The sequence below is a fragment of the Pipistrellus hanaki genome (genome assembly GCF_964339955.1).
Source record: "Pipistrellus hanaki genome assembly, chromosome: 8".
NCBI classification, from domain to species: domain Eukaryota; kingdom Metazoa; phylum Chordata; class Mammalia; order Chiroptera; family Vespertilionidae; genus Pipistrellus; species Pipistrellus hanaki.
In genome coordinates this window covers 87140774-87212862 of record NC_140510.1, presented here as the reverse complement: position 1 = coordinate 87212862, position 72089 = coordinate 87140774, and positions in this window count along the sequence as shown.

The window sequence follows — 72089 nt, the reverse complement described above, 5'->3', positions numbered from 1 at the left end:
TGGCTCCACTGTGGGCCAGGTCTCGGGTGCTGGAGGAAAGCCTGTGCTGGCAGCCAGGGGAATGAAGGCCTCCTTCATGCAATAGGCCTCTAGTAATAAATAATGATTCAATTGCCACTGCTGTTTGAGCGCCCACTGCGGGCAAAACACTGATGGCAGAGATGCCCTGAACCCAGAATGAGGTTCTGACTTCAGTGTTGGCAGCTCTATCCCCACCGCTTCATGCTGGGCACAGAAATGAGAGAAGTCACACTGCTCTCCCCGACTCTGCCCTTCATGCTGCCACAAGGAGGGAAGTCGGCTCTCCTGGGTCATGCACAGGGCAGGCACCGGGCTCTGACTCCATTGGACTCTCCTTTTTGCAGCTCCTTCCAGCTGGACCCTCTCCCTGCATAGCCACGCTACTCTGGGACATTGTCTCTGCCCTCTGTTCCTGGTGAAAAAACTCCTCCTAGCTTTCTCATGGCGTTTATTTTCCACATGCATGATAGTTCTCTCGGGCCATGGTCTATCTTCTCCATTTGGTTGAAAGTTTTTGTGAAAACACAGACCGTGGATTAAGTAATCTTGTGTGTTTTCCATATTAGCTTGGAAATTAGTTACAGTCTCCCAGAAAATGTCTGTTAAATAACACATCCCCTGTTAGCAAACAGGAGAGTGACTAGCAAATGCTTAAAGAATTCCTTCCTGTTTATAAGGACAACTTTTGGCCTTGAACGCCTCTTTAGCTTATGTCCTTCCATGGCCTGAACGCTTCCATATCTTTAAAAAATAATAGTAAAGGCGTTTGTAAGTGAAACTATCAAGACTGGTTCAAAGGGGTAGAAGGAAAGATGCAAACACAAGGGGAAAGGAAAGCCTCACAGGGACCTTGAGGACCTTGCAGACCTGTGGGCAGAGCAGGGTGAGCCCCCCTTTGCCTCCTGGAACTTCCTGTCTTGAAATGGTAACAAGGATGGTGTTAGAGCCCAGGATACATTCAAGGCATTTGTTTAGTATTTTGAGCAGCTGTGTTTATTTATCATTGCTCTTACTCAGATGGTCCTTTAGGTCAGAAAAATACAATTTTTATTCACAATTAGAGTTGTCACTAGTAGACAGGTAAATCAGTTGAACCAATTTTGTCTGTGTTTTAGAGCTTAGTTTTGAACTCGGAGAGGTTACGCACTATGGGGAAGAAGAGAATGACATTACCTCAGTTCTAAGCTAGTTATGGCCTTCCCCTGGTAATTAACTTCAGGTTTTGTTTCATCATAGGTAAAATGAGTCCCTCTCTTGGGATGTTGTGTGGTTTAAATATGGAAGTATACGTAAAGTAGATAGTGCTTAGTATTACTGTTATTTCTATACTCCTCAATTCAGTGAAAGGGTACAGCTATCAATAATGGCATTTATTGGGTTGAGGAAATACTCTCTATTATAATTTATTATGGAACTTTATTCTTTTTCACCCACAGGACTTAGGGAAAAGAAGCCCCCTAAGAACTAACCTCAGAGCATGCTGTTATTATACTTAAGAAATGTAGCCTGTCTGCAAACCCACTGCCCACTGGGCAGATTCACCGGGTTCTGGGGTGGGCTTCAGCTGCTCTTGGCACCGCTGTTGGCACTCTGGAGCTCTGGGTGAGCCTGATGTTCACAGAGCTGAGAGGTGAGAGGTCCAGGGACCAACGGCATCAGCGCCACCTGAGACCTCTTAGTGTCAACGTGAGAAACGTTCAAACCTGCAAGAGCTTTTGTGAGTTTATTCGAGCCAAACTGTAGACAATTGCCGGGAGTCAGGATCTCAGCGGGTTGAGAAAATGCTCTGGAGGATGGCAGCTTTACACCTTGTTTTATGTGTCACAATCAAAAGAGGAGACAGAAGTGGGTTACATGAAGTCCATTGGTGATCGATTAGGGACGGGAGGGGGCCTCTGGGATTGGACAAAAAGTAAAATGATGGACACACATTCTTTTACTGAGGTGGGTGCAGGGTAATTAACCGTCAACAATTAACTCAGTGACAATGAGGGGATTTGCGCTCCTCTCAGAGCTCAGAGCAATGCCTGTGCTTTGAGGTCTGGAAAAAGGGAAATTACTTTGCCCTTCCAGTGATAAGTTGTTGTAGATGCAAAAAGACAATAGACAGGCTGCTGGAAAACAAATCAGTTTCCCTAAAAAAGAGATGTTGACAGGAAGCCAGGAAGGCTGGTCAACAACCTTAATTGCTTTAACCTTTAGTTGAGACATTGTTAGCTGAAGCAGCCTCCACCTTGTTTGTCCCTTGTAAGTTTCTGTTATTTCCTGCCTAAGGGCTACCTGTAAATTTCTGTTTATGTTGCCTAAGATGTGTTCCCCAAAGCCTCAATAAACGGGATGGCAGGGCCAGAGCAGGAGTAGTTCTTACACTAGAGTTGGACTGCCGCCTGGCCCCCCCATACCGCCAAGTTGAATTTCTTCAAGTCTCAAGTCTCTTCATTTGTGTGCGGCCCTTCTCCAGGACCGAACCCTGAATTGGAACTCTTTCCACGCGGGTCGTGAGAGGGATTCTTATAACAGGCTTAGTTAGGATGAAGAATGACCTTTGTCAGGGCAGATGCCAGCTTAGGATGTGACTACCTGCCATAAACTGCTTTTAGTTACAAAAGTTTTAATTTCTGATCATCCTTTTGGTTACTTTAGGTCTGAGTTTGCAAGGCCTCCATGCTGAGCTTGTTGGGTGAGCACGTGGCCCTTTTGTCCACCTGCAGGATTTTGCCTTCCATCTCAGCACCACATGTGCAGTTTACCACTGTTCCCATTTGCATGTTAACACGTTGGAAGCACCGAGGACAGCACTGAGGCTATGGTGGTGTGTGCATTGGATCTGCAGGGCTTGTGAAGGCACAGGTCCCTGGTCCTGACCCCTGGGTTTCGGATTCAGTTGGAGGAAGCTGGGAAACCTGCTTTTCCATGGAGTTCCCAGGTGCTGCTCCTGCTGCAGGCAGGTGGGCCACCTCTGCAAATGGTGCTGTGGCCTCAGGTGCTCCTGTCCTGTAAGGAGAGGGAGGAGCCCCTGAAAGCCGGAGTAGCTGCTGCCTCCGGTGGTGCTGGTGCCGCTGGGCGCTGTGAGGAGCCGCTCTCCACTGTCAGGGGATGCGGGAGTGGAGTGGAAGGAAGGTGTGAGCTTCCTGCTGGACACTCGAAGGCGACCAGGCCTCTCTTCACCTGACAAGGTAGGAAAGCCCGATGGGACAACATGGTCCTCTCCGCCCACCTGGTCTCCCAGGCTGGGCTCTCCGGGAGAGGCAGGCCCATCCCTGCACCCTCCTGTGGGGTGGCACTGAGAGGGGAAGAGCCGGACCGTGCTGGGGACAGTGCTGGCGGGGGCGGGGGGGGGGAGGGGAGAGCAGCGGAAGGCATGTGCTCAGGAGCCACACGTGTTTCCCAAGGGCCCCAGCCTCCTCCTGCATGGCCTTTCCTTCGCTGAAAACCGTGGTAGGGAAAGTGGAGCCACTTGTTCCTGAGCCTGAGGCTCGGTGCGCCCACAGCTCTGGCCTGGGAGTGAGGGGGGACCTGGGTTCTGTGTGGGAGGAGCGGCGAGGCGGCCCGGCTCCCATGGTGAGTGTGTTGGACACGGTGGACAGGAACAGCAGACTGTGCTGGTCTAACGGCTGCCGAACATCAGGGCGTCTTCTCCCAGCTTCCTCCCTCCCCGCACCCCATCGCGGCTCCTTAGGCTTAGCATCTACACCCAGGAGCTGTGTGCAGGCGGGGGGAGCTGGCTCCGCAAGCTGAGAGGTGATGAAATTGCCATCTAGAAATCGCCAAACACTGACTGTCAGAGGCATTTGACAGGTTTTCTGAAATGCCCTAAAGACATCCACTGTGTGCTTTGTTCTTTCTTTCCCATGAGCCTTAGATCTCACTGGCTCCAACGAACGTATCTGATGCACATTTCTCTAAAAACTGTAAAGTGCTCTCTGATGTTCAATTTGAGACTCAAGTGCTAACACCGGTTTTTCTCTCCTATGAACTCACCTGCTTTCCCTCACAATTTTGTTTGCGGGTTTTAACTACACAAGTGTGGTTAAAGCAGACAGAACTAAATGGTTAGCTGTGGCACAGAGAACACAGTAAGAGGTTAGCCAAGAAGGGGGCCGCACATTAAGGCTAATGAATAAGAAACGGCAAATGGAGAAACTTGGTGAGGCAAGGAGGAGAGTTAAAAAACGGGGACAATGGAGAGGAGAAGGAGCTAAAGGGAACTAGGGGTAAGGGGTGTGTGTGACTATGTCCCAGCTGGGCTGTGAGCAACAGTAAGGGAAGTCAGAGCTAGAGAAGGGAGGGTGGGAGGGATGGAAAAGGCAGGCGTGTGCCGAGATGTGCACGTGAGCTCCATAGCAGAAGTGGGCCATGTCTCACTGTAACAGGTTACTCTCCAGACAAGAATAAAAAAAAAACATTAGTTCTTGTGATAAAATAGGTAGACATACATGTCCTTACAGTGTGGTGAAAAGTTGGAAGCTGGGGTGGTAAGCATAATTATGTCTTTAAATATTTTAAGAGCTGTGAGAGGAAGAAAAGCTGGATTTATTCCTTTTGACACTAGAGCCACAAGGATTATGGGTAAATTCCTGCAGAATAGGCAACTCCTAAGGCACTAAACGCAGGTCTTTCCGGCAGGCTCCCAGGCACATTCCTTCCTGTCTGGCCATCTGGATCACATTACTGTGCTTTATTGGAAGATCATGGACTGGGAAATGGCAGTGAGTGGTGTTGGGAACATTGGACAAGGACCGGACTCTTGTTGCAGCCACACAAGGAGGCGAGGCAGCAGCAGGGACTCCATTGTGTGTGTGTTGGGGGGAGGGCTACTCTGAGCAGCTTGTTGCTGCCTCTCGGTTTGCTGAGGGGTCTCCTGGGGGCAGTGCCACTGAGAACAGTCACATGTGAAGCCAGTTCTCAGTGATTGGGGCAGAGCAGCATGTGGTCTAATGAGTCCCTCCTGGTCAGCCCCTGGGATGTGGGGGAGGTATGGGACCAGGGAGTCCGCTACCTTGGAGGTGTAGGCCTGTGGCTGTGTGAACTGTGACAGCCTCAGGTCACCAGACAGCTGGCCTCCCAAGTCCCCTTCAGTGTACGTGAACCTGACCAGCTTCATGCACTCACGCACACGCACACAGCCATACATATGCTGAGGGTGTACCTCTATGAGGAGGAAACCCTGTGTATAGATACATTGCCCTTTAACTACTTACTTATGCCTCTGTTCCCTCACTTTGCAGCCCCTTTCCTGGGCCACAGACCTTCCTTCCAATGTCTCCCTCAGTGCAGACTCTGCAGGAGATATTCCTGATGAGCTCCTCCTGACCTTCTGCCTTTTCCTGGCACCTGTTCACGTTCACTGTGTAGTATTCCTCTGCTTGTGCATCTGTGTTGTGGCTTCTTGCTGTGTGCCTCCTAAGGCCTTGTTGTCTTAATCTGATTTACCCACGTCTAAGTGAAGACTTTCTTTCAGTTCTCTGTCCTGGCGTCAGCATGGCTGGGTCATGTCTGTTTCTTCCTTAAACGTTGACTCCTTTGGGTTACGCTGTATTTGTTACCAAAGCTACTGCCACCTCCATGGAGAGTGTGACTCCAGCTGGTAGATCCCATCTGACATGTGGAAAGGAGTCCTGGGATGACAGACGTTTGCAGGAAGGAGTCCTGTGGATTTCAAGCCAAGACCCTTGTCTTCCCTGCCAGGAGCTGAGGTGCTCCTTCGTGTCAGTCAGCAGCGAGCTGACCAGGGGGGCGCCACCCAGGGGGCTTTGCTGACCAGGTTCAGTGCAGGCTCATTGCTGGCATTTAACTTTGCAGGTTGAGACTGTCCTGTAGCAAGTGCTGTATGATGAAGGAGCAGATGGATTCCACCAATGCAGACTGAAATTAAACAGAAAGGAATATGACACGGTTATTTAAAAATGCTTAATTTCACACAACTCAGCAGATCAAAGTAATTACAGAGCAATGAAGAGCGATGAAGCCCAGGTGGGCCCAAGGAGGAGATAAGACTAGACATTTAGAACAACCACTGTTCCTCCTACAGACATTTCCTGGTTTGTTTTCTATTGTCTGCTTTGTATTTTGTTTATTAAACTGGCTGGGTTGCTAACAAGACCATGCTAACAGAATGTGGAAGCAATTTATTCAGGAGGACATATTTCCTTACATGAGGAAAACATCCATTTAAAGAACAATGTTGCTGGAAAAATCTAAAATTTTATACTTCTATAAATGTGTCAGTTTTCTTTATAGCATATTAAAAGTGGAATTTTATTCAATTGATACTTACTTATAAATGTATTCTTTAATAATTTAGCTTGCCCTTCTTTAGAATGCACACTGTAAGAATAGGAAGCGAGGGGAAAAATTGGTGGTTAAGAAATTGCGCTGCCAGCTCTGAGTAGAACTTTTTTTTTTCTCGATGTAAAAATTGCTTCAAGTTCTTCACAGTTACGAGTGATTCCATGTGGAAGCAGGGTCACACCACGAATATCACTTTTCATGTATGCACTGCGGGTTTAGGGAACTGTGGGGATGTTTTTTCTTTATGAAGAGTTAATAATGTACAGAAAAAAAAACTGTTTTTAGAGAAAACTATAGAATTTTTCAATTCTCTACTTTTAGAGACTAAAACTATTTAATAAGTACAATAAATAACTATTTCAATTTTACACAATGGCTATTAATGAAGAAACGTGAAGTGGGAGGGAGAAAGGAAATAAGTACTTGGTGGCGAGAGCTGGAAAACAACCGAAATACCCACCAAGACAGACAAATGGACAGAGAAACGGGCACAAATGCAGAAACACTGGGGCTGCACTGGATCTTCAGGGAATGCTTTACATTATCTTAATTATTTTAAAATGGATTTTTGGAATCTTTTTTTATGGTTCTACATTAGAATATCTAGATTTCAAATTAATGATGAAAAAGTATCTTCCAGGTTTTCTATACTACCTTTGGAGAGTAGAGTTTTTGAAAGAATAATTTAAAGAGACTATTACTTTAATTACTTCTTTACTGAATCATCCATCTTTGTAGGGAGTCTAACACTTTTTGGTTTTGGTCGGGGGAGTGTGTGGAGAGCAGGACATTGGTACTGACATGACCACTAGGTCCACGTTACGATCAGAGGACACAAGCAGAGGTCAGGGCTGGTCCACTGGGGGATGAGCCACGGGTCTCGCCTCACCTTCCAGTTCTGAGCTGAGAACAAGCTTCAGGGGAAGGTGGGCGTGTGATTTCTGTCTCACCAGGAGGACGGTGAGGTGGGGGAGGCTCATACTAACTCAGAGAGGTGCCTTCCAGGGCCTTCGGAGGGAGAGCTGTCAGGTCACTCTTACCCCGTCTCCCCACTGTCCCTCGGGTACAGGTGCAAACCTTGGGCTGGAGCTGGTGCACTTCACTTTTGCTCCCTGGAAATAAAAGGGCATAATTTTTAAAACATGAAAAGTTATTCTATATGAACCCTAATTTTAAGCCCTTTCATCTCTCTCACCAAATACTGGCTTTTCTAATCAAAATACTGTAAAGGAAGGGAAAATGATTAGAGAACTGTGAGTGTGAGTTTTGTAGCACTGACTCACCTGAGGAGCCCGCGGCATCTCTGGGCAGAGAGTGTCAGAGCTGAGGTGAATTTCCCAGCTCCCAGGGGTCTGCGGACTGTTTGATGGTGAGGGTGGCCTCCCCTAATAGTGGGGTAATGGCTGGGAACCCTTTTAGCTTTCTGAATGAGAGCATTAGTCTGCTCTGTTATTAAAGACGCCTTCACCTATCAAAATCCTGATATAAATGTAATCTGTAAGCCATATTTCAAACTTCCTCAAAATGCATTCTTTAGTTAATATTAGAACAAATGATTCCCTGGCATCATTCCAAGTATGCACTTTTTAGTAATATCGGTTAGCCACCACGTGGCCCTCTCTCTGTGTGCATATACTCGAATGGAAATCAGGGGACAATCCCCCTTGAGTGGCCAGAGAGGTTCTGACTGACTGAGGTTCTGAGGCACTGCCCATGAGTCTAGCTCCCATGTCCCATTTTTGCGTAGAATGAATTTTTTCTCACCTAGTAGTTATCCAAGTTGTGATTTTGTTCCCTTATAATCATTTGCAGTTGTGTTTGAAATAAGCTATAATGCAATTTTCTCAATGTAATATGAGCTATTTTTAGCAGTGCAAAAGCTCTGATTGCAATATTTTCATTTTATGTTAGTAGAATATGGGCGTCTATGATTAATCATATTCACAGATTACCACAGTGCATACAAATGTGTCACATTATCTTTAACTAAATGAATGTCAATATGTTCCCAGGTAACAGAAGTAATTACATGTTGATAACAGTCATTATAGCAAGTCATGGTCTGAGAAGAAAATGCACTTGTATTTTTTTAAAAATATATTTTATTGATTTTTTTACAGAGAGGAAGAGAGAGGGATAGAGAGTTAGAAACATCGATGAGAGAGAATCATCGATCAGCTGCCTCTTGCACACCCCTACTGGGGATGTGCCCGCAACCAAGGTACATGTCCTTGACTGGAATCGAAGCTGGGACCTTTCAGTCCGCAGACCGATGCTCTATCCACTGAGCCAAACCGGTTTTGGCTGTTTTTTGTTGTTTTTTTTTTAATAAGGTGCGATATGCTTATCTAAGTTGAGATGCTAGTTTTTTGTTTCATATTCAGACTACCATCTCACTCTCATATCACCAGCAGGCCCTACACATAGTGAAATGCAAAGCACAACATGAACGTAACAAGATTTGTGTCCTTTGAAACTGGAATGATGGACACTATGAGCACCCACTAAGAAGAAGCTGCACGTCGGAGGCAGACTTAGTTCTTGCCTCTCCTCTCCAGCTAAAGCAGATAATGGGAGTGACCATTACTCTGCATTTTTTAGCAAAATATTTCCAGAGTTTGTAAGGAGGCTTATTGTGCAAACCAGTCTGGAAATGCCCAGTCAAAATGCTGTTCCTTTTCTAAATATAATAAAATGTTGTGGAATTGATGGGAGGGGAATGGGGAGAAGCAGATACTCATTTTCTGTGATCTAAGTTTTCATCAGATGGATGGGTTGTCATTTGGAACACTGCCCTGTCACATGCCCCCAGTGGATGCCATTCAAACTATTCCTGTATGATTAATATGCCATCAGCTGGTGCTATGCACACTGTGTGGCATCCACGGTGGTCACAGGCATCATCATAATATCTCAGCAACATTTTCAAGGATGAGCAAGGGATGAGTAGGTACTCTTTGAGATGACTTAGAAAGTGTCCCAGCACTCATTGTTTAGAGAATGAGTGAGCACGTTTTTTCTTTATCACAATCTTTTCAAGCTTAAGTATCTCCTTCCCAGGAGCTCTGACCTATTTATCTCAAAATCCCATTTGTGAATTGCATGGTTCCATGTCACAGTGGCAATACAACAGAGCAGCAGAAGTAGAAAACATGGTAAAAATGTCGGGTCATTTTTAATATAATTTTTAAAGTGCACAATTCTCTTTTACCCTAAATACCTACATCTTTGTTGTACAAAAAGTCTTTGGTATTAGGATTCTCACTCTCAATTAATTCAATAACATTTGTATTAAGCTTATTGCTTTTCATTTTTTTCCCCATAGAATCTTTCATCTCAACTGTACAGAAATTCATAGCTTGAACAAAGGCATACAATTAGTGAACATAACAGATAGTCTTTGCATAGAGGAGATTAACACATTAAACATTTAGTTCTGGATAGAAAAGATCAAAACCAAAGGAACCTCTTAAACATTGGAAAATTAGTTCTGAACTTGTACAGAAATATAATTGCAGAATAAATGTAGAGATAGTCTGACTCAAATGTTACAATGCACATATTTCTTATAGTGATAGTTAAATGATTCTCTTTAGAAAATAAAATGAATATGAATACAAAATAAGGATTAATAGATGCCAATATTCATTAGTGACACTCAGTACTAAATGACAGTAAGTTTATATTATCGTTTAATGTGGAGGAAGTCATTTGGCATTTCTGATGGTTAAACAGGGTATAATTTTTTATTACAATCGTTGAAAATAAGGAAAGGAAAGGAGAAAAAAAACCTGGAATGTACATATGGAATAGGAAACTGGGAAGGAAACTGAAGATCTTAGAGACACAGGTGGTGATCTGATTTCTTCCCATTGAAGGTTGTGACTTTGGAAATTAAAGAAGGAACTGGAAGGGAACAGCTGACTCCATGGATGGTGTCAATGGACAGACTTTAGTTTTCTGGGTGACGGTGCGTGATGCTAGGCTAATGCTCTGGCAAAGGAGGAGACATCTAAGGACGAGTGGGAAGAACATTGTTGGCAGGAGATCTGCTGACCGGGACAGGAAGCCATTGATATATGAGGGGGTGGGGGAAGAAAGAGGAGCGAACAAGCTGTTAAATTACACCCCACGGAGGAAAACACGCTGACTTAGGAAGAGTAAAAATAGTGGAGAGATGATTAGTAAACGAAGAGGATCACAGGGAGGAAGATCAAGTAGAGATATTTATGGCTTTTATGCATATCCATATTCAAGCAGTATGGGTAATGGAAACACTTTAAAGAAAAAAGTCATATAGGAAGGTTTTCCTTATTTATTGATGGGATGAAAGTGTTGGCTGTGGAAAGCTCTTTGACCCTAAATCGTAGGTAGTTAGCCCTTATAGCAAAGAGAGTTGGCAACATGGAGGAACATGAGGTAGGGCCTAAAGTGGATTTTCTGGTGAGAGACATTGAGGAAGGACCAAACACTGATGCTCTATCACACAATTAAAGGACTAGAGGGAGAGAAAAATAGCACTTTTTAAAGGAATACATTTTGGTTTCTTTCTCCCTGTTTTCTTCCACTTAACACTGTGTCATATCAACACTGAACCACCCAGGGCTATAGAACACAGTTTAGATCGGAGGTGGCGAGGATGTCCAGGTCTCGTGGTGAAACGTGTGTCACAGAGGAAGGGGTGAGGATGGCTGGCCCACGATTGTGACCACTGAGAATGTGGAGGAAATGGGCAGACTTGGAAGCAGGCAGCGACTAATACTTCAGCTTCATGTGTCTCTTGATGTCTCTATGGCCTTGATATTTATGCCAAAACCTAGCATGAAAAATTCTGTTCTTAATCTAATTTCTTTCCTTCTCAATTAGCCAAAAAATTAGTCTGGTCTCCTCCTACAGTCAGATCACATTAATGACTTAAAAAAAAAAATGCTTACCCAACGATATGTTTCCATTGCTTTTAGTGAGCATGAAAGGGAGGGGGAGATAAACATTGATGTGAGAGTCACATAAATCTGTTGCCTTCTGAACCTGGGACCCTTCAGGGCTGCTCTCTTGAGCCAAACCAGCTTCCCTTCCCTCAGTGGGGCTGGTTTGCAGAGGATGGGAATGAGCCCTTGCTGTGCTGTCAGTAAACAGAGGAGCACACACTCCCCTCATTTGCTTCCTCCTCTGGATGTTCTGTTGCTGAGTCACACCCTTTGCTTGTTGGTGCCTGTTTCTGTGTTTGCTCACCTCCAAGGCCTCATGGCTCCAGCTCGGATACTCAGCACCTCTCCAGGCACCCTGCCTGCCAGCTTCCTCTCCCCGAGTTCTCACTGCTCAGAAGCACACAGGGCAGGTGAAGCGGACTCCCTGCCCTTCTCTGGGGCTGGAGGCACATGGCCATTAGGACACTCACTTCTGACCTCAGTGTGATTCCTTCTGTTCCTCTTCACCCATCGCTGTGGGCTGGTGACGGGTGGCTTCGCTGTGCAGAGGCATCCTCACTGAAGATTCATTTGAGTTGACTTTTGTATAAGGTGTGAGCTTTAGGTCAGGTGTATTATCTTAACCTGTGGCCAACCAACTAGCTCCTGCACATTGTTGAAAAGGCTGCCCTTCTCCTGAGTTACTGGGGCACGATTGTCAAAATCAGTGAACTCTGTTTGTGTGGGTGTTTCTGGGACCTGTGTTCTGTTTCATTGATCTGGGTGTCCATTCCTCAGCTAATAGCACGCGTCATGATTCCTGTAATCATATAATACTTTGAATACAAAATGATTCTTCCCATTTTGTTCTTTTTTCAAAATTCTATTAGCTAGTATAAGTCCTGTGCCTTTCTATGTAAATTTTAGAGCAGGATTTACTATGTTTATAAAAACGATGCTGGGCAGTAGTTTAACTTTTAAAAAGTAATTTGCTATTGTTATATTGATTTAATTATACCACTGCATAAGGCAATACATATTTCAATATTACAAGCCAATAAAGAAGTATTTTAGTGTAAGTTAAAATACATACACAAGAAAAAAATAATGGCCGAAACCGGTTTGGCTCAGTGGATAGAGCGTCAGCCTGCGGACTGAAAGGTCCCAGGTTTGATTTCAGTCAAGGCACATCCCCAGTAGGGGGTGTGTAAGAGGCAGCTGATCGATGATTCTCTCTCATCGATGTTTCTAACTCTCTATCCCTTTCTCTTCCTCTCTGTAAAAAAAATATATAATAATAATAATAATAATAATAATAATGGGAGTAAAGCCTTGTGTTGAGATTGCACTGCAAACATCAAGACAGAGCCATGAACTTTAAATATATGGCTCAGTCCACTGAAATGCTTAGAAGCAGTTTCACCCAGTAAGAACAGTCACCCAGGGAACACAGTGCCTCTAATACTTTTCCCTCGAGGACTGGTGGAACTGAGATGTGGGCCAAGGAGAGTACAAGGTGGTATCGGAACATCTAATTATGCCAGACGTCAAGGAGGCTTCAAGATGAATGGAGCCGTGTCAAAGGACACGAGAGCCAGATCCAAGAAGCTTTCAGGGATCAAGATTGTGACAAAATACATCAGCAAGAATAATTATTTTAACTGTTGGAATTGCACGATTCTGCAAAAATCACTGAGAATAAATGAAGAGAGGGAGGGTCTAGGGAGAGAAACAACTCCACATTCATCACCATTTAAGCTGCTCTTAAAGCAACTTTTCACTTTAAAAAATGGAAATAAAAAGAAATCTAAGTTAATTTTTTTTAAAAAGGAAATAAAATGAAATGATCTTAGTGTAGTTTTCCTTTGTTGTGGTATGTGAATTTCAGGTTTAACAAATAGCCTCTCTCTACTTTAAAAAGTGATTATTTTGTAATCTTAGAATTATTGATTCAGTCAAGGCTTAGTAATGATGTTAAAAGCATTAGTTCAGTGGCTGGTGGGAAAATGAACATTAGTATGTAGCCTGTGGCTGCAGATAAGGCCTCCCTCACCCCCAACATGTCCCTGACACAATCCCAGGAGCCAGTGAATAGCAATAGGAACTTTGCAGATGTGATTAAGTTAAGAGAACTTAGAAAAACAGGTGGATCTAAGTCAGAATAAGAGATGTGACCATAGAAGCAATGGTCAGCATGATGCAGGTGCCTGAGCCAAGGAAGACAGATGACTTTAGAAGGTGAACAGGCATGGGTGGGTGGGAAGAGATCAACCAAAGAACTTGTGTGCACGTATGCATAACCCATAGACACAGACAATAGGATGGTGGGCCTGGGGGCGGGGCCAGCTAGAAGGGGTAAATGGGGAAGAAGAGGGACATATGCAATACTTTCAATGACAAAGATTAAAGAACAACAATGGGCAGAACAGAAAAACAATGGATTCTCTCCTGGAGACTTAGCTCTCCGGACGCTGTGGACATCTGACCCCAGAACTATCAGATAATAAACTTGGGTTTGTCACAGCAGCAATATACACTAAGGTTACACCAGGCAGCTTTGTTTCTGCAGCCAGACAATGGGGGGACATTGGTTCAGTGGTCTGTCTAATTGTCACTTGAAATTGACCAAGTAGTTAGACTTACTGACTGTGAGGCCAATGGGAAGTGCAGGGGCCAGAGAACTAGGTTAGACAACAGGGACTCGTCCAGGAAGTGAAAGACAATCGCTGCAAGTGGGAAGTAAGCAAAGGACAGACTTGCCATCAACTACATCTGGGAAGATGGAGGACAGAGACTATTAGAAGAGCAGCTGGGAGATTTGGGGCCGTGTTAAGTTTGGGATCCTGTTAGACATCCAGGTGGGCATACCCACATAGTTGGACATGTGACTGTGGTATTCAGAGACTAGGTCCAGGGTGTGTGTGTGTGTGTGTGTGTGTGTGTGTGTGTGTGTTCATTCTAGGAGTCATCAGGGTATCTATCCATAGTTAAAGCCATGAGAAGAGATCAAGAAGAGTGGAGCCCTGGCCAGTTTGGCTCAGTGGATGGATCATTGGCCTGAGGACTGAGGGATCTCAGGTTCAATTCTGGTCAAGGGCATGTGCCTTGGTTGTGGACATGTCACCAGTGGGGGATGTGCGGGAGGCAGTTGATCAATATTTCTCTCTCATTTATGTTTCTGGCTCTCTGTTCCTCTCCCTTCCTCTCTGTAAAAAATCAATAAAAATATTTGTTTGGGGGGAAAAGAAGAGTGGAAATTAATAAGAGAAAATGTCTAAGGGCAGAATGCAGTCACCTTCCAACATTAGCAGATCCTGAAATGAGAAGAATCAGAAAAGGGATGAGGATTTGCCAGCCATGTAGGAGGACATATGGGAGCTTGTGATGATCAGGAAACCACATGTAGCAAGTGTCAACTGGGAAGAAAGTGATCAGTGGTGTCAAATTCTTATCAAAATGGTCTATCAACATGTGTTTTTGCAACATATTTTTCGGTCAACTTTGTGATGTTCATGCAGAGTGATAAGTTAACCCTGTTTTATTTTTAGTGTTTTAAAATCTATAATGTGGGTATCCCTAAACCTCTTAATTTTTTATTTTGGTCAACTAATTACTATTTTAAAAGTGCTCTATCAACATTCATGTGACATGTCTCATTTTGTGCATGTATGAAAGTTTTTCTAGAGGGTACACTTAGGAGTGAAACTGGGGGTTTCTAGGTTATAGCTATTCTAATCTAACCATGTGTTACCAATTACTTTTCAAAGTGATAATATAAATTTACATTATCACAAGCAGTATATGAGAATTTCTATCCTTCATTGCATAATTGTGATTTTAAAATTTTTGTCAAATTAATAGATAAATGGAATTCTGTGGTTTTAATTTGAATTTTCTTTATTACTAGAGAGACTTAATATTTTTTTAATAATTTGAATTATTTCTTCTATGCTATGCTCTACTAGTATATTTTGGTCACATTTTTAGTTGGTGTATTATCTTTTAAAATTTGATTTTTAGGAGGTATTTATGAACTCTAGATATTGATCCCTTGTTCAATACGTGCTACGTGCGTCAAAAATATCTCCTCCTTAGAGTCTAGGTCATAGCTACTCTTTTCACTTTTATAGGGTCATATTATGAATAGAAAATTTAAGTTTTCAGGTAATTGGAATACTCAAAATTTTCTGTCTCAGTTTTAGCATTTGTGAAATATAACTAACAGTGTCTACTTCACATTGTGACATTTCAATGAAATAATACATGCAAAGCAGCATGTCATTGCTAACTGTTTGGATCATGGGATAAACTCAGTGACTATTTGCTTTTATTATTACTGTATCCTTCACTATGAAAAGAGTTTTGGATGAAATATTTTTTGTCAGACAGGAAAATGAAACAACTATGGTGATTTAAAATTCGAACTCTGTCATACTAATGTATCAATCTCCAGAGCTCTGTAAGCCAATTTCTGGACTCTCAATTCTGCCCCAATACCCTCTGGTTTAATTAATAACTTAATATAACAAACAAGAAGTCTTGACAGTTAGTGGAAGTCTTCTCACTTTAATCACCCCCCTCCCCAGCATTGTCTGGATGATTTGTTTGTTTTCTTTGCAATATAAATTTTAAAATAAAAATGTTCCCTTTTATGAGAAGAAAACCAACACCCTGAATATTAAATGGTTTATGTGCCAATGATGGAAACTCATTCAGTTTGATAAGCAAATAAATCAGTACCTACTACTATAATTTTGGGTGCAGATTAGGCCAAAATAATAGACAGTAAGGAAGATACAGCCAGAGAAAACCAGTTACCATCATGCAAACAGTCCACATATAAACATAAACCTTAAAAAAAAGAATGTAGTAGTCACACTATTCAAAAGATCTTGAAAAACTAACATATGACTTTTATGTTAGACAAGTGACTTACAAATTTAGACAAAGTGGTTTTCATCTTATGTCCATAATTACTAAACCATTAAAATTATATGATAAAATGTTACTTTACTACAACATAATCAATTTAATTTTAGGTATTAACAATACCTCTTGTGTGACCCCAAAATTAAAAACACAAAATAAAGGCTCAATACTGAATTTTGACAAATCCTTCAGACACTGAGCAAATTATAATTCACTCTCTTCATGCATATTATTTAGAGGGTTAGAACATCAAATACAATTAATATGAAAGATTGCACCCTGTCAGCTAAGGCTGATCATTTTTTTTGCTTAATTTGTTTTTTATGACACTTAATGAAGAATATTAAATATATTAAAAAGCTTTCCAAAATTTTCTAACCAATGTTGTTGAAGACAAGCTGATTTTAAAATGGAAACCAACTCACAATTTCTTGTTTAGCATTTATATTTCTGTAATAATCTTTATTTTAAGTGTAAACTCAACATTGGGCTTCACTTTTTATCAACTTATTAAGTACAACTTATACATAATGAAGCACATACATTTATTTTATAGTTGAAATTCGTTATATGAATTTTGACTCATGTAGACTCCCATGTCACCACGACCACAACCAAGACATTCCATGTTTCCAGCACGTCTGAAAGATGTTCTCCTTTACAATCTCTTATTCCCTCATCGTACCCACGTGTGAGGGGTGGGGCTGTTGCACATAGAAGCTCTGCTTATTCAAGAGGAAACGAGGCCCTAGCTGGTGTGCTCAGTGGGTAGTGTCAGCCTGTGGACCAAAGGGTACCGGGTTCGATTTTAATCAGGGTACATGCCCAGGTGCTGGCTTGATCTCCAGTAGAGGGTGTACAGGAGACAGCCAATCAATGATTCTCTCTCACCATTGATATTTCTATCTCTCTCTCCCTTCTTCTCTGAAATAATATATTTTTTTCCATAGAAAAAATTAGTACATTGAAAACTTTAGACATTTACTTGATCCTCTACCTATCCTGTAGTTATATATCAGTAAAGGATCTATTAATGCTGTACTCTGATATGCTGTATTGTTGGCTCTCTGTATGTCAAAATACAATATCTTTAAATTTTACTTTATCTAAAGTCAATAGCCATTCACCCTATACACTATAATACTTACTGTCCATTTTACTAATAGTGTTTGTTCAGCCCAGAACCACCTCCAGGAACATCTGGGAGTGTTTGGAGACAGGGAGCACCTGGCACAGATGCCTCTAATGTGTGTGTGCGATACAGAGTCTGGAGCATCCACGTGAGGTCTGGGTGCCTGAGAGACAGGGAGCACCTGCTGCCTCGGGAAGTCGCTCACCATTGGGCAGCGTCCGGCGATAACCTTTCCCCCGCTCCCCCCAATGGCAGAAGGACTGCGGTGTTTCACTGAGCACTGAGTCCACGGCTCATTCTCCTTATTTCCCTGAACTCCTGGTGTGAGGAACTGAGAACAGTGAATGTTCAATACACGAGCATGGAATGCTCTGATTGTGTGGAAAGCAAATGAATGATGGTATTAGACAAATGGGGTGCACTTTTTCTAGCCACATTTTAAGTCAATTGTGTTATACATACACAATTTAGGCTTTGACATAAAATAATTACAGGATCAGCCTGATTCTAGCATTGACCCATTTGCTTTTCCACTCACCTCATGTACTTTGATGGATGCTTCTACCCTAGAGTAGTCCCTACACCTGATATGAATAAATACTTATTTATTAAATAAATATATGAATGAGATTAAGATGACATTTGTAAAAACCAGGGTACTGCTATTGATGTAACCTGTGTCAAAGATAAATAAAGTTCCATTTGAATTTTCAGTTTATAAACTATTAGAAGCACTTCAATAATAATCACTTGAAAAGGGAGATGATAGAAACATCTCTTTTGCAGACAGTGAATGTTATCCTGAGCCTTTGATAGCACGTGAGTTACTGGAATTAAAGGCAAGACAATTTCTTTTTAAAGTGAGCACGTTTTAACTGCAATGATTTCTAACACAACTATAAGTTAAATTTATAAAGTGTCATTTCCTACACCAACTAAATTTGATCATTGTTTTCAATTCTGTAAAACATTTCACAAAATGTGATGTGTGTACCCATATTAAAATGCAACTTCATTTTAATGGCAAAACCAGCTTGTGTAGTAAGTCTGATAGGAAGTGTCAGAGAACACTCATTACCATGAAGGGTGGCGAGCAACAGGAGGGCACACAGCTGTTCTAACACAGCACACAGAAGGCTCCGGGTAATCTTGTTTGATACATCTGCCTTCTTGATTAGGTGGTGAAAGTCTTTTTTATTTTATTTCTTTAGCTTCTTTGTGTGCTTATTTCCAGTTAGTGGAATGGGAAGAACTGTAATTCTGAGCCTGAATGACCTGTCTGTAGACCCCAGTCATGTGCTGGGCTCATTCCTTCAGTTAGGACACATCAATGATGAGAGAGGATCACTGAGCCTCTGCCTATTGCACCCCACCCCCAACCCCCACAATGGTGAGGGTTCCCGAAACCTGGGCAAGTGCCCTGACCAGGAATCAAACTGTGACCTCCTGGTTCATAGGTCAGTGCTCCACCCCTGAGTCACAAGGGCCATGAAGGAGGCTCTAACTTCTGTTGCCGTCCCTTCTAAGATAGGGGACTTCTGATATTCCCATCATAGAATAAAATTAGTTTCCTTTAAACAAATTTGGTCTATGAAGATTGGATAATGTTGAGGTGCTAATTTTCTAAAATGTTACTTTTATTTCCAGAAAGTTGTCCTAGTTCTTTTGTTCAAAAGCATCACGCCCGAGGCAACACTAAGTCTTAGTTCCACCCCAGAGAAGCATTGTTCAGCCTTGGCTACTCATTAGGGTCACCTGGAGAGCTTTTTAAAGAAGAGAAATGTTTGAGCCACAGAACAGACTAATTAAACTGCCATCCCACAGGGTGGGACCATGCCTGGGCACTTCCTATAAACTCCCTCAAGCGATTACTAAACGAGGCCACGCATGGGCACCCGTGCCCTAGAGCCTGTATCTGTTAAAAGTCAGGTTCACTCGTCCATGTCTTAATTCCAAATCTATGGTTGCCCCCAAAGGTCATATTCCTGAGTTTTCTCTCTTTCTTTTAAAAATATTTTTTCCTGATTTCAAAGAGACAACAATGGAGAAAAGTACAAGGAAGAAAATAGAGGCACTCCTGATCTTATTGCTTAGAGATAGAGGATCAGTGGGACCATTGTTACAATTTTAAGTTTAAAACAGCATTTTTCATGTAAGCAAAATTACACTGTTATGAGAACAGTCTCTATTCAATGCTGTTTTATGGTTAAATTGAGCTGGAACAGATATCAAGAAATGACCTGGTTTAAAATTCCGTTTTGTTTTGTTTTCTTTAGAATATATTTTATTGATTTCAGAGAAGAAGGAAGAGAGAGATGGAAACATTAATGATGAAAGAGGCCCCACATGGGGATCGAGCCCACAACTGAGGCATGTGCTGTGACTGAGAGTCAGACTATGACCTCCTGGTTCATAGGTCGACATTCATCCACTGAGCCACACCCGGCTGGGCTAAAATTGTTTTTATTAAAATAAGATTTTTAAAAAATCCGGAATGTGTAACTGTGGTAACAGACAGGTGCAATAACTCTCCAGCACAGGTAAGGATTCCGTATCTGCTGCTTCTCCAGGGCCAGGGGCTGTGAATTACTATGAAGTTGGCTGTCGTAGGCAATTATAATACCTTGGATTCTTGCTACCTTATTGCTGATACTAATATCATGAACTTAACATGTGCATAAAATTCTGTCTCTTTCTCTAACCACCGACTTGGGAGAACTAGTATAGTTACTTGTATACTTGGGATCTGGCAAATGACAGATTTCCCCAATCCCAAACCCTAATTCTAACTAGTGGCTGTGGGTCAGCCATCCTAGGAATATCAAAGGAAAGGAGCTTCTAGCCTGTTCGAAAACCCACTGTGTAGTTCATGAAAATGGGTTGTTGTATTAAGGGATGCCTTGCAATGAATGACACAAAGAACTTCAGGCATTCATCCATCTCCATCTGAATTGTAACTGAGTAATAAGGACACGTTCTTTCCCTATAAAAATAAATGATTCTCTACTTTCTATGGTTGAAATTTTATGGCTTTAAAGTTGAATTTTAAGTAAGACCTGCTCCCAATGTTACAGTGACCCTAAATAACATTTAAGCCTAAATTTTGAGTAAATTATTTCCAAAGTGGTTGAAAAGTTAATGAGATAATAATCACCCAAGAGAGAACAGCATGTAGCAGCAGCATAACCAGCAGCAGTCTGGTGGCTTTATATTATCTCTTATTCCAAGTCTCACATGCACTTAATTGACTTAAAATATTTGGTTCAAGTGGACTCAAGGTCAGTAAACAGGCCTATAATGTGGATAGAATGGAATTATATCTGGATTGTTTAAGGCACAAACATATGGACATAGTTGAAGTAATGAGAGTAAAAATGCTAATTCCTTATCTAACACATTAGTTCAGTTACCCCAATAGAATTTCAGGAAACCTGGACAGTTTATTCTGCCAAGTTAATAGCAGTTATTGAAAAGCCTTAGTGTTGATAGAAGTTTTATTAACACATATATGATTATCCCCTTCAAAAATTCTGGGGAGATTATTTAGACTTTTTCATAATTGTTTGCTGATAAAAAGTGATACAATTTATAATGGAAAATACAGAATTAAAAAAAACAAAAGCATGAGTTACCACCATAGCAAAGCAATGGTCATTAACACTTTAGATTTTTAGTATCCTCTCCCCCCAAATTTTCTTAAAATAAAATGGTTTTCATGTTGAATTTACGCTTTTTGTAATTTGCTCTTCTGATGTTCTGTGTTAAAGTGTCCATATCATTATATTTTCCACTGGCCTCATGAGACCGCCCCCTGATATATTAGCCTTTCTCTGCATATGAAAGCATACACAAAAACATTTATACTAATGGTTATAGCAACTCTATTTGTAATAGCTCCAAACTACAAACATGTAAAAAAAAGCCAAAAACTGAAAATATGTACAATTAAAGTATATCCATTATATTCAATAATGTTGTTTAAAAATGTCCATGGTTTTTTAAAAAATTATTTTAAACACTGGGAAAGGTTTGTACACTGGGTTCTCAAGTAAGAACTTTTTAGGGATTTAGGTCTGAGTTCCCAATATCAAGTTCTAGTTTTCTTACTGTGCTTATGTGCTATGTGCCATGGAAACTTATGTTGAGCATTTTTTTTCCATACAGAGAGATCATGTTTAATTAATTATTTGAAGGATGTAGTGTTTATATTTTTAGAAACTGTTCAAATCAGCATGTACTGCAAATTCTTTTTATTATTAATTAGTTCTTTGTAAGAATATATTCCATATAAGAACTAATTGAGTAGAAAAGGAGAAATTAAGAAGAAAATAAATTCCAAATTTAGTTTATGCTGACATTTACTCATTTTTATTCCAAATGGTCTGTGGTTCTCTTAAACATATTACTTTTATTTTCTCTAATAATTTACTCTCAATACTCACCAAACAATTTAAAAGCACACAGATATTCATATTCATATTCCACTTGCAGCTTATAAACTCAGTAAAACATTTTAATCTATAAGATGATATATAAAGGTCATGAGGAATATGGGAGTATACTGAGAAAAAGATTCTAAGTGTGGATTCAGTCACCTGCCTCCTGATGTCTAAACAAATGTTGGCCCTATAGCACAGGCGATCCATACAGCTTCCTGAGTCCTCAGGAGATATTTTAGTTCATTACACTGCGTGTCTATTCCAGAGTAAGCATTAGACTATACTACTGTTATAATATCTAACATTTTCCCTGCAAATTATTTTACCCTACTATCCACATTTGATCTTCACAGCTTAAGCTGTTTCAACAATTCATCACAGTCTTCATTTAGGGATGATTTTCCTCTTAAAGTTACTTATATACTCATTTGGAGTTCTTTATTAATAAATTTATTTACCTCATTTTTAATTATCTTTGCATGTCAATGAATATTTAGTTACCATCCTATAAGGTTTCACTAAAATAGCATTTGATTTTAAAAAACTTTTGTAAATGACTTATTCAAATGAACATTGTCCTTTAAAAGTAATAACAAACTGTGTTCATTCCAATGTTGCTGCCATTATTCTGAATATTTTCAAACTTCTAAAAGTTTCTGCAAAGACAATGGTTCATTAAAAAATAACTTCTCATTAATAATTAATCTAGATTTTCTGATGTTTTAAGTTAATGAAATAAAAAAACAATTGGGAGTAATCTAATCTAGATAATTCTGAAATAAGAAAATATTTTATTTTATACACGGTCTTACAAGAATATATTCTGTTGTACAAAAAAATACATTGCTTCCTTAGGTGAGTTTTTGAAGAAAATACTATTTTCAGATAAGTTCTGGAATATTAGTTTTAAAAGTGCATTATATAGCCATTAAGTCAAATGAAACAATTCAAGAGGCCAAGGAATCTCAAAAGGTCATGCATTTGTCCAAAACTTGTCTGAGGAATTTGGAGTTTTTAAAATAAATGTTCTCTAGTCAGTGCCTATAAGATTTAAATCTATTTATAAATATATTACAAAGAGATTTATTACAAAATAAATTACAAAGTATACATACAGCACATACACATATGGAAATGTCACACTGCAGCTGAAGTATACTGTCTAGTTAGCCCTGTGAGGGCTGCATTTATACAAACATGTACAGACATTTCTTACTGTCATTGCTCCCTAAACAATATGCCTAACAACTATTTATATAACATGTATAATGTGTTAATGTATTATAAATACTCGAGAGATAATTTAAAATAGATGGGAGCTGTAAGTTATGTGCAAATACACCACCATTTTACTTTTATTATTTTTTCCAAAATGTATTTTTATTGACTTCAGAGGAAGGGAAAGGGAGAGAGAAATAAAAACATCAATGATGAGAGAGAAACATGGATCGGCTGCCTCCTGCATGCCCCTCACTGGGGATCAAGCCCCAAACGTAGGCATGTGCCCTAATCGGGAATCAAACACTCAACCAGTGAACCACACCAGCTGGGCACAACACCATTTTACAGGAGAAACTTGATCATCCACAGATTTTGGTATTCTTTTTTTTTATTTTTTATTTTTTATTTTTTATTTTTTTTTAATTTTATTTATTTATTTTTTAATATATTTTATTGATTTTTTTTGCCCCCCTCCCTCCCTCCCACACATCCCCTCCCTTCCCAGAGTTTTGTGTCCATTGGTTGTACTTATATGCATGTATAAAAGTCCTTCGGTTGATCTATTATCTCCCCCAGATCTTCCTCCCCTCCCTGCTGTAATTTGACAGTCTACTTGTTGATATACTGTCTCTATATCTATCTTTTGGTTCATCAGTTTATAATGCTCTTTATTATCCACAAATGAGTGAGGTCATGTGGTGTTTCTTTTTCATTGATTGGCTTATTTCACTCAGCATGATGTTCTCCAATTCCATCCAGGTTGCTGCAAATGATGAGAATTCCTTCTTTTTTATGGCAGCATAGTATTCCATTGTGTAGATGTACCATAGTTTTTGGATCCAATCATCTGCTGACGGACACTTAGGCTGTTTCCAAATTCTGGCTATTGTAGATTGTGCTGCTATAAACATAGGGGTGCATATATCCTTTCTGATTGGTGTTTCTAGTTTCTTGGGATATATTCCTAGAAGTGGGATTACTGGGTCAAATGGGAGTTCCATTTTCAGTTTTTTGAGGAAACTCCACACTGTTCTCCACAGTGGTTGCACCAGTCTGCATTCCCACCAGCAGTGCACGAGGGTTCCTTTTTCTCCGCAACCTCGCCAACACTTGTCGTTTGTTGATTTGTTGATGTTGGCCATTCTGACAGGTGTGAGATGGTACTGCATTGTTGTTTTGATTTGTATCTCTCGGACAATTAGTGACTTTGAGCATGTTTTCATGTGCCTTTTGGCCTTCCTTCTGTCTTCTTTTGAAAATGTTCTATTTAGGTCCATTGCCCATTTTTTAATTGGATTATTTATCTTCCTTTTATTTAGTTGTATAAGCTGTTTGTAGATGTTGGAGATTAAACCTTTATCAGTGGTATCATTTGCAAATATGTTCTCCCACACTGTGGGCTTTCTTGTTGTTTTGTTGATGGTTTCTTTTGCTGTAAAAAAGCTTTTTATTTTGATGTAGTCCCATTTGTTTATTTTCTCTTTAGCTTCCATTGCCCTAGGGGCAGTATCAGTGAAGAAGTTCTTTTGGCATACGTCTGAGATTTTGCTGCCTGTGGATGCTTCTAGTATTTTTATGGTTTCCCGTCTGATGTTTAAGTCCTGTATCCATTTTGAGTTTATTTTTGTGAATGGTGTAAGTTGGTGATCTAGTTTCATTCTTTTGCATGCGTCTGTCCAATTTTCCCAACACCATTTATTGAAGAAACTGTCTTGACTCCATTGAATATTCATGCCTCCTTTGTCAAATATTAATTGAGCATAGTGATTTGGGTTGATATCTGGGTTCTCGATTCGATTCCATTGATCTATATGTCTGTTCTTGTGCCAGTACCAGGCTGTTTTGAGAACAGTGGCTTTGTAATAAGATTTTGGTATTCTTGTGGATCCTGAAACCAACCCCCCAGCTACTGAGGGATGACTGAGGGATGGCTTTGTCTGGACAAAAGGAAAACATGTATCTTTATTTTTTTCTCAAATTTTTTTTGTCTAAATCATATTTTATGTAAATGTTGTTAAAGTTAGAGAGATTTAGAATTGAAAACCTGATTTTATTATCTACGAACTATGAGACCTTGACCACATTATCTTAACTGTGAATCTTGGATTGCCTTTGTATATTGGAAATATTTTTCTTGTTTGATGATTGGTTAAGAGAATGGGTGTGCATTCCTACCAAAGTGCTGACTAGATGGAGACATCCATAACCTTTCTTATCTGTCCCATTGTGGCTTCTCTGTCACCCATACTCATGAATCCTTCCATTTAGTGGAAGTAGATCAACTTTCCAAAACATTCCGGCCTTACTTTGGATAGTTATTTGATTTGTGAATTTTTTTATCTGCTGAAATGTTACTAGGCATATACTTGTCTTTGATGCAAAGTTGTATAAAGAGAAAGAACAATCCAAATGGTTGTATTTTGTAAAAAGGCTTATGAATATTTTTTAGGGGGAAAAAGAAGTGTAATGGAAGAAAGTTTTCTGAAAGAGAATAATCTAAAGGTGATTATAGTTTTATTAGAAGATCAAAAGTTAGTATTAATATTTTCTTGTAATAAAGTCACTTAAAAAAAGTTATAGTCTGACATTTAATTTCTACTACATAATGTGGCAGTTTAATTGGTCCTTTGAGACCTTTTATGAAACATACAACACATATAATGCATGTTGGCATTAAATTAATTCTGACACCAAAATCCACTTTGCATTGTTAATATAGCATCCACTAGGAACTGCCCCCGACCTGCAAAGCCAGGGGTATGGAATTAGGTGAAGAGTAGTACTGACTGCTGCTGTGTAGACAGGGACTGTATGTTAACAAACATGCTTTTCCCCTAGTGACTACTTACTTGTCCTAGCCTCCAATCCACTTTGAGTCCTTAGCTAAGAAATAAGCCCTTCTATATCTACTTATCAGTTAAAGCCACTAATATTGGTAGCACAAGGAATCACTTTTCCAGAGAGAAATGTAGGAAAGTAAATGTCTTAGCACTTGGCAATGGGTTTGAGATGTTTTTGTGCTTTTAGAATACACACACTTTTTTTATTTATGGGGAAAAATGAGTTATTTATGAGAACTTGAAGAGGTAAACTTTTACTGTTCTTTAAAAAAAAACTTTTTGTTCACACAGTAGACGGGAAATATAATTTTTGTAGTTAGAATTAGCTTTCTGTATTAGCCAATTTGATAGGACAGTGACTTTGAAAAATCTAGTTATTGTCGGGGGATAAATCCATGGGTCTGTGCATGTCTTGCTAACAGACCATCATTTCAGCACTGTCTGTGGAGTGAAGAGGCAGATGTGTCTCACACTGGAGAAGAGGGTTTATTTACACACAGGTGGGGATTGTCCAGCCCACTGGCCATAGAAGTCCCAAGAAACCATTTGGTCTGGCCCTGCCAAGGCATTAGGGCTGAGTTCATTATTTTTTACTAAACATAGCAGGCTCAAGTTTAAGTTGATAATTTTGTATGGCCCATGGATGACATTACAAATACCCACATGGCCTTGGTATAGGAAAGGTTCCCAGCCCTGAAGCCTGGAAAGGAGAGATACTCTCCTTCCAGAGCACAGGCCAGCTGTACTGGACAGATCAGTAGCAGCAGGAAATGCTGACTCCTGGAGCAAAGGAGCAGGCATGCCGACTGCCCTCATAAAATGTTCAGACCTGCCCTCCTGTGATGCAGCCCACAGTGGGCAGCTGTCACCGGGATCTTGCTGTTTCCCCCCGAGGGAACTGTGACTCAGAGATGTGGTGCAGGAACGTGTTGGTTCTCTGGCTGCTGCTGCTGCTGCTGTGAGTTTTAATGAGTCCTTTCCTTGGACCCAGGAATTTCACCTTGTCCTCTAGCATCCGTGACACTATGGCGGGCAAACATGGTAGACCTGAAGTAAGGCGGTCTCAGACCCCTGACCGTTTAGTGAGAGAACCAGAGGCAGATGGAGCCATGGCTTTCTGGAAGAGAAGCCTAGAGGACAATCAGTGAGACGATGAAATCCACAGGCATCAGTGGTGAGCACCATGAGCAACGTAAATCAGCTAGGAAGTAGATGACCACTGGTTTATTGTCTGATGATAAGGGAGTATTGAGGATGTGCTTATGGGCCAAATGTCTTAAATACGCCTATCAAATGATGGTGATGCTGTGTTTCATCCTTATAGCATATTAGGATGCATAAAACTTGCACCAAATCTACCTCTTTTCTAACCAAATTATGATCATAAACTGGCAGAGTTAGATTGGCCCTGTGGCAAACCAGCAACTATACTGGGACCCTTCTCATGTGAACACACCTTGCAGTTGACTCTTTAAAAGAAAATAGAGTTGAGGCATTAGCAACCTCAATCACTGAAGACCAATTCCCTTGGCTTGTTACACCTTTTTATGTCTAGTATTACCTCTGGAGCTGCTGAGGCTTTACGGTACTCTTTTGTTCAAATGGGGATAATCGGTATTAAGAATCCATTAGCTATTTGCCTTTTCCACAGACCACATAGGGCTGGAATACAGAGAATTAGTTTGTATACACTCCTATTTTTAATAAGTCACTGAATAAAGTTGTAATATTTCTCACTAGGTATTTATATTGCTTCATATTAACAAAATGTGTGGGCTCAGGCAATTCCGAAGGCTCCCATTTAGCATGGCCAATTAATGCTGGTTTAAGGGCATTTTTATGCATATTTTATTTAAAATATCAGGTAGGGGAAGCGTTCCCCAATCAGTCATAATACCATTTTAATAGTACATTAGGTATTGGAAATGCAATTACTGCACATAACATTTATTCAACTCTCCAAACACTTGCAAATTTTTACTTCAACCTCAACCACAGAAACATCCTTTATGCTCCCAATATATGCTGCTCGTTTAAGAGGTACTCCTCCTGTTGCTATTGCTCCAGTGGGAAGACTTCCTTGTCAATCTGGAGGCCAGCTTTTGCTCCCTCCATTGTGCCCACCAGTGTTTAGATTGGTCCTGTGTGGACAGAAGTCCCAGCGTGTTTCATACAACAGGTATAGAAATGTGCATCTACACTGAGTGTGAAAGAGGGAGATCTGTGTCCACTATGGGCAGAAACCAGGCAAATGTTAGAAATTCAGCTAGGTATCACCGTAGGCTATGGCATGCAATGCTTGTTAGTGAGTGTATGCAACAGCTGGCTGTCTAGGGGTCAACTCCTCCTCTGTCCATGCCACTCTGAGATCTATTCAGAATTGCAATAAAAGCTCTGAGTTCTATTGTTTTGCAGTGGGTACTAGCTGCTATACAGAAACTTTGGTAATCTTGGAGAGATCTCTCTGAAAAAGAGACACTCCCATGGGAAGTAATAGATGAGTAATTGGCTAATATTTAGGTGCTTAATTCTTGGGCTGGATTTAATATAAAGGTGGACAACTGGGGGAAAAAACTTACACAAAGAATCATAGACAAATGTTAAAAGTTGGCGCCACTAACCTAGAAAACTTCCCTAGCCATTTTGTCCTTGTGGATGAATGGTCTGCGTGCACAGAGAAGGAAAGGGGAAATTGTAGCTCTTGGCAGAGGACACGCATGGATCTTGTGGAATTGGAAGGATAACTGATTTGTTATTTAAGGGCATCTTGCAGCGGGCATTCCCACAATGGGAGTAATCCAATTAGAACGGGTGGTAGAAAATTTCCCCTGGCTTTAGCTATTTAACTGATGGCGCCTTTTGGCCCTGAAGGATGTTCAGGTTGGCTTCGATTCATTGGTCAGAGAGGTTCAGGAGGACAGAATTATTTTAGATGTAGTTCCTTTGGGCCAAGGCAGAATTCACGAAGTCATTAGTACAACCTTCTGAGTCTGGATTTATAACTTAGGTCAAGTGGAAAGGCTAATATGAAAACTTCAGTAGACAGGCACTTGCTTTTTATATTATCACTCCCTGGTTCAGGGAACTTTTCCAGTTGGACTACTGCAGGCCTCACCTGTGTCTTGGGACCTGTTGTCTTAGCTAAATACTGCATGAGGCAAACATAATGAATTTGGTCCCAGCCTGTCAATCAGATTTATCAGAGTGGTGGAAAGAATAGTGCATTTATTGAAAAAATTGACTGGAGGCCATAGCAGTGTAGAAACTTGTGGTGGATATTTTTGGGAGACAATCCTCCATGGATTTCTCACTTCGTGGCACACATCATTTGGAGGATGGTTGTATTGTGACAGACATCCTTGGAAGGTAAGAGGTAGCCTTTTTTTCCTGCTCCTCTGAAACAGAGGGCATGGCTTGGTGGCCTTCCTGAGCCTGTCCAGTATATAAAGATTGTCACCCATCAGAGCAATAGGCAGACATGCTTCTTGTCCATTATCAAAAGATTCAGATGTGCTAAGGTCAGGGTTGCTTCCCAATAATGCAACATATCCGGCTCTTTTGAATTGCCTCATTAAAATTGGTGCAAAGACTGTTTGCTACTGCTATGACTGTGTCTCTGGCCAAGGAGCTATATCCAAATGGCCTTTGGAAGACAAAGTTCCCCACCCCTGTCTTAGATGGACCTTTACCCTGGAACACAAGTTCTGAATGACTAGTACTCAAGTATGAAATGGCTTTGTTAAACCACTGAGTAACTTAGATGCTTATTAGCCAGTTAGAATTATTAAACAAATACAAATGTAATACATATAATTGGTCCACAGTACTTAAATGTTTAGCTTTGAAAATCAAATCAGATATAGCTTTGGGTTTCTATGAGCCAAAGTCAAGTCAAGTTTTTGGAACAACCATTTTTCCTTTCTTAAATCACGTCCGAAACTCAGAAATTGTAGTTCAGAAAAGTAAGGGAGAGGCATATAGTCACTGATCCATTGGGAAGGCTGAAAAGTGCTCCTGGCTCAAGCCCTGCTGCTTGGCTTGTGGGTGGCTACCTCAGTGTAACATGCCTCATGCAGGGTCCTCCCTGCCTCTCCTAAGTATTCCATTCCCAGTATCTGCAGGATTCCGTTTCTCCTGCCCATCCGAGGTTCTGCCCCTCAGGGCCCTACCTATGAGGAATGCAAGTACCTGATACTTACAAAACAATGCCTTCCATTTCTGGAGGATTCAAGTGTATTTCTCAGTTCTAGTCACACACACCTCCCCTTATTTTCTAGGGTCAAGCCCAACAAGCTAATCCTGTTTTAAGCCATATTTTTAAATGTAGATGGGTAAAACAGTGATTTTATTTATTTTTAAATTTAATTATTTTATCTGTAAAGTTGAAAGTATTACAGATGTTATCCTTTGTCCTATTTTCTTAATAATGAATGACCAAGCCCTAATAGGTTTGGCCTGTGGACTCAAGGGTCCCCAGTTCGATTCCGGTCAAGGGAATGTAACTTTGTTGCAGGCACATCCCCAGTAGGGTTTGTGCAGGAGTGGCTGACTGATGTTTCTCTCCATTGATATTTCTAACTCTCTCTCCCTCTCCCTTCCTCTCTGCAAAAAATCAATAAAATATATTTTAAAAAATAATGAATGGCTAATTCACTAAAATGATCATTTAGATATACTGATTCCAAATTATGTTCTTTCTTTGAAAGAAGATGGAAAATATTAACTATTGATTATTAACTTAAATTCTCAGTAAGATCATTGTGCTAGACATAATTTTTAATCACTCTACTATCAAATGTGAATCTATATAGCTTTATTTAATTTAATATCTATACTAATAAAAGGGCAATATGCTAATTAGACCAGACATCTTCTGAACGACCTTCAGACATCCTTTTGGACAAAGCCATGGTGGCAGGGCCAAGGCAGAAGCAGTTAGGGACAATCAGGCCAGCAGGGGAGAACAATTAGGGGGATCAGGTTGGCAGGAGCCAGCAGTCCTGGGTTGCAAGAGGGATGTCCAACTGCCAGTTTAGGATGGGATCAGGCCTAAACCGGCAGTCGGACATCCCCCGAGAGGTCCCAGACTGGAGAGGGTGCAGGTTGGGCTGAGGGACACCCCCCTACCTCACCCCCCTGGGCATAAATTTTGTGCACTGGGCCTCTAGTGTTGAATAAAAGTAAAAAGGAAATCGAGCTAGAGATTATCTAAGAGCCAAGGTATCTAAGAACCTATAAAAATCTGCTATAAAAATAGAGAAAGTAGAATAAAAATCAATAAATTGGTATGTAGCTAACCTAGCAATATTATCTATAATAATAAAAGTGTAATATGCTAATTAGACCAGAAAGCCAAACGACCTTCTGGATGAAGCCAGGGGCTGTGAGGGCCGAGCCCCTTGCATGAATTTTGTGTATTGGGCCTCTAGTTAATGTATAAAGAACAAAGAATTTTATTTATTTATTTATTTATTTTTAAAATATATTTTATTGATTTTGTACAGAGAGGACGGGAGAGAGAGAGAGTTAGAAACATCGATGAGAGAGAGTCATAGATCAGCTGCCTCTTGCACACCCCCTACTGGGGATGTGCCCGCAACCAAGGTACATGCCCTTGACCGGAATCGAACCCGGGACCTTTCAGTCCCCAAGCCGACCCTCTATCAATTGAGCCAAACCGGTTTTGGCAGAACAAAGAATTTTAAATACATAAAAAATAAAAGCATGCTGCAAGATGAAAATATGGTTCAAACATTTTAGTGTTTGTTGTTTTTTGTAGGTTTTCATATCAAGGATAGTATCTTGAAGAATGTATGCCCTGTCTTTGAGAAATCATTTAATCTTTCATTCAAATGGTTACATAGCAATAACCTAAAGCAATGAGCAGATATACAATTAGGTTATTATAATAAATTTTGAATAAATTATAATCACATGACAAACTTGCAGAGAAGGGAGATGGGCAGCCTGTGTTATTATGGCTGAAATTGGAGATTATGGGAGCATAAGCCCTTCAGAAGCTTTGCCGAGATCAGAGTAGCTCCGGACAGGAGGGCTGTGCAGGGGCCAAGGCAAGGCGCCTGGCAGCTGGGTTTCCTGGGGAGGTTGGAATTGGGACAGACACTCTACAACGGTGGTGAAGGCAGTGAAATGCCTTCCAAGTGCCCTCCAAAGATGACGGAAGTCTTCGGTGGTTATCTGGGTGCCTGGTAAAGTACAGTCCGCTAGTCACGGAATTTGTTCTTATCAATATCTAAAGAGACAAAGAGTTTTTGGGAAATTTAGAGAATGCTTATAGTATGTTCGCTAATATTCTACTCATCCAACTTATGTCAGTCACAAGGAGTAAATTCTAGGTCCTTTTTCCAGCTAATTTTAAGACACATACCCAGCAGGGGGGAAATGGGTCTTTGTTTTGCCCTGGATGGTTCTTGTGTTGCAGGGGCTTCCTGAGTGAAGCTGGCATCTCCCAGGGGCATGCAGCATGTGGGAAAGACAGAGGTCATTGCAGAGCTACTGACAGCTCCTTCTTGAATTTATTTCTGCAAATTAAATGTGGGACAGGTATTGCAACTGATGAGCTGTTAATAAAACTTGGTTGCTTTTGCTGCTTTCTTTAATTACAAGCAACCTAGAACTGTCACAGCCAATCAAACAGGTTTTATTTAAATGCCATAAAGAGGTGAAGAAGCGAAAAAAGTGGCCCACACATCTGGGAGGTCAGAGGTCACCTCTAACAGCAGCAACACCAGACTCTCTTTCCAGCCCGCATGCACACAGTGGGTTTCTTTGATAGAACTATGGGATGTATCCTCATTCCTGCCACCTGTAATATATTTGGTATAGAGATTAAAGATAGAGGCAATTATTTTCTATCTGTAATTTGCCTAATTAATTTTTTTTTAAATCATAAGTTTTATACTAGATTTTATTAAATGCTTTCTTTTTTCACTTACTGAGATTATGTCACTTTGTTTTTTCTTATGTTGTTATAGTGAACTACATTGATTTATTTTCAAATATTAGCCAAATTGTATTCCTAGGATAAATGTCACATGTCATGATTTAATATCCTTCCTATCATTGATAGATTGTTTTGTTAATATTTTGTTTAGGATTTTCTCCTATAATATTGTTTTTAGAATTGGGGTTTTTATGTTCTTATTTTTAGCAATGTTGAAACATATTTTAAATATTTATTGGCATATGCATTTTTCTTTGCACACACTTAGTAAGTCACATTCTGAATAAAATATTCATCTTTTACATATTATTTGGATAAAATAAGTTAACTGACAGTATTTCTAGGCACCTTGTGAATGCGATTTCTCCTGGTAACTTAAGAAATTTGCATTTGGGCTTGTAAGTTTCTGTCCTGTGAGCTAATTGAGTTTCTCATATGAGGTAGAGCTTCTTTTCAGACTCAAGGCTACAATGTGATTCCCCAGAAATCCCTGTCCCTGCCAGCAGATCATCAATTTATAAATATATACATTTAATTCTTCATAGTGTTTTTAATTGTACAAATAAACAGAAAACCATGAAATTAAGTTCATGGGCACGATGTATTCACCGAAGATACAGAGATATGAAACAAAGGAGTTTTGCACTGAAAGCTGACCAGTTGCAGAGGGATGTGGCATGGGGCCTTAGGGAGGTAGTTGGGGTGGAAGAAATCGTTTCAGTTCTAAGTGGTGACATGTGCATTTTAAAAAGGTCTCACTGGTGAAATGTGGGGTAGGATTGCAGCGGGGTGAGACTGGAGGCAGGTAGGAGGTCAGAGAATCCTTCAGGGGGAAATGCCGAGACATGGGACTCACGAAGGGCGATGGGAATGGAGACATCCTGGTGGGCAGAGGTGGGACTTGAGTGGTGATGTAGTGGCCAGGAATGGCAGAGGCCATGGAACAGAAGTCAGGGACATGCTTTCAAATTCTTGACATTCACTGTCTCCTAGGATCTGGTCTGAGCAGCATTGCTTTCGTGAAGTGATCCATAAGAATGGGATTTTCTAAAGATAAATTGGGGAAAGCTGCATATTTTACATCTTCCTTTGGAGCTTACAGTAGTCTTGTGGGTTTTGTGTGTCTGTCTGCCTCTAGTCTTCTGTCCCTTCTATTGCAGAAAAGGAGAAGTAAGAAGAGGGACTTGACCACTTAAAACCTCTTCAAGGGAAAGGAGTTTCTGTGCATTGTGCATTAGGCCTGAGCACTTGAGTCTATCTAAGTGACTTCTTCCTTTAAAGATAATAGTTGTCAAAGCAACACCAGGATGTCTCCATTCCCATCGCCCTTCGTGAGTCCCATGTCTCGGCATTTCCCCCTGAAGGATTCTCTGACCTCCTACCTGCCTCCAGTCTCACCCCGCTGCAATCCTGCCCCACATTTCACCAGTGAGACCTTTTTAAAATGCACATGTCACCACTTAGAACTGAAACGATTTCTTCCACCCCAACTACCTCCCTAAGGCCCCATGCCACATCCCTCTTAGAATTTAAGATTTTTTTAAACCTTTAAGTGAAAACAGGTTTTGCTGGGTACCGAAATATATTGGCATGAGCTTATTTCCTGGCCATATGGATTGTAAAATAGGCTGGGTGTTGAACATTAAATGAGATAATTTATGCAAAGTCCAGAGCATCCTGGGCACATAGTGGGCATGCCATAAATAGTAGGGATAGGACATAAATTCAGAATCCATTAACTTAAAAGGATGTTACATATATGAATATAGCTGAAGTTATTCCGGAAGACTGTAAGAGGAAAAAAGAAAGACATGGATGTTAATCTGGGGAAATCTGTCATATTACGACTGGAAGTAAAGGTCTGGTGAGTGAGAGGGAGAGCCCTGGTTAGAGGGTTAGAAGGAGAACAAGAAGAGGACCATAGTCAGGGAAGCCGGAGCTTGGAGAAGGAAGCCTGGTCAGGCCCAGAGCTGCTTGGAACTGTCAAAAGCACGAACATGGATTGCTTTGTCACCAGGAGGGTCATCGGTTAGCTTAGCGAGCCTGGATCCATCTTGCATTAGCCAACTAAGGGGAGGAAAAAATGGAAAATTCAAGTTGAGTTTTCCTGAATTTAATATTTCAGAGAATGTTTGGAATGCTGTTATTTGGAGAGAGGAATACCCATTCACCTCTTAAACTCTCTGCTAAGAGGTAGTAGATCATTGGTGGTAGGAACTTGGCAGCTCGGCTGCCTCAATCAAACTCCAGGAGCCATAACGCTCAGTAGTGGAGGGGTCTCCTTGGTAAGTCATCACAAGCCAAGACACACTCACACACCTGCTGATTGAGCTGCTCAAGGGCAGAAGCACCATCTTATTCATCTCTGTATCCAGGGACGATGGGACCTGTCACTCAGAGGATGCTTAACAAAAAGATTTAAATGTTAAAGTGAGTTGGTTTAGTTTGAAACTAGAACCAGCATTATAATTTCATGACATATTCAAAATAGAATAATATGTCAGATTTAGAAATAGGAGTCCTTCATTTTCAGGAGTAGACAGTAGATGGAAGGTCTTTCTTGACAAAGGTTATTGGCTGTTTTTAGAGTTTTGCTTTGCTTGCTTGGGCTATTCTTTATTATGAACTGTGGCTTTTACTAAATTCTCTGAGTAGAAGCAGAGAAGTGGTTGTGTGAGCGAAAGCATAGAGTCTGTCTGGCAAGGAATGAATTTAATTAAAAAAATGAAACTATGCCTGGTCTAAGTCTACAAGTAAGAGACAAGAGATTGATCAGACTTGAAGGATGAGTTTACCCCATAACATTATGCTTTTGTTAGAAATTGTAATAGAAATGCATATGTCATTACCAAAAAGAGTTTTAATATCTGATTAGTTCATTTATTTTGAAATGAAAATAATTGTTGAATTTATATTCTCACAAGCAGTGTGAGCATTCTCATTGCTATCATCTTCACTAACACTGGTAGTTATTATCAGCTATATATATATTTTTTTTACCTTTAATCATCCTAATAGGGTGTAGTGGCATCATATTGCTGTTTTAATTTCCATTTCCCTAATGACCAGTGATATTAAGCATCTGTTCACATGCTTGTTTGCCATCTGTATATGTTCCTCACTAGAGTCTGTTTAAAGCTGGTGTGCATTATTTTTTAAATGGACAGTTTTAGTTTTGAGAAGCCTTCCTATATTTTTGGTACAAGCTTCCACTAATGGACAATTGAAAAATAATTTTCTTCCAGTCTACTGCTTCTCTTTTCATTGTCTAACTAGCTCTTTGGACGAGCATAAATTTTAATTTTGTTGCAACTGACTTCATCAATTTGGTACTTTATGGGCCATACTTTTAATGACATTTCTCTGTTAAAGGTACATCTTCTGCCTAATCCAGCCATGCCATTTCCAAGTATTAAGATAAAGTGCATGTTCGTTTGAAGACTCATACATGAATATAATGCAACTTTACTTTTGATAACAGAAAACTGTAAATAACCCATTATCCATAACCGGTGAATGGATAAATAATAATAGTATATCCATATACAGGGCGTCCTTGGGTTATGTCAGACTTGATGTATGTCATTTTGTCGTTATGTCACCATCTCCCATTTATTTATATATATATAAAAAAAAGTCCCATCATTTCGACATCTCTACATATGTGCTTTATTTATTTTTTATTATTTATTTACCACAAGTAGAAGTCAGGAATTGTTATCTTTATTTTAATTATTATTATTATTATTATTTTTTACTGTTTCACTTCATTACTGCTGTGTGTGTGTGTTCCATGTGAGTGATGTAGATGTTCATGTGGGTGGGTTCGACTTATGGTAAAAATTGCATTATGTTGCCGTAGGAATGGATCTCTAATGTAACCTGAGGACCTACTGTAATTGAATACTATTTAGTAATAAAAAAAAATTACTATTGATAGATGCTACAATATGTGTGTATCTTAAAATAATGCTGAATGAAAGAAGCCAGACCCCCCCAATCTCCCTAAAAGTGTACGTACTGTGTTTCCATTTATGTAAAATTTCAGAAGATTCCTGCTAATCTATAATGGAAGAAGATATTTTTTCCTCCAGGGACTAAGGGGTGGGTGGGGAGGGGCATGAGCGGCTTTAGAGGGTGATGGACAAGCTCATTATTTTGATTATGGTGAGAGCTTTATAAATTATGCACTTTAAATATGTGCATTTTATCGATGTCAACATCTATCTTACCAGAACTGTAGATAAAATGGCTTGAAAAAATTCTAGTGTTTGCTCATTATCCCTTAGGACCATCTAGGGCAGTGGGCAGCAAACTCATTAGTCAACAGAGCCAAATATCAACAGTACAACGATTGACATTTCTTTTGAGAACCAGATTTTTTAAACTTATTCTAATGCCACTTCTTCAAAATAGACTTGCCCAGTCCGTGGTATTTTGTGGAAGAGCCATACCCAAGGGGCCAAAGAGCCGCATGTGGCTGGAGAGCTGCAGTTTGCCAACCATGGATCTAGGGGAATATAGCACTTTTCTAGCCATTCACTGGGAACTCTTCACATTCATTGGAGTGGCACATGAATCAGCGATAATAAAGAGATGGAGAATAACCATGTGGGAACACCCTATGTCTATGTGCCTCCTGATGAATAAGCTGAGAGAAAGCACAGCAAACTAGAGGGTGAAGAATGGTGCATTGTAACTTGCTACTTAAAATAAGAATAAAAACATTCCATGGTTAATCAAAGAGCTAGTAGATTTGAATGCTTTATAACTACTTTTTTTTATGAAGTAGAGATTAGAACACAAGTACGGATAATTAGGAAAATGCAGGAGAAAATAGCTATTTATGATAATATCTAACTCTTTTATGAAGAGTTCACTTAGCACCAGCTTAACCAAGGAGGTCAGAGGCAGGTGGCATGAATGAGAAATGGGTCATTTACTGTACAAAGTGCCTGTGATATACAGAGACAGATTAACGATGACAACGGCAATGTCACTGGTGATAAAGCAAAAGCTATTGCACTTCCTGTATGTTTATCTTTTCAAGTTCTTCCTAATGACCTTCTCCAGAGTAATTTATAGGGTTTTGTATTTAAAATATTTTTTTCTGGTATTATATGCCAGGGACCTCACATTGCAGTGAAGATGATAATTATAATTACCAAGTAATTGTTGAAAATATGAAAGAACATAGAGAGAAGACAATATAAATGCAATGATTTTTTAGTATTTAAATGATTTCTGAAATGTTTTTAAAGGTTTATTTAGTACACTTACAGTTAATTAATTGTACTCATGAAATAATTTACTTTGAGTGTTGATTTAGCCATCTCAGTACTGTAGAAATATTATGAATTACCAATAGGTTTCCTAAATTCTACTGTGCCGATTTTCCATAAATTAGAGTATTATTAACTAAATATAAATTGAAAATGTAAAAGTAGTTATAAAAAATGAAATATTAAATCTAATGCTAAATTACAGTGGGTTATTAAAATAACATTTGTCCTATTATAAAAGTAATATATGATCAATTTAGAGAAATTGAAAAAATACAAAAACACAAAGATAAAAAAAAATCTTAACTGCAATTCCACCATTTAAAGATAGGCACTGTTAACACTTTAATGTATTGCCATCTAACCTTTTCCTTACTCATGGTGTGTAACAATATGAATATACTAGAGGCCCAATGCACAAAATCCATGCAAGGCACTTAGTCCCCACCATGGCGGCTGCCTCTGCCTCGGCCCCACTGGTGCAGCTCCGTCTGGAAGGTCATCTGGAAGGACATCGGGAAGGATGTCTGGTCTAATCAGCATATTATGCTTTTATTATTATAGCTAAGTTATAAGCATGTGTTTGGTTTTATTCTATGTATATATTGTAGTACATTATTCTCTTCATTATTATCATACCCAGTAACCCACTTGGAAATATAAATAGCTATATTTTCCTTATAAAACAATTATGTTCATATGTCAAAGCCTCAATCTATACATCAAAGCTAATATGCAAAGTGTCCCCTTGGGAGTTCAACTGGGAGACTGGGAGTTCAACTGCTTGCTATGACATGCACTGACCACCAGGGGCTGCATGGAACAAAGTAAGGCCTACTGGCAGCCCTGGGGAAGGAAGGCCTCAGCCTGCGGCAGCCAGAAAGCCCAGATCAGCCTTCATGCATGAAATTCATGCACAGGGGCCTCTAGTATAGTCACATTTACTCTTAGGAATTTATTTACCTGAAATAACTAATGGTGCTCACAAGTATTTATATATGAATTGTTTATCATAGCAGTATATGAAAACAAATAAATGAAACCAAAATAAAATAATCTATAATTTAAAAGCCTAAGTGAATGTTATGACCTATAGACTCAATAGCCGGTTGACCAGTCACTATGACACGCTCTGAGCACCAGGAGGTAGATGCTCATTGCCTGGTGATCAGTCTGCTCCCACAGCCAACCTCCCAAATCCAGCTAACCTCCTGTGTTTCCTTACCCTGGTGGGCTGGCTCTGATCGGCCCTGATTAGGACTGGGCAAGATGGCCCTGGTCAGCCCCGATCACTAGCCAGGCTGAGGTGAACGAATTCATGCACCAGCCTCTAGTAATAATATAATCAATTGTTTATTTATCCAAGGGACTACTGTTCAGTTGTGGAAAATTATTTTTAAAAATAGTTACTATTCTGAAGAAATACTAGCATTATCAGATTAAAATTATTAATATAAATATACATTTTACATGTAATGAAAGAAATTAAATATTTGCTCAATACAATCTATGCAGACATGTATGTGCATCTGCATAATCTTGGTCTGGCTCTCAAAGGAGCATTGCGCACTGTGGGCCGGATTAGTGGTGCGTGGTTTCCGAACAGTGAGAAGCAGCTCCGCCACCTCCAGGACCTTATAAGAGACAGAGTTCTTGTTGCCCAACCTTTATTGTTTTTTGTACCTTTCAAATTTTCTACATGTAACTATTCACAAGCAAAAAGTAAATATTATAAAACCTTATAACGCAAGCATTTCCTTGTTTTATCAGAATCATTAAAAGCATAACTTTTAAGGTTGTCATATATCCCATTGTATTGCTGTATTGTTTATTTTATAAATTCTCTAGTATTCTCATTTAAAGGATTTATTTTGTTGTTGCTGTATTTTAAATGATGCTACCAAGACCATGCATGTTGATAAAAACATTGCCTTGGATCCTTTCCTTCCAACTAGTGGTGTTTTTTTTTTATTTTTTTATTTTTATGAAGGAGCTCCGACTCCTAGCCCTCATCTGGGGACTACTTGCTACACATTTAGCTTTATTCATGCCCCTAACTATGACTCTAGTTAGCTGAGTTAAGAATGTGCATTATTGATTATTTGGATGGAAAATGGTTGAAGAAAGTGCAGATGTGTGTGCCTCACAGCTGGGGTCAGCTTTGTCAGCTGAAATTAGGCCTTTATCAGTTCAGACACTCCTCTAAGTTTTGGGGGGAATTCTGGTGCAGTCTGGTTTGTGGAGCCAATAGCTATAGAATTGCTAGCAAGAAAATGTACATTTAGGTCATACAAATGAACAAAACTTGGACTTATTTTAAATAGTTAAATTATTTTATTGTGCTATTTTCAAATGTTTCACAACTATATGATGAAGGTATATCAGAAAAGCTACTGATTACTTAAAAAAATAAAAATAAAGATAAATTTTCCCTGAAAAAATAATTTTAATTTTTTGTAGGATATTTTGGTGTATATCTAATAATTTCTAACCAGTTTGTAGGCCCCAGTGTCAGTGTTTAGAATATAATGGGGAAATATGAGCTAACAAGGTTCAATTATAGAAAACCACAGACAATAACTTCTTTTATGGTTTCTTCTTCTTCTCATTATTGTATGACATGCACTTAGAAATACTTTTAATGCTTAACCCTGTCTCCCTGGAATTAGTGGTAAGTAGATTGTGGCAAAGGTGACAGTTGTTTTCAATACCTGTTCTTCCTTAGTAAAAACCTTAAATGTGGCTAACAATCTAAAAGAAAGTACACCATTCTCTCTTGTAATTAGATGTGGCTATGGGGCTTAGATTGGCAACTGAGACTTAGCAGAAATGTGTGTGTGTTATAGGAAGTCCCTTTAAGTGGCAGGAATATACCTCTGTGTCTTCTCCAACATCCAACCGGCTAGGATGAGTGTGGGATTATAGCTTTAGCATCTTCACCTAAATTTGCAAGTGGGATCTCTGTGAAGTAGAACATCTCCCCACAAAGAACAATAAACAACAAAAAATACAGAGTCTGGATCCATGTTACCTCCATATAAATCTTGTCCTGTCTACCTTCAGAGTTATTACTAGACACAGAAATGAACTTTTTATTTAAGTTACCAATATTCCAAGTTTTTGTTACTAGAACTAAAAATCCTCATTTTGCATAGGTGTAGGGTAAGCCTTCTTATTTGTATGTTGTGGATATGTGTTTAGGCATCACATTAACACTAGATGTCTATTAAGTATCTTCACAGGTAAAATATTGATCCCATTATGTATTTGTTGTAGGTAGAAGAGTAAAGATGGGATCTAACATAAGCCAGGGATCTTGAGATGTGAAACATGTTGCCGTGTGTCTGATATGTTCTTCCACACAAGGAGGCTCACTGAGTCTAGACCTTCCTCCCCCGGAGGCTAATCAGCAGATATCAGCCGCTCACACAGGGCCCCGGTTCCTCTGTATGAGTTTTGTCCAATAGCCATTCGGTGTCCTGCATGTTGAAGGTGTGAGTGCTGTTCCGTTGGATGCTGGGAACACCTGGGCAGGTGCCAGCCCAGACTTAGCTTAATGTATTTGCAGGTTTCTTCTTTATTATATCCATTTATATAACATCTGAACATGGCCCAAAAATGGCAATTTTAGTGTAAAAATGATTACCAAAGTGTTTTATAAAACAGGGGGCCTCCTTAACTCTGAGGTTTCCTCACTTCAAAATGGGACCCATGTCAGAATAGCCATTGCAACATCTCTAATTCAAAACAGTCTTGAGAAAATGCACGACTATGGAACCATGGAGGTAATATTTCCACAACCTGGGTTATAGCTTGCCCTTCCTTAGTACTGAACTGGGACAGCCCACTGTGTCCTTTATTCCCCTAACAGAACCTTACCCCATGAGGAGCCTGTTCCATGTGGGACCACATGGGCCCAACCTGGAAATGTTCTAACCTGTGCTGGGTCTGCATGGTCAGCTCAGGACAGAGCATGGAACTCTGGGGGAATTGGAATTCATATCAGACTGTGTCTGCTCCTGAGGAACATGCTCCCTTTCTTTTAGGATTGCAAGCTCTCAGGCCACACAAGCCTTGAGCTTCAGTGCCCGTTTGCCCCATCAGGGGAGGGAGCTGCCTGAGGCATGAAGAGAGAGAACAAGGAGGTGAAACCTCATGTGAGCACCAGGATCTACAGGAATCCTAAATGCTTCATGATATGAGAAGATGTTTCCTTTACACTTAGGTTGGTTTCACTGGACTTTGATCACTTGAAAGAGTCCTCGTTCATGCGGCTTTGTCCTTAGAGAAAGGATTAGACAAGGCGTGTAGTAGGTCCGCAGTAGGGGAGGGGTGCCTTTGCTTAGCTGATGCATTTCCTACACGTGTTATAGCTGTGTGTGCCCAGACAACAGGATCTCTCTCTCTTTGGGGCCCGCCAACCTTCCACTGAGCTTGCTCTTTGTTGGACACTGTACCAACAAGCAGACCCGTTGGAATGCTGGGGGACCATGCTTTCAACTTCATGAAATGATATCATTCTCTTCAGCCAAGCAGGTTGAAGGCGGCTCTTCATGGTGGCTGAGAGAATGTGCTGCTTTCACCACTGTGGAAGCAGCAGGGCACCTGTAATGAACAGTGGTCACTTCCCTCAGACTAGAAGCCCGTCACCCCTTTTTCTGATAAAATGCCTCATCCCTTCCTCTCTCCACTAGTCCCAGTGGGAGGGAATGCCATACCCTATTGCTCGGGCCCAAGGGGCACTGTACTTTAGACTTGGCCCAGCATAGCCCCTCACTGCCCTGGTCACAGCAGTTTGCTCAAGGCCGAGCATTTTTAGCCCAACCTGGGCTAAGCAAAGTGATTCCTTGATGTTTTCTATCACAGAGGAAGGATGACAGCCTCTTTACTTGGGAGTTGCCATGGCCAGTAAACTTTTGAAGCTCTTTGTAGCCATATCCCCACATCTCACATTCCCAATCCTCCCTGTTAACTTCTGCCACCAAGTGGAGAAGACTTTTTGCAGGTGATTGAAGCCAATAGCCATCTCGTGGCAGAGCGAAGAGATGGAAAATATGCTGAGGACACCATCAGAGCAGTAGGGTCGGCATATGTGTGAGTGTATGTAATTATTTAACAGTTGCTATGGCTTGGGTGTCTGTCTTCTCAAATAAAATACAGTTTTAAGTTCATTATTTGAATAGATAATGATTGGACCATAGTATACTAGCAGCATCAGCATGGAGTAAGTGTAGATATGTGTAAACACATACGTGTGAACACATTTTTAATATGTGCTAGTAAATCTAGTAAAAGCTAAGTGTTGCTGACAAATACATTCAATAAAGGGAAAGAGGAGTCTTTCTAAATTCTATATTCTAAAACAGTGGTAGGCAAACTCGGTCAAAAGAGTGGCAAACTGCGGCTCGAGAGCCAGTTTGCTGACCATTGTTCTAGACTAAGGGAGCTCTTTCACCTTATTGTAATGGCCTAAAAATAGTACAGTCACCACCGGTAGTTACTGACTTGAACCCTAAGGGAAGAAGTTTGAAAATGCTATGACTTCTTGACATGATGACCTGAGTTAAACAAGCCAGAACATCTGCCAAGTGCTATGTAGTTGCTAATTTCTTTTGCTGGTTAATTTTAAGGACAAAGGCTTTGGTTATATTTTAATGAATACTTGAAATGATGTTGGCTTAGCACTGAAAATTGTACGTGAGGGAAATAAAGTGCTAATGCTGACGCCATTTTTATGCTTGGCTCATGGTAGAATCTGGACACCATGTGCTGACCTGTATCTTCACCCTTAGCATGTGTGTCAGGAAGGAGGAGTCAGATCCCTGTCAGCCCTGGTGCTGTCTCTTCACTAACATGTTCGGGAATGGGGAGCCTTTAGACATTCACTAGCCTTCAACTCTGACCTCACAATCAAATGTTTCCTTTTCCTTCCCTATTGTGGCTTCTCCCTCCATCAGCACACACGAGTCTCATGAGAGACTATACCAGGCGCTGTAGCTTAGACATCATGCCATTGCCGACTTATTGCCTCTCAGCTGTACTGCCTCCCTTTGCCTGGGTTGTGAGACTATGGTTAGACCTTCAGTTTATTAATTGTTTCTGGGCTGGAGTTCAGCTCTGCTAGTGGGACATGGGGATGCAGGGCTGAGGGGGTCCTAGGAGGGGAGGGTCAGCGACCAGCTGGGTATGCAGTGGTGAGGAGTCTCTAGAAAGCTGCTCTTGGCCAGAGCACCGGCGATATGCTTCTGCTGTGGTTTTTTATGTCCACAGAAGTCTAACCTCAGTCCTAATGGCAACTTTCTTTAAGTTTCTAAGTCTATATAGGCATTTTCCTCAGTGCTAGGGATGTGTGGTAATTTTCTGTGTCTGTGTAACAAATGACCACAAACCCAGCAACTAAACACGTATAGTTTTTATTATTTATTTAATTTATTTATTTTTAATTCTCACCCAAGAGTATTTTTTTCCATTGATTTTAGAGATATGGGGAGAGAGAGGGAAAGACAGAGAGAAACACATATGTGAGAGGAACACTGAGCCAAACTGGCTAGGCTGGACACGTGCATTATCTCGCAATTTCCACGGGTGAGGGATCTGCACACACTGTGGCTGGGCCTTCTGCTCGGCGTAACCAGCTGGAATCGAGGTCTTGGTTATGTTGTAGTCTCATCTGGAGACTGGACTAGGGAGGATTCAACTTTCATCTTTGTTGTTGTTGTTTTTTTTTGTGGTTTTGTTTTGTTTGTTTGTTGTTGTTGTTTTGTCCAGAATTCATTTCCTTGTGGCTGTAGGACTCAGGCCCCAGGATCTCACTGAGCACTCGCTAAACCACCCTCTGGCCCTGAGGTTACTGATGTTCTATTTCCTGTGTCCCTTTCCACAAGCAGTTCACACATGGCTGTTTGCTTTGGCAAAGCCACCTGCAGACTCTTGTCACAGTCAGCTCAGATAAAACCCCATCTATTATATCCTAATTAGGGATGATATCCCATTGTATCTTCCATCTTTGTTAGAAGCAAGTCACAGGTGTGGCTCAGTGGTTGAGCATTGACCAGCAGTCATGGTTTGATTCCTGGTCAGGGTACATGCCTGCATTGTGGGCTCCATCTCCAATGTGGGGCATGCAGGAGGCAGCCAATCAGTGATTCTCTCTCTGTCATCATTGATGTTTCTCTCTCTCTCTCCCTCTCCCTTCCTCTTTGAAATCAATTAAAAAATATTTATAAAAAACAAAATACTCATTTCCTTTCTAAAAAAAAAAAAAGTTAATTAAAAAAAAAGATCATTCTAGTATGTCACCCAATGGGCTCAGTTAGTGTCAGTGCACAGGTGTGGCTGCTCCTGCCTTGACCTTCTCCAAACACCAGGGAGGTCTCTTTACCCCTTTTGTGAGCTCTCCAACTTGTACCTGGCTCATAGTTCTTCGTATCACACTTGTTGAAAACACTTGTGTGGTTTGCCTTGTGATGAGATCCTGAGTGACAGGCTCTCTCTGTGACGTGACCTCAGTGTCACTTACCACAACTGAGTCCCTAACCCCTGGCCTTGTCTTAGGGGTAGAGCTAGAAATGTTACTTATGGAGTCAGAATTGCAGGAAAAGTTGGGGTAAATAGCGCACTGTTCTCAACGTTTACTGGGTGTGATGGAATTTTGAATTAATCCCCATAACTCACACAGGCTCCACTCCCCTCCCCTCTTCTGCCTGCAGGACAAGCAGGCCCAAGTTCAATGGGGGCTCCAGAGGGCATATGCCCTTTCAGTGTGATAAATTGGTTCGCTATTAAGCTAAATGTTTCTTGACTTTCAAAACGAGAACATCAGGATGGTCCTTCAACATATTTATCTGCCTTGCTATGAAGTAGACAAGGTCCATTGCATTTGTGATGTGCTAACTGAGTGTTTAGCTGAGGAGCTCGGATGGTTTTATGGGGAAGGTTAGCTTCAAACATGAAAGTGTGAGGTTATTGGAGGACAACATGACATCCATTAAATTAAATGCCTATTAACTTCTCTAATAGTGAGAGAGGATTTCTTAAAAACCAAGGGGGAAGGAAGCCTTCCAAACAGTGAAGTAATCTGACAGTTTTTAAACACGTTTTCTTCCCATAGAAAAGGTTTCTTTTGACACAATTTCTGGACATTTTTGCAGCAATTGCAAGCAGTTTGTAGTTGACAAAGAAATAAAACAAAGTGGAGGGAAAGGGAAATTAGGTTCTTTCAGATACTAGGAGCTGATATCATTTATTTTCTTACTTATTCTACTTGCTTTGGTGTTGCCAAAGTATTATAGTAACTTTAATCTGCTTCTCCTTTTCCCTTTATGCCTGCTAAATAGACTTTCTAAAGCAAAGTCTTAGGAGGTTAATTGAAGTATAAACCAGTCCAAATGCATCAAAAGAGGTCTAAAAACACTACTCAGATGTATTTTGTCTTTTGAAAATAAATGTGTTTTAAGATGGTAAAGTGATTATAAGTGATATCCAAACACAGTGCATATTACTGCTTTAAAGGAAACAGAGTGGAATCATCTTGGACTTCGTGCGAAGCAAGCAAGGGCTAGTGTGTGGACCTCCCCTTTAAGTCACTGGGAAGCAAGCAACTGACTTCTAAAATTGACATATTTGATTTTCTTTTATTTTAAAATGTTCTAAATCACAGTGAGTTTCAAGAAAGTATGCTATATTAATATAACTTATACATGTTTGTTTCTCTGATATTTCTCAGTTAAAAAATGATGAATCAATTTTATATATATATATATATATATATATATATATATATATATATATAAACACCTTATATTTAAAGGGAGTATGGCCCAGAAAGCAAAATTCATGTGGAATTATTTAACCCAATCAAGAAAGATACATGGGCCAGTCCAGTGTGGCTCAGTGGTTGATCATTGATCTATGAACCAGGAGGTCATGGTTTGATTCCTCATCTGGGCACATGCCCGGTTTGTGGGATCAATCCCCAGTAGGGGGTGTGCAGGAGGAAGCTGATCCATGATTCTCCCTTATCATTTATGTTTCTCTTCCCCCACTTCCTCTCTTAAATAAAAACATTTAGAAAAATACATGGAAGTTCTTTGGAACAGGTAGACCTACCTTCTCCTCAGTATCCCCAAGGAGGAAATCTAGAGGCTCTGTATTAGCCTTTGACCAGACCCATGTCATAAAGCCTATTACTGATAACCCTGGGCTAGTAATTTAAATGAGAATTTCTAGAGCTGGTGAGTTAGTTCAAGGTGAACATTTAAATTTGGACACTTGATACCTGTATTGTAGGGTGTGCCCTTGAGGGCGAGACAAAGATCCAGTCTTCTGAGAGGGGCTCTCTTCCCTCATTCACCTCATTTTAAATTGGCCCTGTGGGACCCCTCAGGAAAAGTAATTACTAGATAAACATTTGGCGAAATTGGTTATAGAGTTGAGAGACAACAGAGTGCTAAGAGACTAGTGAACAAGTTTGCCGTGGAACAAATAGAGATCTGGCCGGGGTGCAGGGCTCCAGGTCATAATCGTTTGGTACATAACATGGCAGCTAACATTGAAACTTATACTTACCCAGACATCTTGCTGGCCAATGTGTGCCCATGGAGAGAAATGGATGGCATGTGTGAATTTACAGAGCTGTCTCTGGTCCTGACCAGTTTCTCAGTGGTTAGAGCATCATCCCTCAGACCAAAGGGTCATGGTTTGATTCCTAATCAAGGACATGTATGATTCTTTTTAAGAAAAATGAGCCACCAACCAGAAGTATCGGGTCTAGTAATAATTAATGTCGTTTTAAACATTTGTTTAAAATCTTGCTTGGTGTTGACTTGTATTGACATAACCTTCAAACACGTGGTATCTACAGAACGTGTGAAGTGCAATTAGCAAGTTTTGCTTGAAAAAGTTTGTGTTTGGTTTGGTTTTTGTTGCAAAACTAGGGCTAAGAAGATGGCGGATGAAGAGCATATTCGGCACTGCATGCTTTACGAGTTCCAATTAGGAAGAAAAGCAAGTGAGGCTGCAAAAAACATTGTAGTGCTCTTGGTCAAGATGCAGTTAGCGCCAGAAAATGCCAGCGTTGGTTTGAGAAATTTCGCGAGGGAAATTTTTCGTTAGATGACAAGAGTGGTCGAGGCCGTGTGTCCAATTTTGATCAAGAAGCTCTTCAAGCTCTTTTGGTGCAAAATCCTCAAATTACCCAACAAGAGCTTGCGACAACTTTAAATTGTTCACAAAAAACAATTTCCAATCAATTGCGTGCACTTGGCAAAGTCCAAAAGTTTGGAAAATGGGTTCCTCATGAGTTGACCGACAACAACCGTAATCAAAGAGTCACAATTTGCAGTTCACTCCTCTCTCGTCAAAACCGTTTGCCGTTTTTAGAACAAATTGTTACCGGAGATGAAGAATGGGTGCTGTATGTTAATTTGAAAAGGCGGCCTCAATGGTTGGACAAAAATGAGGCTCCGCAGCCCACGCCAAAACCTGACTTGCATGCGAAAAAAGTGATGTTGTGTGTTTGGTGGAATTTTAAAGGAATTCTTCATTATGACCTTTACCATCTAACCAAACCATTACAAGTGCAGTGTATAGTGCCCAATTGGAAAGGTTAGCCCAAGCTTTAAGAGAAAAAGAACCCGCGCTGATTAATCGGAAGGGCGTAATTCTTCACCACGATAACGCACGACTGCATACTGCAAGAATCACTGCTGAAAAACTGCGCCAGTTGGAATGGGAAGTTCTCCCTCAACCTGCATATTCTCCTGATATTGCCCCTTCCGATTACCATTTGTTTCGTTCTTTGCAAAACTTTCTTCTTGGAAAAAAATTTCATAATGAAGAATGCCTCAAAAATGCATTGACCGAATTTTTTGCATCAAAATCACAAGAATTTTACAACAGAGGGATTAAAATGCTTCCTGAGCGTTGGGCACAAGTAGTAGAAAACAACGGCAACTATATTGTTGATTAAATTTTTGCTGTATTGTTTAAATAAATTCGATTTAAAAAAGTATTAGAAAACGACATTAATTATTACTAGACCTAATAAATGAAAATGGACCATATTTCACAGTAGACATGATAATAAATTCTAGGTGGAATAAAAATAGAGATGTTAGAAATAATTTTAAAAATCTTTCCAAACAAAATCTTAGAACTCTGCAACTATATGGGAGTAAAGGAAAACTTCTGAATCAGCTAAAAAAAAATCCAGATGCTTTAAAAGTAAAGACAGGCAATTAAGTAAACTATAATTATATACATAACATTTTTGACTGACAAATTATACTCTAAAGAAAGTTAGGAATAAGAGAGATATAGAAAAGAGCTGTTTGCAGTGGTGATGACAGATGAAGGGCTGTTATTGAATGTACAGAGGCCTTTACATTCTGACAAGGAAAAGACAACCATAGAAGAAGTGGCGGAGACTGTGAACACACAGTGGGAAGAAGAGCAAGTCCAAATGGCCAACCAAATGGAAGAGCCTCAAGTTCTCCAAAGAGTAGTGTCAAAGTTAAAGTCACATGTAGCTGTTTTTATATCCATCAGCCCGACCAAAATTTAAATGGAACTATGAGAAGAAGAATAGATATTCTCTCATATTGCTTATGGAAGTATGAACCATTTTCCACTTCTTAAAAAGAGTTTGACAACATCTATTAAAATTTAAAAATGTATATGTCATTCGAACAAGGGGTTCCACAACTGAAACCTAGCACATAAAAATAAACATACATATAAAGACATATGCAAAGTTACTCTTAACATTCAATTGCAAACAAAGTAATGCTATTCAGAGGGGAAAGGCTGAGTGTATGTTGAAATATAAAAAAAGAATTTGAAAAAACAAATTTGAATTGTTCTGGTCATTCCATGATTATAGGATTATAGGTGTATGTGGAAAATATGCAAGAATTAGATTTGTGACATAGTTCCTCTTGGAGTGAACAAGTGTATGGGGCAGGGTATTCTTGTGGATATAAGGAGTTATGCTGAAAAATTAATGCATTCAGTAATATTTTTTCTATAAACTAATGGATATTAATATTCCTATAAGTGCATGTGCATATGTATCTGTACAAACATGTATGACAGAATGACCACCAACATGTTAGCAAGCATGGAGAGGCTCAGATTGGTGGGAGACCAAATGACTTTTTATTTCTTCTTTATATTTGAATGTTCCCTTAGAGTTATTTACAATGAACATACATTACTTGTATAAACAACCCTATTTTCACTGTCAGAAAGAAAATAATGACCTGTCATTTGTTGGGCGATGTTTATCACATTTTGTACTGGTCATAAAATGAACGTGTGAGACTCATGTCAGAGGTGGCTTTTATTTGTTGTTTCTACTGCTTACACTACGTTTTCAATGATTATGATTTAATCTGTGTATTTACAGGTCCCCATGCATGCTCACTGGAAAAATGAAATGGTAGTTTAAGTAGAACTGAGAAAAGAGCTTATTCTAAGTAGGTGTGCTTATATGTGTGAAAATAATTGAAACCTAAGCTTTTTCTGCACAATACTATGGAAATAAAAAATTACGGGCTTTGAGTTCTTGCCTTGACATTAGTCAGAGGAATATAGATTCTAATTTTCTTTCATAAAAAGCCTTATAAAATTCAAGGTAACTTGGTCAGTAAAGATAAAAAGATAAGGCAAGCAAGACCGGAAGACATTTACCACAGAAGTCAAAGAACTGGTGTTACAGAGGCCTTTTGTGACTGAACCAGTGCGTGAGTCTGGGGTCTCCAAGCAGCAGAATCCACGGGAGGTTGCTACACACACACACACACACACACACACACACACACACGCACGCACGCACGCACGAATTCACTGTGAGGAACTGACTGCAGGGTTTACAGAGGCTGTGGCACAAGGTCTGTGCTGATGGTGTAAGTCAGCTGAGCCCCAAGACAGGGAATGCTGTGCCCAGCTCTGAGGTGGCTGAGCAGCAAACCCTCCCTCACACCTGCTGATTCTACGGAGGCTTCCAGCAGGTTGCCCGAAGCCTGTCCACATGGGGTGGGCTTCTCCTTAGTTGGCTGATTCAAACATTAATGCCATCCAGAAACATGGCCTCAGGTTCGCCCAGAGTAATTTAAACCAAAGACCTGTGGCCCAGTCAACTTGGCATATCCAATGCCCCATCTCACCAAAAATGCTCAGGGCTCCAGCTTTAGGCAGCTTCCATGTAAATCTTGGTCCCACTGATTTACTGTGTGATCTTGCATAATTTACTTGATCTCTTCTCAGTTTTTTCATCTATAAGATGTGAGGATTAAATAAGAGGGTTCATAGAATATCACCTGGCTTTTTCTAGCCACATAAGATATGCCAACTTTATAATTATCATCATCATATCATCATTATTATTAGTATGATTTTAATCTTTTGTCATTTAGAATATCCTTACCCTACAAGTATGCACAAACAAATAAACAAACAAAAAACAAAGCTTGGAACTGTAGTTTAAATCACTAAAGTTATAAATTGCAATTTTTATGAGAAATGATATTTCTGTACCTAAGCTATATAATGTATTTTGTCTAATTGAATTTGCTTACTTACAGTCTTAATACATGGTTACTCCACCAGCATATATAGTGTAGAAAATTCTTCTGGTTAGAAAAGCTCAGATCCACTGGGTGTAGCTTTCTTCTTCCCCAGAAGATTCAGACCCTAATCCAACAGCAGCCTGGTTTCCCACAATGCTAGTCATGGGGGGAGGGGAATACAAAACAACAAATGGAGTCAGAAGAAATTCAATTATTTGGCTTATTGTCACCATGATGAAATACTAAAATACTCTCTATTTAATGTAATGATGCTCTATGTTGAGACTATAAATGTATCCATGATTTCATTTATAACTCCAATGGAGGGAAAAAGACAAAGGGGACACCTGTAATACTTTCAAAAATAAAGATAAATTTTAAAATAATCATAAAGAGAGGCTCTGAAATCAGATCATGTGGGTTCAAGTCTTGGTTTCTTTCAACTGCCAACTAGTGACATCAGGCAAATTATTAACTTCTAATCCTTCCTTTTCTTATCTGTAAAATGGGAATAATAAAACATTCATCATGTTGTAATATTTAAATAAAATAATTCATGGAAGTACTTTGAACAGTGGCTGTAACACCCAAATGTCTTCATTTTACCTATTAATATATTATTGTTGTTATTATTCTTCTAACCTCATATTCCTTCAGATTTGTGTATCTAATTGCCTCCTAAATATGTCTACTTTTATGCGCTGTAGGCAGTTCAGATTTAGTATGTCTAAAAGTAACATATTCCCCTAGCTGGCGTGGCTCAGTGGTTGAGCATTGACCTGTGAACCAGGTGGTCATGGTTTGATTACCCTCAGGGTACATGCCCTATTGCAGGCTCAGTAGCGGGCATGTAGGAGGCAGTCCATCAGTGATTCTCTCTTCCTCTCCCTTTCTCTCTGAAATCAATAAAAGCATTAAAAATAAAAAAATATTCCCTCTCCTAATCTTTTCCTCATTTTTTGTTACCAAACCAGAAACCCAGACATCTTTCAGTCTACTTTACAATTACCAGCTAGTTGCCAAGCAAGACCCTTATTGCCATATAGTTTCCTTAAAGCTTTTGCTAATCCTTTCCCCAAGTCACTGCCTTGATCCCATCTCAGGTCAAATGTTCAGGCCTGACTCCAGCCTGGGAGTCCTTGTGACACCTCCGTGGTATTGTCACACCTGAAAATGGCTGGGGCTGCAGACTCAGGACCGGGCCAAACTCTGAACTGATGCCTCATCTTTAATGTGGTTTCATTCCTGCCACGGCCTTGGGGCAGTCATGGGGCCATCCAGGGACCATGGGGCACACGGTGTTGCTTCTTGTTCTCTCTGCTCAACTACCACCTGCTTTCCCTAAAGCTTAGTCCAAGCATTGAGGCCCTTGGGGAGCCGTTTAAGTTATTGGCATTGGTTTTCCATTTCTCTTCTCCGTGTGTCTGGAGTGTCTTGTGAAAACGTTTATCAGAGAATCTGTGGAGGAGTTTGTAAAAAGGACGGTGACTCTTACAATCTGTGTCTGAAACATGGTCAGTGCTAAGCAGTCTTGCCAGGTAGGAAGAGAAACCAAGACAATCATTACCTCGGCGCTTTCTCTGGAAGGGCAGAAAAGCAGCAGCCTGTGCTCCACCCCCATCTTCCTACCATAGAGCCGTGGGTCATGTGCTATTGATAGCAAAGGAAGGAAGAGAGACGTTGGCCTTCATTTGAACTTGAGCATACCTGATAATTTGAGACCTCATGCAGCGTAAAGAAAAACTATAATTTCAAAAACATTTTTGTGTTCATAAAGTTGGATGTGCTGGGCCAGTGACTCTTTTATATATAAGACCCATTTATGCCTTTTGTTTATATATTGTAATCTCTACAAAAGGAACTTAGGTTGCTTTATCAACACAGCTAAACAGTATTTACAGCATTCCCATAAAATGATTGCTTTCGACTGGATTTCAGTAATATGCATATTAGAAAAAAGGGTTTTATTTTTCAAATTTCACTCCACTCCAGATATTAGGATTTATACAAACTAAAGGACAAATAGAAACTTGGATTGGTACCCTTTTACTATCTGTTCTTAATTTACTTGGGAATGTATATAATTAGACTTCCACAACTAACTTGGAGACTTACAATCTTGCTTTGTATCACTTATCTGTATAAAGATATACTTGCTAATGGATTGACTTTTTGGCTTGGAAAATAAGGAGTAACCACAAGATTTTTTTACCCAAAAATTTATTTCACCAAATGATACTGTCCTATATATATATATATATATATATATATATATATATATACACACACACACACACCCCTCTCCCTGTTAGGATCCTTTAGGAATGCTTTCTTCCCTGGGCGAGGGAAGGCACCATGATTAAGGCACAAACCAGCCCCCTATAATCTCTTCATCTTCCTTGGGTTAGGCACCTCTGGCTGTTCCTCAGGGTCCTTTGAAGTTCATCACTTTCTCTGAAGGTGATTTTCCTTATTCCCCTTCTCATGTCAGTAAATGTGAAATCTGCCCTGGGATTAGATTAAAATGAGGTTTCCCTTCAGACACAGAATAAAATGGGCTGGTAGATTCTGCCTTCCCGTATTCCATAGAAGTAGAATGATACTGGCGTTAGTTGTCCTTTCCTGTACATAGCTTATTTGTTAGATACAAGAGTACCCCCTGGTGATCTTGGTGGCAATGCTATTGGACGACACTTTTTATCACTTCAATGTCTAGTCCGAGTCCAACAATAAAACCGCCTTCAGGACTAAACAGACGCCTTTCTGAGCAGAGCGTAACAGTGGATGGAGTTATTTGGCAGGAACACCTAAAGAAAACTAAAGAAAGCTACAACAATTTTTCTGTAGGAGCTTGAAAACTGAACTCTAGTTTATAGGTAAAAATCTCCTGTAAAATAGTGTGAAGAGAAAAGTCAATGGTCTGCAGAGTAATGGCCCAAAGAACATCACACACTTTGAGTGCCCGCTTCCCAAAGAGAGAGCAATAGGATTGCTTTGTCATGGCAGCTATTTGGCTCAAAAAGTATTTTATTGTGTTGATTTAGTATTAAAAAGTTTTTTTCCTCCTAACATTTTTAAAAAATACATTTTATTGATTTTTTACAGAGAGGAAGAGAGAGGGATAGAGAGTTAGAAACATCGATGAGAGAGAATCATCGATCAGCTGCCTCTTGCACACCCCTACTGGGGATGTGCCCGCAACCAAGGTACATGCCCTTGACCGGAATCGAACCTAGGACCAGTTAGTCCGCAGGCTGATGCTCCATCCACTGAGCCAAACCGGTTTCGGCTCCTTCTAACACTTTTTAACATACATTTATTTTCATTTGTTAAGTTTTGGTTTTTAATGTAAATTCAGTCAACAATTCAGCAACCGAATAGTAACGTGTCTTCACCTCCCCAGTGCAGATACTTGTTCTTTATCAAGATGTGAGTGCTTGTGAGCAATGCTGATGCTCACTCAGGTTTCTCCTGCCAGAAGACGGGAGCTACTGGTGCCCCACTCCTGGGCTCTCCACACTCCCTGCCCCTGTGACTAAGTCCATTGGGGGATGGCAGGGCGAGGGCGTAGGCTGGTAAAGTCGGGGAGAAAACCTGGCCTGCAGAGCCCAGTGTTTCCCTTTGCTGCCTTAGGGAGCAGCGTCCTCGTGGGAAGGTGTTCTCCAGAGAGGGCCCAGGGGACTGATGGCCAATGTGCAGAGATGGGGTTGGGCTAACCTGCCCAGATCTGGGGCTGAGGCACCCATAGCCACCTGCTGTATCAGCAGTAAGAAGGAGAAGGGGTGCCACCTGAAGCCAAGGTTTCCTCCTCAGTTTGTCCAGAACCTGAGAGACATGCCCTGAGTTTTTTACTGGGTGGTCCCAGCTGGACGTGGCCCAGGAGGACAGAGAAATAAAACAGGAATGGAACTTCCTGAGCAAAGGCTGCATGTGGAGACTCTTACCGTGGGCCATGGCTTTGGGCTGCATGGTGGGGACAGGCTTTTTGACTCGTGGTCAGTAGAAGCTTCTCTGAGGAAAGAAACCGTCCTGAGCCAAGGCTGTGGTCTAACCGCACAACCCTGTCCTTCTGGTGCCTGCACTCCTGCTGGGGCTGAGGAACGACATTCACGTTGTATGTAAATCCCATGAGGGTGATGAGAGCTGAGCGAGTGGGTCTGTGATGGAGCCTCCTGGGGAGGCTCAGAGGCCTCGGTCAGGAGACCGTGATGCTAAGGTTAACTTACAGGCAGTACACCCTCGGGGTGAGTGTTCTTAAGACGCATTATTCTGGGTGACTTCAGAAAGAGCAATGATTGTCTTAAGAGATCTGAATAATTGCTAAGCCTCTTCTATAGGAAAGTACTTCTTACAGAACTTCAAGTATCATTGCTTGAGGAATATTTTAGAAACGAGCATATAAAATGTACTTTTGGTCACAAATTGTAACTGTAGAAGTAAAGTTTAGCTTTTTTTCATTTTTTATTAAGGTATTATATGTGTACATATCTTACCACAAATGATAAAACAATTGTAAAAGACACAACAAAGTTCTCATAGACCTTATTGACCTTTATCAAGGTGCCTAGGTCACCAGTTTGAGAGACAGTAGACCAGGTTAGTTTCAAAGACTTCTTCTGGGTTATGTATTTCCCTGACAATATGGTGGAAGAGTGAATGGGTGGGCAGTGAAGGGTGAGTACACAGTTTATACATCAAAGCTCTTTCTAATGATGTGGGACTTTTTTTTTTTTTCTTCCTTTAGTCATAGAGTGGTATTTTTAGTTTGAGGACTTACATGATGTGTGAGTGAATATTTATTAAGATTGTACTGCCTATCAAATGTTGGCAACGGGCCTGGAAAAAAGGTCAGGCAAGTTAGACATAATGGTGCTCTCAAGTTGTTATTAACTCTCTTAGCAAAACAGCGGTGTCAGCGATGACACTGGGAGATTGGAGGTCAAGTGAATGGTGCCAATGGCCCAGGAAAAGCACCGCCACATAGCCGTGCACTCAGGGGCGTTGTGAACAGCACATTCGAATGAGAGTGCTACTGGGGAGCGTCGCTAACTGTGTGTGAATGACACCGGTCTCTGTGGCCCAGTAAGTGGTGGAGTGGATGACAGGCTGCTGGAGACTCCACAGAACTAGGTGAGCACCAGGTAGTTTGGAAATCCGGTTGGTCAGCCCTGTTGAGGATAAAAAGAAAAATAAATAAAAGAAATTAGTACCTGAAACTTGCCCCAAACAGATATCAGAAACAGAGAATTTGCTATAAGACATTGAGAATGAGAAGAAGAACACAATAGAAATTAAACTTGGAATCTAACAGAAACAGACTCACAGATACCGAGAACAAACTGATGGCTGTCAACAGGGCGGGGTCGAGAGGCTGCTGAAAAAGGTGAAGGGATGAAGAAGCACAAATGGATCATTACACAATAGTCACAGGGATGACTAAAAATTGTCCAGAAGTCTTCTCCCACAACTGTGGTGACTCCTGCAGTCCCAGGCACCTCTGTCCAGTGACTTCTGCACCAGTCATCTGTGGGTCAGAATTTCTGGTAAAAGATCACCCTCTCAGGAAGGAGTTTTTTCTGTGTAAAAACCCCACTATCTCAGCATGCCCTGTCATCCTACTGCAAGACTAGTTTTTATAGTGCTCCAGATGTATAAATAAATGGAGAGCTTTATATTAAGTTCTATTTAAAACATTGTAATTTAAGTGGATCCTTTTCATCTGAATGAGTTGTGCTTCAGAATACATATGGTTCCAATTTTAGATCCTTCTTCATCTGGGATTACAAAAGAACATAGCTTAGAAATCGGAGATGAGGCACCTCCCACATCACTATATTTTATTCTAAAACCTGTTGGCATGATGTTATATTGAGTGTGAATTAACATATGAAAACATGTATTGTTTAAATATTCAAAGGCAGAAAATATCTCACTTAAAAGAAATACTGTCTGAATAATTGACATAAACTCAGGACCTGACCACAATATTGCAAATTACTGTCCCTAGGTCACTATGGGTGGATAATCCTTTAAAAATAGAAAGCTGTTTTAGTCAAATCCAGATGTTTCTATTTTTAAATTCTTGGCACACTTCAGGAGGAAACTTTTATCTCCAAAAAGAAAAGGCAGACATTGCCTTCAGCTGGCAGTGCTTGAGCCCCAGGGAAGCAACACGGGTTTGATCTGGGCTGGCGTGGGATTGCTGTGATGCTCATGGTATGAAAGAACCCGTGTGTGGAGAACACGTGGCCTGTGGGTTGTGTGGAGCTGTGGGTATGCAGTGGTGCTTTGAGCATGCAGTAAAGGCATTTATGGGTATTACCAAGAAAAGAATTCAGCACCGTACAGATCTCACAGTGACTTACCTGTAAGCTGTGTAATGGCTAAGACCAGAAAGGAAATAGTGCTTCCCTCAGAAGGGTGGTGTGGACTGGTCACTGGGGGAGCCTTCGGGGTTTTGGAGGATCCTTGGGGAGTCAGTCCTTGTGTGGCAGGTCACAGTCAGCAGGTGAACTGTCCGGCTCAGATGGGTGGTGAGCATACTCAGTGAGCAGGTGGGCTTCTGACTGAGCGAGTGCAATCACTTCTCCTCTTTCCCCCGCTGTGCGCATCTTAGAAAGAAGAAACAATAGGCTTTGTCTTGGGTTTCCTACTATGAAAAGCTATTTGCAAGTATTAAAGATGGAAAACTTTATAAGATGCACAAACAGTACTTCCTATAATCTCCAGGATTCTCTTCAGTGTTGTTAATGCATCAATAAGATTTTGATGTTTTACAATAAACTCAAAGTAGAATCTTTTTTCAGCTAGTGAATGAAAGTGTAATTTGAGTGAATAAAAATTCAATTTAAAAAATAGTTTAGTGGTCAGTTATTTATATTTTATACCTTAAAGCTTGTTCATGAATATTTCTTCTGGGATTCACAATTCACCAGATGCAAGAGGCCAGCCCAGCTGCTAGCTGCAGAAGGCAGGGATTGCTCCAGCTAGTTTAACACAAGAAACCAGGTACTCACAAAGCTACTGGCAGAGCTGGGAGCAGGCATTGAGGTAGAATCTGCCGGAATTTTATTTATTTATTTATTTATTTATTTATTTATTTATTAATCCTCACCCAAGGATATTTTTCCATTGATTTTTAGGGAGAGTAGAAAGGAGAGCAAGAGACAGAGAAAGAGAAACATAGATGTGAGAGAAACACATCAATTGGTTGCCTTCTGCATGGGCTCCAACCAGGGCTGGGATGGAACCTGCAATCTAGGTACGTGCCCTTGATCAGAATCGAACCTGAGACCCTTCAGTCCACAGGCCGACTGACACTCTATCCACTGAGCAAACTAGCTAGTGCAAGAAAAATGTATACTCAGGAACCAGAGCTAACCTTCCAAGGAAACCTCATGTCTCCCACCAGGTAGCTCCTGGCTGCAAACAGGGGTCCTGGAGCCACGATGGACCCCTGGCTGCTTCTTCTTCTCTGACTTTATATCCTAGTCGTCTCCACGGTGTCTCACAAATGCTTGGGAGTAACTCCTGGCCTGTAGCCTCCCTGCTCTTTCTGTCCCACCCTGCCGAGTGCTGTTCTGCTGCTGTGCTCAGTGCCCAGCTCTGATGGGCATAGTTGTGCTGACAGGGATGCCAGTGCATTCCCAGCCCAGCAGGGCAGCTGCCCCTTCTGGTGCTGGGTCTGAAACCCCCGCCTCTCCCTCAGCCTATTGGGTGTGGCAGCAATTGGCTGGTGCCTATCTTTTAAAAAATATATATTTTTATTGATTTCAGAGAGGAAGTGAGCGGGGGAGAGAGAGAGAGAGAGAAAGAGAGAAATGTCAAAGCTGAGAGGGAATCATTGATCAGCTGCCTTCTGCAAACCCCACACTGGCCATCGAGCCCACAACCCAGGCATGTGCCCTAACTGGGAATCAAAACCTGACCTACTGGTTCATGGGTCAATGCTCAACCACTGAGCCACGCTGGCCAGGTGCTAGCGTGCTAAGGATTAATTTACTTAAAACATGTTAGTCACCTGTTAAAAATTAAATCGCATAAACTTACAGTTATACCAGGTGCCAATCGAATCTGGGGTGAGGTACCCTAGCAACATCTCATTCTAGTCCATCTGATTGCAGACACAGTAGATGTAATAGCCTAAAAAGCATCAATATCAGTGACATGCACAAGTAAGTTAGAAGTTGATGAGTTTTGAGTATTTATAACATTTGTGTCAGTGATTCCAATAAGGTGCTGAATGTGTCAGGATGGCCGAGTGGTCTAAGGCGCCAGACTCAAGCTTAGCTTCCAATAAGGTGCTGAGAATGTGGATAGAGTACGTGTGTTTGTGGCCTGACTAGCAAGCTTGCCCTCCTTTCAAACTCAAACCCTTGCCCTCTTCAAACTCAGGCAAATAATCCTTCCCACCTTCTTACCCCCCCTTGTCTGTTTTTTGGCTCCTTGCTGTTCAAGTGTTTAATAAAGTAATTTGGAAATAGCATTTTCTTCTAAGTACACAAATCTGAGTCGCTCTAAAGGAATTTGTATATAACATTTTTATGCATATATGTGTTTTGGGGTTTTATCCTTCGATTACTTTAACTAGATTAATGAGACCAGGTGAGGCTGTTTGCTCATTTCTCTACAGAGGGAATGGAAATTGTAATAGCAAGGCTACCACTGCCGTCTTCGTGCTGTTGCTGCTTAGAATAGCTTTGTGATTTGAAGAATTCACAATACACAGAACACATTATATCCATCGGAACAAAGGCTCACAGGCGAGGCGACATTGCCTTCCGCCTGCACTTCTCGCTCTCCCACGGCCCTGGGGAAGGCCCCTTGCTGTTGGCACCTGGGATTCCTCTTGCTCTCAGGCCCACGTTACACCTGCCTTGGGGCCAGCTCTGTCTCATCTGGGCACCGAGGTCTCTGAGTTATGTGCATGGCAGTGAGGGAACCTGCTAGACTTGGATTTATTTAATACCGATGGGGCAAAGCCCTGCATGAGTAATGTGGGGCCCCCCATCTCACGCCTTTTCTGGGCAGCCTACTTTAAATTTCAAATTCAGTAACTAGAGGCTCCATTCTTTATGAACTAAAAAAAGTCCATACAGTTCCCAACATTTCTGACGTTCTCAAGGGAATTCCGTATTTTCTTAGAGGACTCATTTTATGATTTGCTCTGATTTCCTGATCCTTCTTCACCTCATTGAGCTTCACTCATCTGTTCCCTGAAGGCAGACTTTGTCTATCCATCTACTCCACGAGGGACAGAGAAAGACTCTCGCTTGGTTCCTCCCTGAGGCACCAACAAGGTGGTTGTAACAGACTTGCTGGAGTTTGGGGATAATGGAGCATCACAGTTCAGAAATAGAAAGCTTAACTCCAGTTTCAGACACCCCTAAGTCTACTCGTTGGGGGTTCCAAAGCACCCCATCTTCTTCACCTCCTCTGCTTATTTAATTCACTTCTTTCTTTTTGTTTTTTTTTTTAACATATTTTTATTGATTTCAGAAAGGAAGGAAGAAGGAGAAAGAAATAGAAACATCAATAATGAGAGAGAGGCATTGATCAGCTGCCTCCTGCACACCCCACACTGAAGATTGAGCTCATAACCGTGCATGTGCTGTGACCGGGAATTGAACCCTGGCCTCCTGGTTAATAGGTTGACGCTCAACCATTGAGCCAAGCTGACTGGGCTAATTCACATCTCTCTTCCCAGGCTTAGGGCCTTTCTTTATCTCCTGCCTGCTTTCCCTTGTTAAGGGAAATAAATCTTGGAAAACCAAACACATCATCCAACTGTTCACTAGACACCCTTTTAGTTATGATTATTTAAAGTAATCGGGCACTATTTTATCCACCACTCTGTTTAAAACTCTGCCTGTGCCTGTATGTGTTGGTGTGTGGACTGGTGTGCTTCTTCATTTCTGGTCCTTTTATCACCTGAGACCCGTTAGTATATTTTCCAAATCAGAACAACATTCCTCTTCCTGCCACACCCAAACCCAAATGTTCAATGACTGGGCATTTCATACTTCTTTCCCTTGTGCTCAGGGGTATGCAAGCCTGGTTCTGGCTTATGTTCTAGCTCCAGGAAACTTCTGCTTGGAGATAAGAGCTATTTTAAGTGCTTAGATAGAACCTGGCTTTCAGTGTGTGGTTCCTTCTGCATCTAAACATGTGCCTTTGTTAGTGGAGGCCTTTGTTATCTGGGTGAGTAATGCCACACAGTAGCGAACACTGGGAAAGTCTGAAACCTCTCTGGCCTGGTAATGGCCACATAATTTAACATCAGCCAGACAGTTTCACAGAAAGATTTCAGTCTCTCTGGAATTACCTCTGTGCTTTGGAGAGGGGCACAGATTCTGTGCTGATCAAATGTTTTTGTCTCTCCCTCAGATTTCTCCCAGGGGCAGATGCCCCTCATACAGCCTGGGAAGACTGAATATAGAAAATGTAATTCTAGAAAGTCAGGTGGGACTGAGGGTCAGCCCTGTAGAAAGCCTCTTTAATTATAGTATAATGGGCCTCCAGGAAGTATAATCTATTGTAATTTTCTCTCACACACCCCTGATGCCTTTCAGAGTGAATTCTGTCCCAGGGATCTCCTTTATGCAGAAGCAACAAGAAAAGAATAATGTCACCACATTACTCGTGTTCTTTATCACACTTATTTCTATTTATGTGTATGAGATCATAATCTTTGTTTAATTTTTTTGGGGAAAATGCTAGGTATAGATATAAATGCAAGGGGAATGTTAAGGGACAAGAAGGGGACCTGTCTTTTGAGTAAAAGATTTATGTGAGACTAATGCTAGGTAACGGTGAATGTGCACAGTAGACCTGGACTTTGAACATCTGTGCAGACTTGAGCCTTTGGGCAGAGGCTCAGGATCCTAGAGACGGACTCATTCCTGAATCTATGTGTCTCGGCCATGTATGCTCGGGAAGAGGGCAGTTTGCTTATTGAAAAGAATGAGGAAGATCTCATTCATTAGAAAACATTTCTTTAGGCCTTCCAGTATTCTCAGTGGTTAGATCATTGGCCCATACACCTAATGGTTGTGGGTACAATTCCGGGTCAAGGTCACCTTTGTGGGTTTCAGGTTCACATCCAGTCCCTGGTCAGGGTGCATGCAGGAGGCAACCAGTAGATAAGTCTTTCTCATTCATATTGATTGCCCTCTTTCCCTCTCTCCCTCCCTCTTTTCCACTCTCTGTTAAAAGCAATGGAAAAATATCCTCAGGTGAAGGTTTAAAAATGTTTTAAAGTCTTTCTTAAGAAATTTACTAATTAAGAAATAATATAACTATAGAGCTAAAAATTCTTATCCTTTGCCTTTCAATAGAATTCTACAGAAAACTAGTTCCTTACTGTAGATAGTAATAGTTCCATGGTTAAGTAAGTTTGGGATAGTGGATCCAAGGATTAATTTCCTTTCTAAACCTTGTTTAGTCAATAGGTCTTTTAACTGTAGGACTTCTCAAAGCCTGCAATATGGTGATTTATATTGTAAATCCCCAAAAGGGAAACTGAGCAAACAGATTTCCCAAATCCTATGTTGTGAGCACGAAGGCTCTTCAGAGCAGGCAGGAAGCAGGCTGGCATGGCCCTACGGCCAGCACCTTTGCGATTAAGCAACTTGACTACAAGGCCTGACTTCACGCTGTCATCTGATCCAAGTCAGTTTCTCACGTCCCAGCTGTCAGTGTTTTTGGGTGAGGGCTAGAGGTCTTGCCCCTTCTCCATGCCCTTCTCCACCTACAAGAAATGGTAACGAGGAGAGCGGGGTTCCCACTGGATCCTTCCATAGAGAGAACATTTCTTAGCACATGGTCAAACCGACACATCGGGTGGCGTTAGGTGTGATGGCGCCGTAACCATCTGACCATTAGCCGCCTCCACAGCCGTGCCTGAGGCGGGCCATTGGAAAAGGTGTGGCTCTTCCAGGCCACTCACCTGGCAGAGTCCTGCTTCGTGGGTGACATAAGAGCTCATTTTGTCTTAAGCCCAGGACCTGCCCAGGACAGAGGACCTAGGAGGGCTGGACATGTAAGTGTTCACTGGGAGTCACCCATGTGAAGGAGGGGAAGCAGGATCAGGTGGGGAGTGACCTGACACCGCTCAGGGCTGCCAGCAACATGCTTGTGAGGTCACTGAGAGCCCTAGACACTGAGACAGTGGCTGCAGCACTGACAGGTACAGTCTCTGGCATCATTGATCCAAAACTCCTGCAGCATCACTTGTATTAATTAGCAGACTGCTCAGCACTGGTCGGAGATGAACATGTCCAGGCCTGGAAGGAGGCTGTGAGTGGCACTCGGCCAAGAGCCCTTCACATGCCCAGTGACCTCCTGTGAGTGTGATTCCTTATGAAGGCGCCTCAAATATCAATGAACTGCTTCGAAGGTGAAGATCAGGTGTAGACATACACAGTGCTGTCCAGGCCAAAACGTGATTAAAGTAAATCAAAGATAATGTAATGTAGGAGCTGTGCTCATTGGGGCGATACACTTAATCCCTTCAGGCACTAGCGTGCTCCTTTGAAGGTAAGGGTAAAGGTAGTTCTTATTCCGTTAGGTTACAGGTGAGTGCTTCACAAAGGGCATGATGGATAACGGCTCTTGGTAAAAGTCACCAGTTATTTTATTTTTTGCAAGTGAGGGAACATGGAACTGCGATAAACTGCAAAATCAGTTGCCATGCTTGGTGGGAGAGTGATAGAACATCCATGCTATGGCCACTGATGGTCTGAACCTTGTTTATGTGCCATGCATGTTGTCAGGGGTATTAGCATTCTTAGTCATGCTTCTTATAATGTCAATTAATCAGTTGATTTCCATGTGGATAAAATCTGTATCATGGTGAGATTGGAAATTTGATTTGGAACAGACAGGAGAAATATATTTTTGGATTAGATTCATAATTCAGAGATTTTGAATGTCTGGGTGGCAACAGATGCATGGAAGATAAGAGAGAGACATGTGCAGGTGGGACAGAACTTAGCAAAGGACATGGAAACATACCAAAGAAAATATGGCCTACAAATCTAGCTTTGAACACACATGCTGTGCTACGTGCTAAGAATCATCCTTTAGCTAACTTTCACAATAATCCCCCTTTTATAATTTCTGTAATGTATCTTTACAAGAAAGTGCCTTTACCATAGCCCTTTTGAGAATGAATTATTCTTTGGAATCTGGATAGAAACATTCTTCAAATTTCTAAATTCAGTGATTTGTTAATAAAATAATTTATTGAGTGAATGTGCTGTTTTAAGATGGTGATGGAGTATTGATTTTAGCAAATACTATGTATATTATTTTATGTCAGGCCAATATATTTTGTTACAATACTGGTGTATCTTGTGTCTGAAATTGTACTTTGCAAATGATCTTCTTATAGAACCATTACAAAGTCTAATATGGCTATCAAATTATAAAGGAAGTCATGCTGATAATGACTTGCCTATCTTAATGGCTTTACGTGTTCTCTAATCTTTCAACCCATTCTATGTATATGGTATTATTTGGGCATAATATCTCAATTGTAGTGACCTCAATATCCCCAAGTGTAGCGCTGCATAAAGTATTATCACCATTATTATGTGATTACTTATTTCACACCTTCTTTAAATAGTTTGTATTATAATATCCCTTTGATATTAGTTTCCCATTATTATAATTCATTTTGACAACTAGTACTATATCCAATGTAAAACATTTCATTTGTCTGATTGTATAAATTTCATTTCAATTATACTTGGTTGGTTTCTAATCGTAAGAATGCTAGTTAATGCCAGTAACACTTTTTATCAAGTTTAAAGTTAATTATTATTTTGATATTTGAGTTTGAGGGGAAAATTTTTGTTGGCAAACATTGCTTCCTTGCTTAGATATGAAAAAACACACACAAATGATAAAGGGTGAATGGTACTGCTAAGTATTTGCATATTGTATATATTGTAGAATATATACCTACAGATATATTCATGCAGCACAAATGTATGACATTATACATTTTATTATCAATAACTCTCAAAGTTTATCATAGACTCATTTTAATTCTGTAGTTTGTATTAAAGTCTATATTCTAAATTATTGAGAAAGAAGCTTTATGTCATTATGATTTACTACTCTATCTTTCTGTCCAGTGTTAGAGTCAGTACAGTGAACACCAAAGCAAAGGCACACAAAATACATTTTGTATTTATTTGCAAAGCTAGAGACAAGATGTGACATGGTATCGTCTATGGCTCTCGACCTTGTTTTCTATGATGGTTATTTGATCTGAATGTTGATCAGCTATCCACATACCTAAACAAAATTCTCTTGTACAGTGGCACCACCATTGTCCAAATAAAATACAAGTTTTATACTCACTCTGTTACAGCATAGGATAGGGAACAAAGAAAGAATGTGAGAGTGAGTGAAATTGGCCCATCCTGGTAAGAAATACTAGTTAAACCCCAAGCCCTTGGTCCTGCCTAAATCCTCACCTTCGGGGTGAGAATGGAGTGATGCGCCCACTTCTGGTTCAGCTAATGATGCTCTCCCGGACTTTCTCTCTTCCTCATGCTGATAATGCAAATAACAACTGAGCACAATCTTGCACATGGCATGTTAGGAATGGAAGGACTGTCCTGCTAGCCTGAGTATTGGAATGACTTTGCCGACGTGGGCTCATCTGCCTGCTCTGGACTGTTATGCGGGGAAGGAACGCAGGTTTCTAAGTTCTCTGACCAATGCATTTTCAGTCTTTTGTTCGAGTACTCGAGCCTTCAGTGTAGGGAATGCAACTCTGCAGTTTCTCTGGGAGTGATTGTTAGGATGACCATATAACTCTTCAAAGGGGACTCAGTAATGAGTACAGGAAATAGGTAGATTGGGTGCAGGGAGGTGAAGGGAAGATGCTTTGGTCCAGAGATGCTCTGTGGGAAGCCATTTTCTTTCCGGACCATGGAGGCTCATTGGTTGCACAGCTAAGTCCATGATAAGACTCCGTCCCAGAGAGAGACCTTTCTTCCATCGATGTTATCATATTGACTAGTATTATTTTTTAAAAATATATATCTTTATTGACTTCAGATAGGGGGAGAGGGAATCATTGATCGGCTGCCTCCTGCACATCCCGCACTGAGGATGGAGCCTGCAACCCAGGCATGTGCCCTGACCGGGAGTTGAACTATGACCTCCTGGTTCATAGGTCAGTGCCCAATCACTGAACCATGCTGGCTGTTATTTATGAGCTCAACATTTCAGGTCATAGACTCGTGTTTCCTCCCTAAAGTACTTAGAGTAAAACAAATAGCTGAGAAAACTTGTCCCCGGAGCCCAGGGTTCTGCAGACTGCCCTCAGGGCCATGGGCTTCTGTGGTCTCAGCACAGAGTTCCTCTAGTCCCTGCTCCCAGGAGTCTCGCCTTCCCTAATTAGCCTCTGTAAGTTTGGAATCATCATTTATATAATGAGACCAAGACTATGTCATTCACATTATGATGGGGAAGATTAAAAGCAAGGAAGCATGCTTCTCTCCCATCCTCCAGTGCTCCTTGGTCATTAGAGCTGTTATTTGCCTCTGGACCCTCCCCTCTCCCCCGCTCTCTTCCCACTGCTGCTCTCAGGCCTGAATCATTGAAACAGTGTTTTAACCATTCTTTTGCCTCCTATACAATTTCTTTCACAGTCAGCCCTCCACATAGCTATACATATGTTTTCAAGGAAAATAACATCAATTACTTATCTTGATTTAAAAAAAAAAATCCACGTTTATAGTAGGAAAAAAGTAGAGTGCAAAGAACAAATTAAAATGTCCTATTTTCTCATTATCTGAAATGCTATTTTCTCCCGTGCATTTATGTAGTAATATGGGAACATTTGTTTTTGTAAATGGCATCATATTATATATACTGTCAAACTTAGAGTCAAGTTCTAGAAAAAAGACAAATTTCACCAATTGCTAAAACTTACCTAATTTTATCTCTAAGTTTGATAAAATATCTCTTTACTCCATATCTTTTAAAACAGAGGCTCATTTGAGTATTAATTGAAGAGGGAACATTTATTTTTATAATTTTATCACATAATCAAGTGGGTGACTCCTTCCTCCCCTCAAAAAAAAAAAAAAAAAAAAAAAAAGAAGAAGAAGAAGAAAGAAAGAAAGAAAGAAAAGAAAAGATACCCATATTCCTTGCGCTATGGCACCCTCCCTCTGCAAAGTCAGCAATTCTCCTCATGCTTTGACTACCTCTGAATTCCTCTTCTGTGATGAGCTGGGGAAAACCTTGAAGATTTTTATCATCCAGATAATCCACCCTGACATAAACTGATTTTGGGTTTTAATTACTCTTGTGAAATCCCTTCACAGCCATTCACATAGATTAGCTTTTGGTTGCATAACTGGAAAAAGGCTGTGTGCCCCAGGGCCTGGAACTCCTATTGTACACCCATAATGCTCCTGCTTGAAACAACTAAAAAATCAGACAAAATATGGGGAGAAGGGTTTCCATGTCACTGGGCATCAGGCGGGGAGGGACAGTGGTTGTTAAGAGATTGGGCTGCGGGGAAATGAGGTGAATCCTACATTTCCTTACTCTGTGGGAAGGGTTTCCAGGCTGCACCTCAGGGAGAAGAAGCCAGGAATGCCCAGTGGTTTCTCGAAGTTGAAGAGAAGACACTGAGAGGATCTGAGGAGCTCAGGGCAGTGTCTGAAGAAGAAGGTGATGCAGAGAGAGAACCTTTGATATCTCAGTAGGTTCCCTTCATGTCTGACACTGAGCACTGACTGACCTGTGCACATGTGGCATTAGCCAGAGGCAGAGGGAAACCACTCAGAAGAATGGGATGGGTTGGAGGAATAAACCAAGGATTTACACAGGCAGGACATGGTTTCTTTGTGATGCAGTGGGAAATATCGTAACTCATGCCCTGCTGAGTAGAAGGCTCGGCAGTGTGCTGCAGTGGTTTATATCAGCCCAGCACTAGATTGTGTGTGTTAGTCCCTATGAAATACACTCAAAATCATGCAAGGATCAAGCTGTTCCAAGCAATTAACTGCAGCCCAGAAAACAAACAGTTCAAGACCATTTAAGTATAAAAATATCTAGAACTCAGCTAGGTGAAAATTTTATGTCTAGAATCCAATAAAAAAAGTTGCAAGCATGTAAGGAATCAGGAAAATCTGACCCATAATGTAGACAAAAAGCAGCCGGTACAAATAAAACCTAGAAATGGGAGAGGTGATAGAAATAGTGGATGAGCCAAGAAAATAGTGCTGTGGCTCTGATTTATATTCGAGAAAGAAGAGGGTTTGGAGAGCCAAGGAAGGTCCTCAAAAATCCAAATTAAATTGCCAGAGATAAAATGACAAGGTCTTACATGAAAAATATACTGGATGATGAATAACAGTTCACACTGCCGAAGAAATGAATAGTGAACGTGTAAACATAGCAACATAGACTATACGAAAGAAAAAAAGAAAAAAAAATAGATAAAAAGATGGCCAAAATGAACAGCACACTAATGAGTTTGGAGCAAAATATTATTTAATCTCTATCAATTAACAATTAACAAATAAAAATGAAATTTGAAAGAATGCTGTTTTACAATAGCATAAGAAAGACAAAGTGTTTTTCTCTAAAATGTGTAAAACCTGTGCATTGAAAAGTTAAAAACATCACTGAGAGGAATTATAGATCTAAACAACAGGAAATAGACCTGAATTCAAACATCCAATAGTGTTAAATGTGAAATTTCCTTGTATTTGCCCCATAAATTCGTGTATTTATAGTCAGAGTTATCCCAATTAAAATCCTATCAAAAGCTTTTCTGTAGAAATTGACAAGCTGCTTCTAAAAGTCATATGGAAATTTAGAGTACCCAGGGTTGCTGAACTTCAAAAAAGAAAAATCAATTTTAAGGGTTTACAGTGCCTAATTTCAAGACTTATTTAAGACTACAGTAATTGAAACTGTGGTATTTGCCTAAGGATAGATAAATAGATCACTAAACAGAATCGAGAATACAGAATTAGAGCTATCATTGAATTTTGATGGAGAAGCAAAGGCAATTTAGTGAGTAATGGATAGTCCTTTCAATAACTTGTGTCCAAGCAACTGGATATCTATATGCAAAAATATGAACTTTAATTATCACATACAAAATTAATTTAAATGCCTTATAAACTAAATGTGAATCATAAAACTACAGGGCTTTTAGGAGAAAACTTAAGAAAAAATATAGCCTTGAATTTGACAAATATTTCTTGTCTATAATACAAAAATTGGTATCCATTAAAGAGCAGATGGATAAATTAAACTTCATCAGAACTCAAAACTTGCACTATTTAAAAAACATTGGTAAAAGAATGAAAAGACAAGCCCCAGGCTACTTATATCTGATAGAGACTTGTATTCAAATTGTATAAAAAGCTCAACACTCAATAAAACAAATCATCTAATAAAAATGACCCAGTATTTTATTTTATTGATTTCTGAGAGAGGAAGAGACAGATAGAAATATCAATGATGAGAGGGAATCATTGATTGGCTGCCTCCTACATGCCCCCTTCTGGGAACTGAGCCACAATCCCAGCCATGTTCCCTGTAAAGGAATCATAGGTCGATGCTCAACCACTGAGCAACACTGTCCAGTCTCAAATGTGCAATTTATGCCTCTTGCTTCTTTCACTTCTCCCACAATAGCACAGAAGAAATAATGGCAGTATGGTGAGTGGGGGGAAAGTAGAAGGGTATGGTGGAAACTGATGAAAAGGCCAACTTTGTGCCCTCTGTCCAATGATGCTAGCTGTTCCCCTAGTCTCTCCTTTCTAAATGAGAAATTACTTAATTCTCAATTAAGCATATGGGTTCCTCCAACCCCCATTATTCCTTGCTCTCCCTGCAATGAAGAGAGACCATGTGGTCACATTTTGAATTAGGACTCAAGCAGTGGTCACTGGTGACTCCTGAGACGCGTGCATACTCGAAGGAGCAGACCTTTCTCCCTCTCTGACTCCATGCGAAGGGCTTCGGGATCAGAGTTCTCTCTAGCATCCTGAAGTTGGGGTGGAGTCATCAGCTGGGAGGAAGTCAAGTCCCTATGATTCTCTGGCCCAACCCCACCATCCTGGACATTCCACCAATGGACATTTTCTCATGGAAAAGGCGGACACTTCTCTCTTTAAGGCCCTGGGATTTGCTCAAGCATTTTAGCATCTGATAATGTTTGGCACACTGACCTTCCCCAGTGCAGGTTCCCAGCCTGAAGCAGGGCTGAGCAGGTAGGGGCAAGCTCTGCACTGGGTAATGTCAAGGCTCTCGATTAGGCATAGATGCCTAGCAGTGGTAAGCATTCATGCAAGTGCAGGGAAAACAGAGAAGGAAGAGGGTTACACTTACTTGTCCCTCACCAACTAGAGCGAGCGCATTCAATGTATTGGTTACACATTTGTCCTAATTGACTAAGCAATATATCTTAGAGGCCTGGTGCACGAAATTTGTGCACCGAGGTGTCCCTCAGCCCAGCCATACCCTTTCTAATCTGGGTCCCGTGGGGGTATGTACTACTGCCTGACATCCCTCTCACAATCTGGGACCGCTGGCTCCTAACCACTCCTCTACCTGCCTGCCTTATTGGCCCCTAACTGCCTCTGCCTGCCTACCTTATTAGCCCCTAACCACCTCTGCCTGTCTGCCTGCCTGATCGCCCCCTAACCACTCCCCTGCCGACCTGATCATGTCCCTGACTTCTTGCTCCCCTGTCATCCTGATCACCCCTAACTGCCTTGGCCCCCTGCCCCCGTGGCTTTGTCTGGAAGGAAGTCAGATGTCCAGTTGATCCTATCTAATTAGCATATTTACTTTTTATTAGTATAGATATATACTGGTATACACACATAATACAACTGTTAACATTGCTATCCAGAGAAATCTTTAATAATTGTTGGATGTTGTTTGATATAAAAAGGCATTAATGTGGAAGCTTTAGTGATTCATTACAATTCTGATAACTAATAGCAGCTATATTCATTTAAACTTTGTCACAGAGAATTTTTATATTGTATCTTTTCTCCACTATTTAGAGTGTTATATGTCAATTGATCCCAATACCATCTCATATTATGCTGGATATGCTTCTGATTCACTTTTCTGTTGAATCTGTGTTCAATTTTTAGCATAATCTTACTGATGCAGATAAGAAGGCACTGTCTCCTCTCACGCACACTGTCTTCATCTGTTCTGCATCTTGTGCAATTACAAGACAGCTACCCCTTGAGGGACACATGGCTGTCAGGTGCCCTTGAAGGAGGACACTCTCCACAGAAGCAGCTCCTGGGGTCTCTAATTACAGCTCAGTTTCGGCTGTTCTGGCAGGAATGCCTCTCTCCTTGGGCGCTCAGGCCGTCACCTTGGGTGCCCTTGAGAACATGTTTCTGTCTGTCAGCAGCTGAACCTCCTGTCTCTCCTCCTAACAGGGATTTCATGTCCTCTGTATAGAATGTAGATTGGAA